The 72089-nt window shown below is 38.4% G+C and overlaps 1 long non-coding RNA gene across 2 annotated transcripts; it reads left to right on the top strand.

Moving 5' to 3' along the window:
• Positions 1-17404: 17404 nt before the first annotated feature.
• Positions 17405-57410, top strand: LOC145986016 (uncharacterized). Of its 2 annotated transcripts, none has more exons than XR_014441476.1 (5): positions 17405-18247; positions 27569-27744; positions 30151-30325; positions 48866-48945; positions 57297-57410. It is a non-coding gene; the product is annotated as an uncharacterized LOC145986016 (long non-coding RNA). The 2 variants fall into 2 exon arrangements; XR_014441477.1 differs by lacking the exon at positions 57297-57410 and adding an exon at positions 50797-51451.
• Positions 57411-72089: the final 14679 nt, after the last annotated feature.

The following is a 72089-nucleotide window of genomic DNA, read 5'->3' as shown; positions in this document are numbered from 1 at the left end:
AGAATACAGTCAAAGTTTTTTGTAATGACAGTCAAAGTGTTTTTTTTTGTTTTGTTTTGTTTTTATGAATCTTCTGTTGAAGATGGACATATGTTGCAGGTTTTGCTTTCTGCTAAGCGATAGTGCCCCCACGGCAATGTGTGAATACCACACTCGAGGACGCACCTCTTGTCGTCGTTGGGATCCAGCGCAATTTTTCTAACTTTGTTTGTGGTCAACACATGGTCGACGCTCTGGATACGCTGTTCTTCTCTTAGAACCGACGACCTGGTCTTGAGGCAATCGACGAAGTCCTCGAATGCGAGATGCTCCCGAACCACCTGTCTGCCGACACCCTTGGCCTTCTTGGTAACGCTGCCCTCGGCTTTAATGGCATAGGCCTTGGCGCGAAGACCTGCAAACTCGAGAATTACATCACCGTCCTTCTCGTCTTTGAGTTTGCCAGGCACTTTTTTGTTTCGGGGCAGGATGCCGTACTGGTTCGGCTGGGGATAGCCCGAGGTGTCGAAGAGGTTAACCAAAGCTGGTACCGTGACTATATCCCTGTATGCATCGGCTGAGTGGACGTGGTACACCAAGCTGTCCGTGTCCGTGTAGAGAAGCGAGATGTTGTGGCTATAATGTGGACGTAATATGTCGTAGTACGTCTCGAACATGTGCAGCTTGATCAGGTCTAATACTGAGGCACCAACATAAATTGGCTTGTCGAGCCTCACCTCACTCTTCCTCATATGCACCAGAGCAAGCTGCTCATTATAAATGGTCCTCGATTTGAATAACGGGTTTGCCACGAGCCTGCGACATTGTGCTTTCCTCGTTACCAATTTTATGTCCATGCGATTCCGTACATTCTCCATAGTTTTGCCAAACACCGCATTGTTCATAAGCTTGAAGAAATCCTTATCGAGCTCGGACGTGGCTGCGGTGCGGTGTTTGGTGTTGACTTCAATATATGGACGCAACCACAGAGAATGCTCGAACTTGAGGATGCGGTGAACTGCGCGGACTGCGACCCCTCGCTGCATCAACCACCGGAGATTCTGGTAGTGTAGGACGTAATTCTTCTTGGGCTCGAAATCCATGACGAGCTTCTTCTGGTTGGAATCGGGTGGACACTTGAACTCGGGTGCAGGGGGGAGATCGCTGAACAAATCCTGCAGCTTCTCGGAGAACTCAAGGTCCACCTCGGCGAAGAACCCATGTTCCGAATCGTCGAAGCTTTCGACGTCGAAGTTGGAAGGGTCAGCCCACTCGAAGCCTCTAAAGGGGAGTGACTGCATCATGGAGTGCCCGTAGAGGTTATTGACGTCCGTCTACATAATATAGCTGGACGGCTGTGAGGGCTCGTAACCGGTGGCCATGTGGTGATTGTTGGCGCGCGAGTGTCGCTGCGACACCTGGACCATTCCACCCCGCACGGCACGTTCCACAAACAGCATCATGTCCACGTCCGAAAGAAGCTCCAGCTCGATCTTCGTCACCAGAAACATGGCCGACCACGCCAGTCCAGGAAGACTGTAGAAGTAGGCAGGGTCCAGCTGGTAGATCTTCATGGTGGTCGCACGGAACGTCTGGAACACGTCGGCGAGGAGCGTCACATCAAGTCTGAGGTAGGCGTCGTGGTAGTCCCCGAGAGTTCGACAGCTCAGCTCGCGCCACATGGATTGGGCATGGTGATAGTCATCCTCGGTGATGTTCGAGCCTCGCAGCTGACTGTAGAACTTCGCCTGGGGGGGTAGCGACGTCTCTGCGAACTTGGAAGGGTCTGTAATATATTCGTAGGGATAGACCCCCTTACGCTTGAAGAGGCCGGCGTCCAAGTGCGGAAAGTTTCCGGAGGTGATGAGCATTTGCTCGTCGCTAAGCTTCCCTGCGAGAGCATCGAGGCTGGCCGGGAGGAACCTCAGGGAGTCGAGGAAGCGAAGTTCGACGGTAGAGTGTGATCCTGGGATCGACACTCGTTTGCTCACACTGATGTAACGCTCCTCGTTCTGGGCAAGAACGTTGATTCCCTTGTTGTCGTATCCAAGATGCCTGATCAGGTGGTGGAAGTCGTACCCCGAGCCATTGTGGAAGAAGATCGGGATAAATCGAGGGTCCCGGGCCATGAGGTTGCATCCGTTGCACCATGGACCAACATATCTACCGGTAAAGTGATCGTGGTGTTGGACTTTACGGTTGTTGGCGGTGTACTCCTTGACGCAGACAGGGCAAGTGATGGCCTCGTCGTGTCTACGCTGATCGTCGGGGGACAGTGGGAGCATAGACTTGGGGGCCAACAGTACCTTCCCTATCTCGATGGCCTCGACAACCATCCTCTCGAGGAAGTGTTTGGCTGCGCCGGGACCACGGTACACGTAGGGCTCGGGGGCGATGTGCTGGTCTCGTCGCACCACAACGTATGCATAACTCGAGGCCTCGTGGAGTTGGTAAGGGGTGGTGGAAGAAACTTCGGGGTCGGGATCGCAAGTGGACAGGGGTTTGAGGAAGGCTTCGAAATCCGCGATGATGATAGCGGGATGCTCCACCATGGCACCGTGCATGTGGAAACGCTCCACAGTGCCAGGTTTGGGCAAGACTGCCACACCCGGCTCGTTGGCATTGCAGTAGATCTTGTGGCTGGCAAGCTTCTCTGCAGCGATGTTGGGGCCTCTGATGCGCTGATAATCCTGCTGTTCTCGATTATGAAATATTGACAAGCACCTGCGACACACCTCGACGTGGGTTTTGTCTTTGCTCTGTTGGCTCGACACCAACCGGGAGAGGGAACGGATAAGAGTGTAGTGGTGATGGGTCTCGTCCTTGATGAGCAGAAGGTGAATTTCCTGCGCACCATCAACGTTTACGTCGCTCACCCGGATGGGGTACACCACATTTTCGTCAGTGAGACCGTAAACGTTGATAGCCAACCGCGTACGAGCCTCGAACTTTCGAATGTCCGGGACCTCTACCGGGTAGTCGATCCCAACCATCGCATCTTCCAGCTCTGACTCGTAGGGTAGGTAGTGGTTAACTCGGCGTGGTTGGTTTTTCCAGTGGACAGGGTGCAACGCTGCAAGCACCGACCAGAGAAAGCACTTGGCGTCACTGTTCTGAATGTTCAGGACGGCCTTCTTTGCCACAATGGTAGGTGGTAAGGGGACGTAGCTGGAGGCGGAGAGAGGCACGAACTTGCAAAGTTTGACGCACAGTTCGTGAGGCTCGCCACACAGCGAACCCCCCGAGCCTTTAGCTTGATGTTCTTCTTGTTTTGCCACCAGCTCATCGGTAAACTGGTTGTAGATGACCTCGAGGTTGCCGACATCCGCCAGATGCAGCGTCTTCGCCTTGGTGTTGTGGCAGAAGCTGTAAATTTCGTCAGACGGCTTCTTGTACTGGCAACGTAGCGATGCGTAGAATTTGGTGGAGTGCGTAGCCAGTGCATCGCCGAGGATGGAAATAATTTCGGCTTGCACGTTCTCCAAAAAGCTACGCACGTCGCATGAGCCCTCCGAAGTGATGACAAAATCCTCTAACAACCGCTCGAAAGCAGCCTGGTTCGCTTTCGCCACAGGCTTGACGCGTTTGGCGGATGGTAGCGAGTCGGCTTCCGCTTTCCTCTTGGTCGAGCTGGTCGACGGTTGGGGAACGGGTGCTCCGACGACAACTTTGCATGATGTTATATGCCTCTTCAAATTATTAATGGTAATAGGTATACCGCACCTGGGACATGGTTTTTTAGCGGTTACACGCTTACCAGGTGCGCAGGTACGACAATGTCTTGCAAAATTTTGGCTTGATATGGTTATCTTGCACACAGGGCAACTTTTCTCAGATTGCATTTTGTTGAAAATATTTGTGGGGTATGTTATTATATATATATATAGTGGAGTGCCACAAAATAAATACTGTGCAATAATTCACAATGGTGTTGGGTTTGGTGGGAGTGTGCTATTTATGCTACTTCTTGCTTCTTAATGAATCCTGTAAATAATTGAAAAAAAATAATTAAGCTTGTGTATAGAAAACACGAAAATATTATGTGTGCATAATTCTACCAAACAATCTTTTTTTTTTTTCTAACCATCAGCCCTCTTGGCGTATGAAGTATAAATCATAATTTCAGAAAACATGGTTATTTTCCGCTCGCCATTTTAAAAATCAAACCATAAGCATTATTTATGTTTATAGTATTCGTCGAGCGATAGCAGATAGAGCAAGAATCGTTTTCCTACAACCCATAGTTGATGAATTACAAAACATCTTAGAAATTACATCTTGAAATTTTAATCCAAAATAACTCGAAAACAGCAGGCAGTAGTCATCATCCCTCCAATAAGTTGTAGAGTACTTCTAATTTTGTATCGAATGCTATTAAAATTTTCGAATTAGGGCAAAAACTAAGCCGGCAAATCAAGTTTCTCAAAAAAATAAAAAATTGTCTGTATTTCCGAAACTTGAGGGGGTAGAATCGATTTTATTTGCTAGTCGAATAGTTCTCGTCGAATCCTATCCAACAAACCTAAAATCATCATCCTAGCTCAATTAGGAGCCGAGAAAATCAATGTCTTGGAAAACGTCTTAAGATTTTTGTCTTAAGAAAATTTTCTTGACAGACCGGAAGTAACATCTTGAGATACCGGAAGTTGACTTTCTTAAAGATTGAGATATTTGTCTTAAGACGTTTTCCAAGACATTGATTTTCTCGGCTCCTATGGGGCCTAGAACCATGTAACTTTGATCTATGTATATACCAGCACTTGCCCGACCCTGTGGCCGAGTGGTTAGCACATCGCGCTGCGACGCCAAGTGTCCCAGGTTCGAATCCTGGTCGGGCTTGGTTGTTTGTGAATGTCCATTTCATCACTCATCCCCAATCTTCGCAAATTAGCCAAGAGGTACAAAACGTAAAATAAAATAAACTAAATCAATCATTAAGTTCCGTGTTGCAATCATGAAATTAAATTTTAATTAACTTTTTTTTATCCATCTCTCTCTCAAATCTATATAGCCTGTTCATATTTGGCATGTCAGCCATTTTGTTTACGTAGCAAAAAAAATCTCAATGCTCGTTGTAGCCATAAGTATAATTGGATATAATTACCGGATTTTATTTAATTTTAGGTTTAAAATCAATAAGCGTGCATAAAAAAAACTAAATATTTTAAATAAATAAGATTCAAATAACTATGTACTTCCACTAGCCTTTGCGATGGCGCAGCGGTAGGCTTGTATTCAAGGGTTCGATACCTGCATAAGTGGTTCTTGAAACTGTAGGTCCAGTCCCGATTAGCCTTACTGTACATAAAATAGACTTAAAACATCAAATCAATCAGTACTTCCACTAGCCTCTGCGTTAGCACAGCGATAGCCTTGTAATCAAGAGTTCGATACCCGTACAAGTGGTTCTTGAAACTGTAGGTCCAGTCCCGATTAGCCTTACAGTGCATAAAGTGGACTTAAAACATCAAATCAATCAGTACTTCCACTAACCTCTGCGATGACGTAGCGATAACGTCGTTGTCTTGTAATGAAGGGTTCGATACCAGGTGGGGACATAAGTGGTTCTTGAAACTATAGGTCCAGTCCCGATTAGCCTTACTGTACATAAAGTAGACTTAAAACATCAAATCAATCAGTACTTCCACTAACCTCTGCGATGACGTAGCGATAACGTCGTTGTCTTGTAATCAAGGGTTCGATACCCGTACAAGTGGTTCTTGAAACTGTAGGTCCAGTTCCGATTAGCCTTACTGTGCATAAAGTGGACTTAAACAAAAAAAAACGCCAACTCAATCAATTAATCAGTACTTCCACTAGATATCAAAAACACGCAACTCTCCTCTATTTTTCATGTCTTCCTCTAACAATTTAACACATTTATTTTTTTGAAATATGCCCCCCACACACATATTTCCTACCTACCAACAGCGGCACACGGAAGAAAAAAGATATTCCAGCTACCAAGATGCATGCTTCAAATATATAAAAGCAGAGAGAGACATGAAATACCTTCTATATTCTCTCTCTTTTTTTTTTTTGCATGTTTTGTGAGTATATTTTCTTCCGCAAAAGCATTGCCATACTTATAAATCAAAACCAACTCATGCGAGCTAAGAAACAAAGTTACTTACTTTTAGAAATTCTGCAGAAATGCTCTTCACTAACGCTGAAAATAAAACACAACTTTCTACACCAGCGCTTTAAGTTTTATACGGTTTTCTAATAACATCAAAAATGATATGTTAGCCAACGCAACGTGGACCAATAGAAATCCAAGAACCAAATTCTCTAGAACATTCTCCCCCTTCTCTTCTCTTCTCTACATTTCAGCCACATTATTTCGCAACTATGCTTGGCAGCAGAGAAAAAATACAGTTCCGGTTATTTATTTCGTAGCCCCTGACCCCGCCTCTGCACCCACGAGAGCGGACGCTACTTCGTATTTTCATTTCGCCGGTTGAATACTGTTTTGAATCTATCTTCAATAGATGCTCATTGAAATTGGATTTAAACCGGACGTGTATTTCCTGTTTCGCGAACATACGAGAACCTTTCAAAATGTCGCATCAGATAATATATTGCAAGAGCAAGTTGGTTGTGTACATGGAACTGTATTTTTTCTCTGCCGCCAAGCATAGTTGCGAAATGCATGTGGTGATTTCTGGTTATTTGTATAGAAACGGAGCAACGTATTTTCTGTCATCGGAAAACCCATTTCCGCCCTAGTCAGATAACGAAATTGTCAGGAAAAAAAAAATGTGCGGTTGACTACGCATTTGTTGAATTTGTGTCATTGTGCCAACGTTGATAGCATATACAGAGAGAGGGAACGAAATTGTCGTTTTTCTAGATATCCACAGGCAAAAGCATAATATTTTTTCAAATACAATATGACAGTCGCTTTTCGGTATCGAAAAACTAAATACAATAAGTATATATATATATATTTACAATATTAATATTTATTTAACAATATCTACCTACGAATTTGCCTCGAACGAAAACATGTCATAGAAAAACATTTTTCCAACCGTAAATTCAAAAATTTTGGCCCCCGCGCGCGCGTGCGTGCGTGCGCGTGTGTGTGTGTGTGCGTGTGTGTGTGCGCGGCACGTCGTTCCCCCGAGAGAGAGAGAAGTTTACAAAGGTTGTGATATATCGAGTAAGATGTTGCTAATACTGTGTCCGAAAATAGGGGGGGGGGGTTTATGCCTTACAAGAGCAAACCATTAAAGCAAGCCCCACCGAGCTTTACTTTCGGGTGTAGTGTTGCCAACACCTTACTCGAAAAAATTGCCAGCTCCTTGTTTTAGGTTAGGTTAGACCAAAAACCTTGGTGATTTTTTCGAGTAAGAAGCTAGCAACACTGCACCATCAAATAGAGCTCATGCCTTACGAGAGAAATCCATTAAGGCGAGCTCCTCACTTCAGCTCCTCACAAGAGGTTTGTCAACCCGGGCACTTCCTCTACTTCTATATTTGTATCTTGTTTCAGTTTACATTTCATATTGCGGATAATGCAAATTATGCAGTACGATAGCATACACAGAAATGCTATATAATTATATCAACCTTTTATTAGTAATAACGTGCATTACATATTCTTCCTTTTTTGCATTCGATCACTGGTTTTAATATCGCAACAAAATGCACTCCAGATCAGCGCTGCGACACATGCTTGCATTTCCACGAGCATCGCTCGTTCACGACTCTTGAAACAGCACGAAGAGTCACAGCACAGTCCCACGACTCTTTCCCCATCATTCGTTCACGACTCGCGAGTCGGCACGAAGAGTCATTAAGCACCTTAACGACTCGCTCGCCTTAGCGACTCTTCTCCTCACTCATCGTTCGCTCGCGCGCGAGCTCTCTTACACAAGGCGCGGGTGCGGCAGTCTCGCCAGCAGACTGGATCTACAGTTTAAAGTAGGATCCACCCGCTCGCTCTCCGCGGATGGCTAACAGCTGTGTTTAAGAAATATATATCGCTCTTGAACATTATCCATGTCCATCCCATATCCATGTCCATAGCTTTTTGTTGTTCTACAGTCATTCAATATAAGTTTCTGCCAATATCATAATGTATGATCGAATTTCTATAAAGCGGGCCAAATTATACGCATGTATTTTTTTTATGTTGCTTTCTACTAGTAAAACACCTTAACACGTAGGCTCACCGCAGATGGCCAACAGCTGTTTATATCACTCGTGAACATGACCCATGTCCATCTTACGTAGTTGTTCCTAATTCTGCAGTCATTCAATAAAAGCTTTTTTGCAGTATCATGTACGATGAGATTTATGATTAAACTTCTATATTTATTCTTTAATGCTGTTTTCATTAGTAAAATATTTACACGTTAATGTTAATGAAATATTTCACGTCCTATGAAAACGATTTTGTCAGACAATGTTTAAAGTTCACTTTATGCTCAGATAGTCTAATCGGGATTGAAGCTACATTTTAAACTGGGGTCTAAATCACTGGGCAAGGTGCCTCCACCGAGGATCGAATCCGAGACAGGAAGCGATTTCCTTACCAGGATTTAACAAGGAATGAAAGGATGGCTGAATAACATAAATAAAACATACTCCATGGTGCATGTTCTTTGTTTCTTGGTTTCTATGTTGGCCAGCTTGAAATAATCTTGGAGTGACAGATAAGTGGTGTCGCCCTCCTCAAAGTAAGCCTATTGATACCGAAAGTTCCGGGTTCGAACCCCAGCCCAGAGATGAGTGGTAATCTGTATTTAACCTCCTGTCAATTACTCTAATCACCATCCATCCTCCGTCGTTGCCTTGTAACGATACCTGGTGGATCCCACTTTAAACTGTAGATCCAGTCCCGATTAGCTTATCTGTACGTAAAATTCATTCATCCTCGCTGTCAGTACTAAGTAATTAGGTATAAAAGATGCATAAAATACAACAAAGCGTGTTAGGCAGTTAAAATATTAAAATTGAATTAATAAATTATAAAATATAATTACTCCATGCTAATTTATAAGAAATTATAGCATTTTAAAATTTGTTTGTTCCTTAATGGGAGAATAACTAGTAGCTTATTTCTTCTGTTCATTCTCATGTTAACAGATTTGTTTTCTTGGATAAATAAAATTGAACGTGTAAATTAAAAGGTTTACATGTGCACAAAGCGGAAGAGCAACTCGATCGAGTATCGTGGTGAGACAAGATGACTTGGCACATCGTTTCAACTCGTGAATGAGAGTGCATATCTTGTTCCCGATTTGATTTCAAGTTAAAAACACCTGTCTGGTCTAGTTCGCTTATCGATTTCAAAGCATAAATCGGTATCGTTACTCCAATGAGACTAGATTCTCGGACAGTAAATTTTACACAGAGTGTCTCTCATCATCTCACCAACTTTGGAAGGGTTGGCCCTGATTTCATTGCGATTTTGTAATGTCCTGCTACTTGTGAAACTGATTCACTTCCAACAATTTCAGTCGCCTCTGTGGATGAGTGGTTATAACAGTGCGCTAAGAGGAATCTCGGAATTGAGTGTCACTTCATCAATTTCATTATATCATCACTGATTTTCATGTTCGCGATTAGCCAAAGTGGCAGAAGAGCAAAGCCTGGGCAAAAGTGGTATCCCGAGGCGGTATGTGTTTCCACCGAATATCGGCCTCAGGACTCTCTGCCCTCGTGCCGCGATGTGCTAACCACTCCGCCACGGGGGCCGGCCCTCCCCATCACATCTCTGTTTTATACTAAAGGCTATGATTGAATATGAATTTAAAATGTTGTGTGCGTCACTTAGGCTATTTTGCACCCTTCACTTTATACGGGATCCAGCCCCTTACCAGAACTAAAATAACATAACTGTAATGTCCTGTAGTAACTAAAATATTAAAATAATCTGACCGGTTAAAAGCTGAGGCTGTAAAGGCACTCAGCACACATAAGGACAAAACACAGGACAACACACACACACATTCCTGCGAAAATTATACTGGCCGTAGGTATAGACGCCAGAGCCTCGTTAGTCTGCAAGATGCAGTCCAGGGTGTACTATGTGGAAGTGAGGTTGACAATTGGGTGTACTACGTGGAAGGATCATCCCTTACATCCCTTAAACTATATTTCTCGAGACCCTTGATGTGCTAACCACGCCGGCATACATTATAGAATACTTGAGTTAGTTTTGTCAATATTAATTTTATTGATTGCATTTTTGTTTTGCAATGATTTTGCGCACTGAATTTTCATATTTATCTTCGCTTTCCATTTGTGTTTTACTTTTATTTTGTATATAATGCTGTGTTTCTATTGGTGTAAATTTGTGATTCGTCTCTAATAACGTTATCATTCCAATGTGATTTAAATTTTAATCTTCTAATCTCACGTGTATAATATGTAAGTATATGTATGTACACATGCATACAGAGAGAAAGAGAGAGCGATTGTATTGGGAAATTGCATGATATGATCGTTAGAGGGGAAATCCCCACCGTTCCCCGCATAATTTCAAATTTGTTCCTTGTATTACACAAAATATATTAAATTAATGTTATAACAAATTGAATATCCATTATAGATCGGATTATAAGAAATTGTGTATAACTGCGTGTGTGAGCGTGTGTTTGTCTCTCAGGTTCTTTATTAAAAAAATCAGAAAAACAGAACATAATGTAGTATTCAAATATAAAAAGACCTTCATTTCACGAGTCCACTTATAATTAATTCATTATCATGTGGTTTGTTCTATTAGGTAATTCTTAACTGAATATAAAAAATTGTAAGTTATATTTTTTGTTTTAATACATGTTTGTTATTTTCACTAAAGGTTTATCATTTGAACTTGTGCTTGCTGCTTGTATTACGTCATTTTTTGATTTGGAGTAACAGAAAACAAAAGGTGTTTATTGTCTTTGATCTTGCTTTAGAAAATAATGATTGGTTGATTGATTTGGTTTATTTTACTTCGCTTTTCTGTCACTTTTTTGGGTAATCGCGAAGATCAGGATGAGTAATGAGGTGTACTAACCACTCCACCATGGAGGCCGGCGCTTTAGAAAATAATTAAAAGTAACAATCGCTTTCCACACTAAGTATTTTGTGTTGCAAATTATAAATTACTGCCCCCCTTTTCTGATTCACCCTAATAGCATAGTGGTTAACATAACGCTGTCATGTATTAAAATGGTCTGCTTGGCAAAAATTGTTATAAGTCCACTTTTATGCTCCAATAGGCTAATCGGGACTCCCCGATGGCGTAGTGATAACGTCGCCGGTAATCAAGAGGTACCGTGTTCAATACAAAGTGGAGGTTCGGATCCCACTTTAAACTGTAGGTCCAGTCCCAACTATCCTATCTGCACATAAAGTGGACTTAAACAATAACAACTCAAAATAGACTAATCGGAATATTGTAATCAAGAGGTCTGTGCCTAACACCTTCCCAAAATTTTTACAAGACTCCCCTAATATTTTTACTAACATTTAATTTCTTGTAATTTTAGCGCTAATGGTTTGGCCGAACTTGAAACTACAGGACAAATTTGTTGGCTGTTCTTCGCTGCCCGTCATGGGCAGAGGTTGCGCGCTCTCTCTCTGCAAACAACACTCGCGAGTCGACTCTTTCCTTCGTTCAAAGAGTCGCTAAAGTGTGCCACGACTCTTTGAACGAAGGAAAGAGTCGACTCGCGAGCATGCTCCTTCCCCTCTCATCGTACACGGCACGTTTCAGCCAGCTTTACTCAACTAGGGGTAGGGAAAAGGAACAGAGAGGACCCCCCTCCCTCTCCTCTCCAGTCCCCATTTGCTGCCCGCAGAATCGACTTGCTTTCTTTCAAAAATTCCGGCCGCCAGGCGAGTATACACTTGCGCATGCGCCTTCCTCGCAAAATTCGTGGAAAGGAGAGGGAATAATGGAATAATAGTTGCTTGGCGGGCGAAGGAGTCGTGGCACACATACGACTCTTTGAACGTGTCGTTCAATTCTTGTGAACGAGTCGTTCACCGCTCACAAGAGAGAGTCGTTACTTTTGAACGACTCGTTCACGAACGACCCATCACTACTTCACATTGAAGTGATGCATTCACTTGGCCGGTCACACGTCATCGCACGCAAAAACTTCAACCGTTACCATGGTTTTGGGCCAGGGCTGCATTTGATTTACGTAGTCGACGGTAATGACGGCACGAGCTATCGTACAACGGAGATGCATGATTGACGAAGATTCGCGTACGAGCGCTCGAAGTGATAGGTTCAGTCGTAAAAAGCGGTACAAATCCGACAGAGCAACACATCGCGAGTGATTGGTTCAATTTCGACGACTTTATTGTCAAGTTAATTGCGTGTAGAGTGCAGTGCAACGATATAGTGTATTTTTCCCCTTGGTGTGTACCCTAGCCAGCGAGCCATTAGATCGTCGTGGCTTCCGGCGGGCAGCCGGATATTACCCAGGATGCCGCAATGTTGGACCCGAGAGAGAGGACGGCGGCGGAAGGATTAGTCGACCTGGCCACACAGGAATTTCCATTAAATCAACATGATGATGACATTCACATGACCGACTCAGTGACACGCTCAGGTAAAAGGACACTGGACGAGGTGAGTAAAACTGATAGCAAACAAGAGAAAATGTTCCGCCCCACTCAACCGGATCAAAGACCTCCAACTCTTTGGTATTCGACCGACACCACCGGCCCATTTGTGGTCCTCTTAGAAGGACAAAATCAAAACATTGGTAAACTTTCTAGTGGCAGTTTGGGCAATAAATTCCGGAAGGCCAACATACCCGTGTGTTTAGTGGAACAATGTGGCAAAGCAGGGTCCGGGCCACCTTTAAAACAGCAGATACAGCAAACGCTTTTGTTCGGAACGGGACCTTTCTGGACTCCCTTGGAGTCCGAGCCAAAATACCACACAGTCTGATCCAACGGGAAGGGCTAGTGTATGGCCTGGAACTTGACGTGACAGAAGAAGACATCCTAGACGGCATTGACTCACCATTTCGGGTCACATGCGCTAAACGATTAAAGAAAAAAATCTGGCGAGAGGATGGCACTTCCCACCTCGTGGACACCAAGTTGATATGCCTTACCTTCCATGGTAAACATCTACCTGAAAAAGTGCTGATAAATAAGGAAATCTTCACAGTCAAACCGCGAGTACGATCGGTGTTACAATGCTCTGGCTGTTATCGTTATAACCACCCCCAGGTACAATGCCGGTCTAAACCACAATGTGCTAACTGTGGGCAAGAAAGACACGGGAAAGGATGCACCAACCCCCCTCACTGTAGCAACTGCAAGGGCCCCCATGGGGCACGGGACCGCAAATGCGCTTTCTGGCAACGCGAACAAAACATTCAAACTCGCATGGCGGAGGAAAATATCTCCTATTACGAGGCGAAGGCCAAACTTTCCGGTACCTTCCACCCACCCCTAACCCGGGAAGATATTTTAAACCCCCTGCTCGACAAACGCGACTTCCCCAAATTGTCTCCCACACCCACCTCGACCACCTCGAACGGAACACGCCAACTCGGCGCTTGGGATAACCCTTTTCATACCTTACAGACGCATTTTGCATCTGCACCTTCCACCCCAAGTGACCGTCAGACCGCCACACCGCAGGCAGTGGAAACAGCTCGCTCCAAAAACAAAATTCACCCCCGCCGCTGGACTGGCAAGTCTAATACTCCTGTGCCCCATTCCTCCCAAAAGGAACAACACCCAGCTTTACAAGTTAAGGCACCTAGCCATAACGTTGACAAAACAAGAACGATTTCCAGCTCCTCGACATCAGAAGATGAATTTACCCCCTCTCCCCCCATTGGGCGTAACGCTCACCCGGCCCGGAGGCCCCCCCCCCCCCCCCCGGACACGGTACCACCACCGCCTTCGGAACCACAGCAAGTTCCATACTCCGATCAACAAACAATCTACAAATCACTCCTGGACCTCATAACAACCTTATGGGCATCAGTGCTCCAAATATCATACGCGAACAAAAGATTCTCATTCAGCAAATACAAGCCCTCACGACTCAACTGTTATCAATAATAGAAGGCTGATTACCTATCCATTTTTGTTTCTCTTTCCTCTTCGTTTTTTCTTCCCTTTTTTACCCTATTGACAAAATGAAGATATTACAACGGAAGCCCGCCTCTTCCGGCATAGACCGCCTCCATGAGTCTCTCTCCCCTTTTTATTTTTCCTTCCTTCCTCCCCCTCCATGTCATTTCCTGTTATTATTCAATGGAACGTCCGCAGCTTCTCTGCCAGAAAATGTGAATTACAGAAACTTGTGGCGGATTATAAACCGCATCTCCTTAGCCTACAAGAGGTGAAAGGAACTCGATATGAGAACTACAGACTCCCACATTTCATCGCTTACGGTCCCCCTTTCCCCGCAACACAACGAGGTGTTGCCATTTACGTCCATGAAAATATTCCACATTCCCCCCTTTCTCTCCCCTCCTCCCTTCCTTTAATTCATCAGTTTAAAGTCGAACTTGTTGCCGTACGCATTCAGTTTCATCAACACCTATTCACACTCCTCTCCCTCTATATTCCTCCCCATCACTTTTCGCAGAATATCCCTTTATCCACCCTCACAGACCTTCTCGCCTTACTCCCAGGACCCTATCTCATAACCGGTGATTTCAATAGCCATAACCAACTGTGGGGCAATGTCCAGACCGATAGATTAGGTTACAACATTGAAAATTGGATCTTAGAGAACGACTTTATTCTAATGAATGACGGTACCCCCACCCACTACCCACACAATGGTTCCTGCCCGACTGCCATCGATTTAACAATAGTGTCCCCAAACCTCTTTTCTCATATCAACTGGACAAACGATTTAGACTTACGAGGGAGTGATCACACGCCGATATTTATTTGTTTACCAAATACCTTTCCGATAACAGGCGTGACTGACATCCCTGTCCGTCGATGGACACGCGAGTCTATTAATTGGAATACCTTTCGGTCATATTTCCTTAAATTATATTATACGAACGATATACCCTCTCACCGGACAATGACGTATACCAAATTTCTCCAAATGATTACATTAGCGCTTGATCGGAGCGGTACGCGCCAAAAATTCTTTTCCATCGACCGATTCCCTAAGATTCATTGGTGGAACAATCCGTGTGCCGCCATCAAAAAAAAAAAAAACGCACTCAAAAAATTTTATGCCAAACACCCCACGCCCGAAACATGGCTGGAGCTCCACAAACTACAGACGCTCGCCAAAAATACATATACTAAAGCTAAACGACAGGCATGGAAACTATTCTGCCAGTCCCTCGATGTGACTCTCCCCATAGGAGCCATTTGGCGTAAATTCAACTCCTTACGACACCCCCATATTCCCCGCCCCCGACCGCTCAATAATACCTGGGAAGCGGAATTTATGGACCTCCTCACACCCCCTACGGTTACCTTACCTCCCCCATCCCTAGCCCCGACAAACTTTTCTTTTACAGCAGATTTCCCTGCTGTTACAATTTCGGAACTCCAACATATCCTAGAGAATACCCCCTCTACTGCCCCAGGATATGATGGCATCACCTACGACACCCTCAAACACCTCCCAGAACAAGGACTTAATATCCTCACGGCAATCTTCAACTCTGTTTACCGTAGGGGTAAAATCCCGCGAAGCTGGACCCAACATGTTGTCATTCCAATATTAAAACCGACGAAACCAGCTACCCATGCGACGTCTTACCGTCCCATTGTTCTTATACCTGTAATGGCTAAATTATTCGAAAAAACTTTACAACACCGAATAACTTGGAATTTAGAGAAACGAAACTTTTTTCCTCCCTCTCAAATGGGTTTTCGAACCGGACTCGGCAGCCAAGATGCTATCTGTACTCTTACAGTGGCAATTCAGAATAGCCAAATCTTACGACATTATTGCTTTAGTTTATTCATAGATATTGCTCATGCCTACGATTCGGTCCACATTCCCATATTATACCAAATACTTAATACTATTCACATTCATCCGGGGGTAGCCCAATTAATATGGCACTTATATCACGAACGAATATTGGTTTTTTGGTTCTCCCATAACGTTACGGGACCACGAATAATTCGGAGTGGTGTCCCCCAAGGCTCCCCGCTCAGCCCTATTCTGTTTAATATATACACACAACACTTGCATCAAACGCTCACTTCTAATCACCATATACTGCAATATGCTGACGATTTTTGTTTTTACAATAGTACATCAGATGCCACTCGAGGCATCTTAGACCTACGCAAATTCATCATTCAATTACGTGATCAATTAGCGCTCCGCGGATTATCATTTTCCCCGGAGAAATCACAGATCATTATTTTCAATCCGTATACGCTTACCCGCTATCCCAATACGTTAACTCATTTACATCAAATTCCGGTGGTCCAAACCTGTAAATACTTAGGCATCCATTTCGACCGTAAATTAACTTGGCAACAGCATTTTACATATTTGCACACAAGAGGGAAAAAATTGATCAACATTTTGAAAGGGCTTGCCACTACCAAATGGGGGGGTCACCCCTCCATTATGTTATTATTTTATAAGAATTGCTTCCGCTCACTTTTCGACTATTCGGCGCCCGTACTGGGAGAGATGTCTGATCGTTGGCTCCAAAAAATGGATATCTTACAGCGACAGGCACTCCGACTTTGCCTCGGACTAATGGCATCTAGCCCTAATGTGAGCGTTTATGGAGAGAGTACTGAACTGCCTCTCTCCTTCCGATATCAATATTCTACCACGAAATACATCTTGAAAACATGGGAACGACACCCTCACCCCTTCAATACCGTATTCGCTATTCAACGCCAACTGAATGCAACTCTCAATCTCGATCGCTCTCGCCCTCGGCTTTTCTTTTTATCTTGTTATAATATTGATAGCGACGCCTACCATCTCAGCTTTACATTTACATCCCCTTTGATATACACTCTCCCAATACTCCTCGCCCCTCTTCCCCATATTAATTTTACTGATTTCGGAAGACATGAATATTACAAAGAACTCTGGCCCGACCATATTTTTATATACACAGACGGGTCCAAAAATGCCGATCGAGTTGGATGTGCCTTTTATGTCCCCCAATACAATGTTGTACGCCAATTTTCCCTATCGTCAGAAGCATCTATCTATTCGGCAGAATGCTATGCCATTTATCAGGCCTTGATACACGCTCGTGAAGCACAATACACGCAAACTTTAATTCTTACAGACGCCCTCAGCGTATTATTCAAGATCGCTCGTTGCGGTAAGGATGCTTATCGGTTGCAACTCTTTCCCATCTTAATCTTACAAGAGTACTTTCACCTCCAAAACAAAGCCCAACGCGTACAGTTTACCTATGTCAAAGCGCATAGCAATCTTAATCCTCACCAAGACCTTGTGGATCATTATGCCAAAACAGCTGTGGACGTTCCTTCCCCCTCTCCAATCAGACTTGCCTATACTGATCTTCTCCCACGGGTCAAAAAAAAAATTCAATCTCAGTGGGAAAATTGGGTTCATGACGCAGTGGCAAACACCACTACTTACAAATGGTTTTATGATAAACTCCCTATTCGACCTTGGTTTCATCATTTAAAAATGCCCCGTGAAGTGATCACCTGTATCCTACGCCTTAGAACGGGACATGTGACCACAAACGAGCATCTGGCACGCATTCACCAAACTCCCTCTCCCAATTGTACCTGCGGAGAACATAAACAAACCCCCACCCACTTATTTTTCCAATGCCCGCTATAAAACACACAACGCCAGGCACTTTTCCACAGACTCCATCGACAAAAGGTTGCTTCTCCTTTCTCCTTGCCCACACTACTTTCATCTCCTTCCCCGTCTACTATGTGGATTCTCTATGGCTTTGCCCGACAGTGCGAACTTCGCTTTTGATTCCCGCCCTCATCATTACTGTATTATAGTGACAGTGAAGTGAAGTGTAAAACAATATTGTGATGTTCATCTTAGTGCGCGAACTCCTAGCCCTCAATGTTCTCAGACCGTTGCCCAAGACTGCCATCATTTAAGCGGTGAGGGGCATGAAGAAGAAGAAGAAGATGATTGACGAAAAATACTTTATTTACAGGCAAAAAAAAACTAAATTTGACAAATAGATATGGGAAAAACTGCTTAGCGGTAATCCCAAGTAAAATGTAAATAAATAAATAAATAAATTTACAGGCAAAACACGTTGCACGATTCTAATAAACGATTTCCCCGGCTTCAGAAAGTCCTCAAGCACGCAATTCCGTAAGTACTTTCTCGTCTTTTCTCCTGTAAATTTTAAGAAATCCGTCTCCGGCTTATACTACTGTTACCAAAATGGGTTTAACTATGTTTGCCTAACCTAACCTTACGTAATGTGTCTTGGGGCTATCGTCAATGGTTCAATGCATTTTAACTATGTTTGTATTTTTTGGGTTAAGAAGGTTGGAAACACTGCATAACCAATGATAATCGACAAAACACAAGCACGACGCCCAATGAACGGTAATCTACGAAGGTGTATGCGCCATATTGTGTCTTACGGAAGCGAAAAAACTGAAAGAAAGAAGTACTCGTAATGTGAAAAATTGAAATTACTTTAATCAAAAAAACGTGAATACACCTTAAAGAATGTTCCACGAAGTAGATAGGTAAGTACGAATGTTAAAAATGACGAAACAAAGAAGTTACATGTGTTTATGGAATAGTAAATTTTTACCAAATATTCATTAGATTTGTAGAATAGGCACCTTTGTTTTTCTTGCATTGAAGTTTTTTGTTTCACTATGGGTGGCAAACAATGTTACGTTAGTCAGATAAAATAAATTTAAGTATTTACAAAATGAGTAAGCATTTATATTTTACTTATTATACACCTCACACCAAGCACTATGTCCAATACTTGCAATGAGCTTTCTACTTGTCTGTACTTTTCATATTCATAATGTGCGTATGCCCTAATAGGTAAATGTTTACTATCCTTCGGACACCTATAACTTCTGAGTTTCGTCAATTTTTGACATTTGTACTTACCTATCTGCTTCGCGGATAATTTTTTAACGTGTATTCACGTTTTTTGGATCACTTTTTTTTTTAAAAAAAAAAAAGTGTTTTTGTAACTGAAGAACGTACGTTTCCGCAAATGGTTCGTGGGGCTATGTGTCAATGGTTCGTGGGGCTATGGGAGAATGGTGTGTGGGGCTATGCATATTTTTTTCGAAACCAATTTTTAACTATTGTAACCTATTGTGACCCTGCCTAACCTAACCTTACCGGAAATGGTTTGTGGGGCTATGTATGAATGGTTCGGGGGGCTATGCATCAATGGTTGAATTTCCGCTATGAAACATTCCCACATCACACAAAACACCTTCCAGATGTTAGACAATACTACAGGAACTTATTACGGTAAGTAGTTTCTTCTGTAGAAATCTGTCCGAATTATAGTAAACTAGTACCTTTGATTTAAAGGAAAACAAATTGGAATTACAGTTCTGTACACATTCTTGTAGCTTACACACGAAGAAAATGGTTGGAATGTCACCCAAAGAATTAAACTGGTTGTGTGCACTTTGTCCCCAATACACTACTTGCTTTGAATGACCACAGCCATTACCATAAACATTCTCTGATGAGTTTTTTTCCATTGCAACTGTTCTCTATTTCTAAGACGATCAAACCTTATAAACCTAACATGCTCAAAACTTACTCAGGTAGAAAATAGGCATTTGGAAGAAAGAAAGCAATGGGTACACAATCAATTAACTTTCTGGCACACATGACATGCTCATAAATTGCAGCAGTGGTGCTGCCCTGTTTACTGGGCAAAATATGTGGAATGAAAAAATTATACTGCATGAAGGGCACGGTAGGTAATCAGTAAACCTATGTCAGTGTGTGCTTGTACGAGGTGCATTCAAGTTCTAAGGTCTCCTATTTTTTTCTTCATTAATAGAAGGAGTTATAAACTGAGAATTGTTTGAGAAAAAACATCCATTCTTGAAGGTTGATGAGGCCAGATGACAGCACAAGCCCATAGGAAGCTAGTGGCGCTATCTAACGGCAGACATGTTTCTGATACTGGGAATGACATCATTTAAATCGAAAGAACATCGTGTTATTTTCCATTTCTTCACCTGTGTGGAGTAACAACACCCATCGATATTTATCTTAAATTGAGTGGGACATGCTGTGGTGGTGTCATGGACATGAACAATGTGGGTTCGATAGTTCAAATGATGTCGAACGTCGTATGAAAACAAACCAAAGGAGCCTCGCCCACGAACCAGCCGCCAGTTACTCCATTGCTGAGAAAAGTTATGTTTTGGGACAGCGAAGGTGTTATACTCACACATTGATATCCTAAGAATACCTCAATGATGGGTGCAAGGTATGAAACTGATTTGAGGACCAAGTTGCTTCCAGCATTGCGAAAGAAATGCCCGGAAATGGCTGCAGCTGTGTTCTTTCATCAGGACAACACACCTCCTCATCGGGAAGCCATTGTTCAGATGCTCTTCATGGAAAAAAATTTGAAGTGAATCACACAGTCCATACTCACCTGACCTTGCACCTAGCAATTTTTGGCTCTTTCCAATGCTCAAGGAAAGTCTCTGTGGTTGCACATTTTCCGGACGTTCTTCTCTTGCATCAGCGATTATTCAGTATACAAAACAGACTCCTAAAAATCATTTGCACAGGCCATGCTATCGTGACGTCAGCGTTGTGAAAAATGTGAACGTCTAGACGGTGATTATGTTGTGAAGTGACAGCAGTTTCAGCATTGTGTGAGGTGAGTATATTTTTCAAAATAATTTAGGAGACCTTAGAACTTGAATGCACCTCGTAGAGTGGGTAGGATTCAGTGTGTGGAAAATATATGGTTATAATATTGGTATTGGAATTACACAATTGGAACTTTTTCCAGGGGGCCAAACTAGGCATATTTTCCCCATAATGGTACTACCCCTTCAAAAAACACTTTTTCAAATTGAAGCTTCATGTTCCTTCAACACCCTTCCATTAATTAACATGAACTAAATTAAATATATGTGTGTAACACAGGGGTTCCCAAACCTTTTTTGTTTTATGGTGCCATTAGAGTTTCAAGATTTTTCTGAGGTGCCCATGTTAGAATATAGGCCTATCTAACACTAGCAATGCTCAGTTAGTGTGGTTAGGTTGATTGCCTTAAGTTAAGAAATAAACACACATATTTCATATTCAGAAACATTTTATGTATAAAAAGTGCTAAATAACTACATTTTTGGAACAATCATATCATTTCAGTGAAAATATTGGAACATTTCGTGGTGCATCTGTAATCCACCCATGGCACCGGGTTGCCACGGTACACGCTTTAGGAACCACTGGTGTAACATAAGTTTATGATAACATCCATTTTCCAGGGGGGAAAGGGTGTGCCCCCCTTCCGGGTGCCCATGAACAGTGGTCTCACTTCAATACCAAACATTCTACACATAATATGACAATGCAGTAGTTCACAGTGCTTTCGGTTGAAAATTAGTTTTGAAAATGAGGGTGCACAGGCACCACTTTACATTCTCCCCCCTGGTGCTGCCTTTGCCTACATATACCTGCTGGAGGCACATAGTGGTTTAATCCCCACTTGAAACTGTCAGTCCAATCCCGATTAGCTTTTCTCTGCATAAAGTTGACTCAAAAACAAACTTTAACAAACATGCAACACACTTATAGTATGCTAATAATAAGAAAATTTTATTGTCATTAGGCCAAGTACAGCAATAGACAAAGTCAATAGTTAAGATATGCACATAATAGTGTGAAACCTATAGCCTATGCAAAGCCAATTAAATTATGTACCAAAACTAAATCATATATCTACTAAACATTCAAAAAACTCATTAATATCATAAAATGGGTGCAAAAGTAACCAGTTGTACAATTTGTTTTTAAAACCCTGTAACGATTCATTATGCAAGTAGAATGGAATTTTGTTAAAAAGTTTTTGGCCAATTACTTCATAACTACATAATGACTTAGACAATCTATGATCAGATAAGTAAAGTTCTCTGTTATACCTTGTATTGTAATTATGTACATTTTCAGGGTTCCTACACATCCTGGAAAACCTGGAATTTTAAAATATTCCTTCCAGGCATGGAAATGTTATGACATTTCACATTTTTCCAAGCTTTACCTGGAATTTTTGGGATTGTCCTGGAAATTCCTTTGCCCCATTTTATTTGTATGAATTACAATAAGTTTTCATTTGAAACAGGCCAGTGTCATGACAGTGGTTTATTTACTTATGTCACGTTGCTGTGTACTGTAGTCATAGTTTTGTGATAAGTTTTATTTTTGTGATTGAAGTATAACGCCCTGCTCTTTTGTATTATTTTGTATCGCTCAGAGGTAGAAAATATGATGATAATAATAATGGTTATAAAAAGAAGGGTTTGCTATCCTAAATATTCCAAGTTTTCCAAGGATATTATTCTTGTTTATTTGTAATACAAGATGGTATTTTTTTTATAAACTTATACAGGGTGTCATTTTAATGGCGCCCACGGACCATGGAAACGTGTAGAGGACATCAAAACAAACAACTTTTCTCAGTAACACTTTTCTCGCTGCGTCGTTTCGGCGCTACAGTCGTTCAAAAAAGCCTGTTTTGCCGCCTGAATGCTGGCAACCACACACAACATTTGATTGCATTTGTAACGTCATATCCCGTCATGAAGCGATGCGTTCCAGGGTTGCCAGGAACACACATATTCTGTGAAAAATGACACAATCAGCCACATTATGTACCGTAAAATTAAACGAGAAAACACGTTGTGTAACCTAACCGGAAGTAAACAAACGATACGAAAAATGGTAGAATGAAAATCAAATTCAAGTAAAAGTGCTCATATCGAATTTTGTCTCAGCTTACATGTTAGATATTTGCAAATGTAGTTACCAAGTTGGGATCTACAATTTAGTCTTATCCACTTCGTCCTTCTGATACTAGTTGTCTGTGACACACTGAACAGATGACAGAATAGAAATGAAAGAACTCAAAATTCCAAAGGTAAGCAGCACATAGGTTAATATAATGTATATTCAGGGCATTATAAGCCAAGTGGCAAAAATGGTTGAAAATACAGAGATATAAGTAGTAGTAATACGAGCTCTCAGACGACTGTGTTTATCTATGCACCGGATACACATGTAATATTTTGCAACTGTGAACAGGACAGTATATTCGCTACTGATCCATCATTAGATTGTTACTATGGTTGTACGTGTTTTAGCCGAAATGTAACAACGTGAATCTAGGATACTTCCCTTACCAGCACAAAAGTACCACATGGCATCTGGACTCAAACCTGTAGATATCAACCTTGCAACGAAATTTGCAAATATTTGACATGTAGCTGGGCTTAAACAGCCACATGTAAGCTGTAAGTCCAATAAAATTTACTGTTGTTGATATTTTATATGTAGGCTTAGACAAAATCCCATATTGACACTTCATTTTGAATACGTTTTTTTTACCATTCTCATATCGTTGGTTCACTTCTCCCTTCCCCGGAGATGACTGCTGATCTTCTGGCTGGTAGGCTGTGATCTTCGGTCTTCTGTACGCGTTTCTAGCTTCTTCGTTTTACAGCTAATAATATGGTTGGTATTTTGTCATTTTTCACAAAATTTACTTGTTACATGCCACCTTACCGTGTGCTGTTTCGCTGCAGGAAATGACGTCACAGATACGATCAAATGTTGTGTTGGGTTGCCAGCATCCAGGCGGCAAAACGGTCTTCTTTGAACGGCTGTAGCGTCGAATCGACGCACCAACGAGAAAAATGTTACTGAGAAAAGTTGTTTGTTTTGATGTCCTCTATACGAATCTGTGGTCCGTGGGCGCCATTAAAATGACACCCTGTATATACTTGTGTTTCTTTTTTCTACCTTTGTATTTTTTCTGTATTATTGTAAAAATTAAATAACCTTTATTATACTAAGAAATGAAAGGTGTGGAAAGGAGCATGTGTAGGGGAGTTGGGAGCCTGCATTAAAAAAATTTAGAACTATTTTTTTTTAATAAAAGAGAATATGTAATGATGTGTATTTTGCCATGCTTACTTTCTACACTTGTCCTGGAGCAGTTGTAGAAAATCCTTGAAAAGTCCTGGAAATGTCCTGGAGAAAAATGCATGATTTTGTGTAGGAACCCTGATTTTGTTTATATTTCAATTCAGGCAACCTATTTTAGTATAAATCAAAACAGAGTAAATATATAAATTTATTACAGTCATTATTTTGTAATGAATAAAGAAAGGTCTACAATGTTATTTATAAGAAGAACCTGAAATATCTCTGATGGCTTTCTTTTGCAATAGCAATACAATAATTTGTGTTGATTTTGCATTAAATATTATTGTACGTATGCATATGCGACTTTGCTTGGATTAGGCAGCTTACATGTTCTTATACATAATTTACACATCTAGTAAAATACACAATTTCCGAACTGTGTTTAGACAGGGTGGCTACTCACCAGGAATTCTGTGGGGAATTATTGGCTCCGGGAATTCTGCTTGAATTTTTCTCCTTAGACGTGAAAAATTGCAACTTTTACTCGTATTAATCCAAATCCTATTGAATTTATACATATTTATAAATGCCCTGAGGGGAGATTTTGACAGTTGAGTTTTTATTTTTATCGAGGAAGGAAAATAATGTTGTGTGAAAAGTAAAACTGAATTCTCTCGATCTCTTTACTTTGTTACTGTCCTTTGTAGAGCAATCTGACAGACGGAAGATTATTGCAAGATAAGATTTCTTGAAGATGATTAGGTAGATTGGAGTTTGAAATTCTTTCACAATTAACAATTCTTTGCAGGTTAGAATATGTACCATAACATTTGTGTGACTTGTGTTTGTAGATGCATTTCGAGTCTGAGTATGTGAAATTGTATCTCTAATTAAATGAAATTAGAATTTTTGGATACATTGGAATCACGCAGACACTTCATATTGTTACTATATTTGTCTGTGCATATCAGTGGCGCAGCCACTGTTGGGCAGGAGGGCATTGCCCCTTCCAACATTGAATGGAAATCAATTCTAGGAAGGGCAAAGGGGCAAACATTGATTGCCAAGGGCACCTGCAGAGGGGCAATTATACCCCTCCATTTCAAATTTTATGTAAATAAAAATTCATTTCATAAAATTTTCTCTAGTAAAGAATGAAACATTTCATGTATTATAAAAATGGTTACAATGGCTCACATAAATATTTAGACAGATGGGAAGTTTTCATTTTAAATGAAGAGATATTCAACTATAAACAAAATATTTTCTTCAATTTCATGGGTGTGTTTTCTAATGTGAAACAATCATGGAGAAATATAATTTAAATTTGGAAAATAAAATTAACTTTAATTTTGATATCACAGGCACGCTAATGTTTAGACACGATGGGTACAGTAAAAAAGAAGTGGCTAATAAACTGCAAGTACTGGGGCATATTCCTTTGGCTTGATGCCTTCCTTCAACTCTGTAGGCATAGAAATCACAATTTTAGTGAAATGTCACCAAATAGGAGGTGCCATTTTCAGAACCTTAGAGCAGCCCTTCGTTACCAAATTGCGATTTGTGCTTGGGGTCATTACCATGATAGAACTTGAAATTATTACCAGGGATAGACTAAACTAAAACTAATTCAGGCACCAGCCACTTTTTCTCACAAGCCAGCATTTTTTTTTAACTTCAAATATGGGCTAAGAAAGCCATGAATCCAACTAAGATAAAGCTACATACACATTTTGAAATGTGACCTTAAAACATCTAATTATTAATTAATAGAAGATTGAATTAAAAGTAATTAATTCTTGTGCTGGAGTGGCTTTCCTACAGAAGGCTCTTCCGTTAACAGTATAAATAACTATGCAATACATTCTCGTATATGGCTGACTACCATGTTGCTTTAGATTTTAAAATTCAGGTAGCAACAATGCAAAAATTATAATGGCATGTTTATTATTCTGATTTAATGATGCACATGATACAGAAAACAAAAATATGAAAAAAACATATACTTGTTATTGATAAAGAAAAGGATAATGAACATGATTTTTTTTTAAAAAAAAAAGTGATTTGCCAATTCTGACACCCTGTATTTTTCTGACCATGATTATTACCATAAATTTTTAACAAGGTTGAGATTAACAGAATGTGGTGCCATTTTCAGAACCTTATGTAGAATGATATGGTGCAAAGCAGTTTGCCCCTCTAGCTGCTATGCATCCCAAAATCACCACATTCTGACCACCATACTTGGCTCTTTCTTGTGAATTTTTAATTTTGAATTGGCAGTATCTTAAAAAAAAAAAAAAAAAAAAAAATGAAACCTTCACTTGTCTCAACTGTGGAATTACAGTCTGGCCGTGGTATTAACCGGTGTGTATTCACAGTGCAGAATGGTTATTTTGACAAAATCCTTTTTCCCTATTGGCTGCTTTGGGGAGGGGGAATCTTAATGTTGTCCATTCTTGCAAAATCGATGAGCCTAATTGGCTGTTTGACTGCAAGTTCCTTCGCAGGTAGATGCAGCAACACAGGGTCTCTGCCATAAAGGCAGTTCTGGCCGGCGCACTTATAGAGTACCATAAATGCTTGAAACCAACATATATTATCAATAAAGTGTAGACCAAATCCATTCTGAGAAATTAATGAAATAAAGTGTTCACTTTTGTCTCTGAATTGTGAGAATTTTTTTTTTATCTGACAAACATTGTTCCAGTTGTGCCTGTGGGAAATGGAGGTCCACCTTCAGCAAAACACTGTTCAGATGTATTTGGCAATTTGTAAATGAGGAGCCCCTCATGCCTGATATAAGATGGGATGACCCTACACCTTTCTATCCAACAAAAATTTGGAGTGATAATTGCATGTCCCCATCACATGTGCACAGGTTAAAATGGATCAATATGGTTGGTTGGTTGATTTGGGGTTTTAAGTCCACTTTATGCACAGTAAGGCCATGACCTACAATTTAAAATAGGATCCGAACCACTAAGTTCCCTTGGTTACAAGGTGACAACGCTACCACTGCGCTATCGGGGAGACACTGGAGAAATATTGTTGAAGGACAAAACATTCAATACATGAAATTGTAGTGCTTTTAAGAAGAAAAATCTCATGTGCATGTGTTTGTCTAAATCCATACACATTTTTTAATTTGATGTTGCAATTTTGATGCATTGAAAGTAGCATGTGTAAATTAAATTGCAAGTCCAAGGGTAAAGAAGTGAGTAGCCTAGGCAGGTGACATTTGCTTTGCACGTTAAAAGTGTAGAGAGAAGGTGTGGTCCTGTATGGATGTTCACTTGTTTGTAATTAAGTAAACACTATGTCATTTTTTCTGTTACGATTCTTAAATTTTACCATGCCAATTTCCATTTTACCATTACATACAAAAACTCTCAAGAATATATTAACAATACATGAAAGACTGTGCATCCTAATGTCAGCCAAATGCTTGCATTCTCTTTATTCTAGCTTTTCTTGTGTTTGAAAATTTCACTCATAAATATCTCATATTTTCTTCTGTAGGTGTTCTAAGCTGCATGAAGGATGTAATTCCATTTGATACTCCGGCATCTTGAATCATTTCCTTTTGGTCCTGCGGTGTTACAACCAGGTGCAGATATTGCAAGGCTCCGGAATATGAATGTTCCATTAGAAGAATTGCTCAGGAAGATTGAGGGTTTTGGCTGCAAAGTATGAATGTAAGTTCTAATTAAACTTTTAATGAAATTTCCAGTAATGTTCCTGAGTAGGACCAGTGCTAAATAAAACCCTGGAGACTGTCTTATATATTCTGGAAGTATTTTTTTCAAGGAGTACAGGAGGAAGTTGAGCAAGACATTTGTAATGTTAAGAATTTACTATTAAATATTCTTTGAAACTTTGAGATCATAGTACAGGCTGTTTCATCTCAGATCATAGAGGTAAGTTCTAAATGTCACCTTCAAATTTCAAAATCAGCTGAAACAAGGTATGTTAAAGGATAGGGTGACCATAATATATTTTGACCCAAAAACGGGACATCCCAAGAAGGCCAGTTTACCCCCCTCCCCCACTTCTGAAAAATAGGTTAGGGCTAAATATAAAATTATTGTTATTAAAGTATGGATCCCATAAATACACCATAAAGAATAATTGAAATATGATTTCCTGTTGTCAAAATGGCCTCCCCGATGGTGCAGTGGTAGCGTCGTCACCTTGTAATCAAGGGGTCCCGGGTTCGATTCCCGGTGGAGGCACATAGTGGTTCGGATCCCACTATAACCATAGGACCAGTCCCGATTAGCCTTACTGTGCATAAAGTGGACTTACAACAACAAATCAATCCAATCCAAATCCTGTTTTCGAAAGGTATTAATTATTATAATTTTGTGTAATGCTGTAGTGGTGAGAAACCACTTGAAATAGGGTCAATCCATAACAGCTTGACCAACCCCTGTCGCATCTTATATATATATATATATATATATATATATATATATATATATATATATCTTGTATTTCTATATACTTCAAGTGTTCAAATCAACATTTCAGGCTTTCTTTTCAACCTGTCAGCCATTTTTAATTTGTCGCATGCGGTAATTTTACTGTTTTCAGACATTCATGAAAATAGCCTTAACTTCTGTTGCATAATTCCATATGTCATGATCCAAAATTCATTTTCTTCTCAATAAATGTATACCAGGTTCATATCCTGCTCAGACATGAATGTATCATCATCATCATCATTTGATTATCCAAGATGTACAAATGGTAATGAAATAACTTAAGTACAAACACAGGTTGTTCAAATTCTAATTCATAAATTTATAATGCCCGACCCTGTGGCCGAGTGGTTAGCACATCGCGCTGCGACGCCAAGGGTCCCGGGTTCGAATCCCGGTCGGGCTTGGTTGTTTGTGAATGTCCATTCATCCATTTCATCGTTTCATCACTCATCCCCATCTTCGCAAATTAGCCAAGAGGCACAAAACGCAAAGTAAAATAAACTCAATCAATCAATCATAAATTTATAATGATAACCAAATGTTTTTATACAACATTCTTTCCATTGCAAATGTAGAAAATCTTAATTCCTAATCTTCCAAGAATTTTCAGCTGTATTGCGTTCTACTACAAATTACCTTGCCATTTAATGTGAGTCAAATATGTGCATTATTTATAGATTGTAAACTTCTGTTTGTTGAAAGTGTGAAAGTAATTGTTCTGTTTGGTGTATTTGAAACTTATTTTGTTTGAAAATGTGTTTGAATCTCACAAAATCTGTAACCGGAGTTCTTAGTTGTATGCACAGAGATGTCATTTTGTGTTTTGAGTTAGTTTTCATATTGATGTGAAATTTTGCTAATACAAAACTACGGATAATGAAATTACTGATACTGATGGCTGTCATTCTAATGATTTAATATAAAACTCAAATGTTCCTAGAAGAAAGTGAATGTTTCATTCGCATACTTAATTACCAGGTGATTGCAATTTGCTTTCCCATAAAAGGAACTGCTAATTTAGACATTTACTCTACAAAATCATGTTCTTATTTGTAAAAATAACAAAATGGTGGAATATTGCAATACATCACAGGCTATTTATAAATATATCATATTGCGAAATTATTGGTAATACTACCATGGACATAACTTGTGGTGTAACTTGTGAAGTGTGCAGAATTGAAACTGGGTTTAAACGTTGAGGGACAGTTGAATAAATTTCCATCCGATAAAGATAGCATCCACAATTATTTCCCAATTAACTCTCTGTGTGTGCAAAATCACAAAATTTACTCATTATTAGTCAGGTCTAAGGGGGTAAATTAATAACCTTAAAATTTGGGTGGGGGGTTAAGTGTCCTTTCTCCTGTAAACTTATGCTTATAAATATTTCAGATAAAATACAAGTCTTTGATATATTTATTTGGTTCTGTAGCTGATGTCCAATACACTTGTTTGTAATTAAATGAAGACTATCTCCCTTTTCAGTTATGATTCTTATATTTCACCACACCAATTCCCATCCTATCATTAAAACTCACAAGAACTCATCAACAATTCTCATATCAGCTGATTTCTTTGTATTTGAAAATTTATTTTCAATATTTTATTCTGTAGGTGTTCTAACTGCATGAAGGATGTAATTCCATTGGATTCTCCGGCATCTCGAATCATTTCCTTTTGGTCCTGCACTGTTACAGCCAGGTGCAGATATTGCAAGGCTCCGGAATGTGAATGTTCCATTAGAAGAATTGCTCAGGAAGATTGAGGGTTTTGGCTGCAAAGTACGAATGTAAGTTCTAATTAAACTTTTAATGAAATTTCCAGTAATGTTCCTGAGTAGGACCAGTGCTAAAACCATGGAGACTGCATTACATATTCGTGAAGATTTTTGCGCAATGTTCTACAGGAGTATGAGAAAAACTTATGTAAGAATATAGTACTATATATGTTTGAAATTTTGAGAATATTATAAGTATGGCTTGGAAGTTGATGGAAATGTCAAGAAATTACGTGTAGAGTCACCTTAAAATTATTTAAAAATGACCTAAAATGGTAATAAATGAACTAAAAATATTTTTCACTCTGAAAATGAAAGCTTGATTTTTTTATAAATTACAAGAGAGTAGTTGAATAACTCAATAAAACCCTTTGTTTGCTGTTTTTAACCACCAAAAAAGCCATTAAGTGCTAATGGTGTTTTCTTCATTTTTACTTCATGCTACACCACAAACTTTTTCTGTTGCCTCCCCGATGGCGCAGTGGTAGGTAGCGTCGTCGCCTTGTAATCAAGGTGTCCCGGGTTCGATACCCGGGCACATAGTGGTTCGGATCCCACTTAAGCTGTAGGTCCAATCCCGATTAGCCTTACTGTGCATAAAGTGGACTTAAAACCCCAACTCAATCAAGGTTTTTGTCATTCACCACCTTTCAGAGTGGACCTTCCACCTGTTTCGCGTACATCAGATTTTTTTTTTTATATTGTAACTAATTTTACGTTAAAATCACAGAGCAATAATAGTGGCCAGCAAGGGAACCTCAAAGTAGATTTTACACAAAGTGTTTTAAGTTTGATGGAGGAAAAATAAATTTACCACAATTAATTATTTCAAGGGTTTGGGTGTAAAACATGGTGATATTTTAGTCATTTCTGAGTTCATTTAGAGAAAAGGTTATTAGAAGCTATAGCTACTGTAGATAAATTGTTTTCGTGTTGTATTTACCAATTTCAGAAGGCTTCACTGAGTTCAATGCAAATTATATGACATGGCAATTTCACTCGAAAATTGAAGGATGGCACATTTTATTTTGTAACTCAAAAATTACCAAAAGGTCACCTAACCATGTTTTACATCAGAGCCCTTCATTTAATGCATTGCCAAATATTTAGTTTAAAAATGATATTATGCTTTTCCATTGACCATATTTAAGGGGAGGAGATACAGTTAGTTATGCACCAATTGTGCATTTATTTCAATATCGCCCGAATGGGCACTGCTACTAAAAAAAAACTGGGTGTATCCAAGAGTATGAATTTCTCTCCACGTTGCCAGTGGAAGCATTTTTGTATATTTATTATCAGGCCCGTAGCTAGAACTGAAATCCAGGAGGGGGGGGGGGGTTAAGCAAGTCCATTTTTCAAAAGTTTAATAGTATTAAATGAAGGTAAATTGAGGACTAAAAGTGGTAAACGTAAGTGCCAAAAGTGAAAGTGTTGGAAAATCGCATCGTTCCGCACATCAGCCCGTAAGAACGTTCACACTAGTGACCTCTTTACACGCCCTTTGAACTACTTAGAGGGGTACCAGCCACTTTTCATGTTTACCACATGGTATGGCACATTTCACACTTTAACGTGGAAAACTGTGTTTGAATTATTGTGGCACTTACAGCGTTTACCAATTTTAGTCTTCAATTATGTGTGTCGGGGGTCATTAAGTTAAATTAAAATATAAAATTTAGAAATATACAAATGCTACAGTTTTTTCTACATCTTCTAAAACATCTCTTGAAGTGACACCATCCATACTATTTTTGATGATACGGATACAGATATTTATATCATTTATACATGTTAAAATGTACAGTCACGGACACTTGTGGGTTGTAATGACCTAATTTACTTTCAATGTAATCGCTACAACGCAGAAGTGTCCGAGACTACAATATTCACTTCAATCATAGTGCCTACCATACATTCCACCCCCGGCCAAAGCAATAAAACTTGCGATCTGTTGACATTTGACGTAGATGCGGAAGGAATGTGGATAATGACATCAAAGTCACAGATTTCTGTCAAACGAGAGGCTGCAACAGGGGCAGGGAAGGTACAGATAAAGAAGGCTCCCTTTGAAAGAACTTTCTAAAGTCTAGAGAATCTTCTAAACACTTGCCGCTGCTTAGGCTCTGTCCGAAAGGTACGAAGTACGTACTTGAAGTATGGTTTAGGCGGAAGTGACGTCACCTAGTACAGTTCGAAAGCACCAAGTACAGGAGTACGCAAGTGCATATCTCGCAGTGCAGATGGAAGCTGACTCGGTCACGTGATTTCCACACTCGTTGTTCGTTTGTTTAAAATTGCGGAGATAGAAAGCCAGCAACACAGGTTAAATATACGTTATGGGTCAGCAAATTGTTGATTAAAGTGCTTCTAATGTGTGGAAATGTATGTGTACGAACATTTGAAAATGATATGTGATATCTATGGTGCAAAACAAGTGTTTATAACGTGGGGGAAAACAACGAGTACTCAGCTTTATCTACTGATCGTATTTGGTGCTGCAGTCGAACTGCAATTCGAAAGGCTTTCACTTCCAGTCCAGGACTTGAAGACCGCACTCCAAGACCATACTCGGAGGATGCTCGCTTCAAGTACGGTCTTGCACCTTTGGGACACGACCTTAGACTTCTGCTCATAAACAAGATGAACGAACGAAGTTGTGAACAAATTAATATATTCTGTCTACATTTTCACTCTTCACCTCAAATTAGAATACAAAATAGTTTTACCTAATGTCAAGGTGGCTGGCGGCAGTGCCAGGGGGGGGCTGGTGACCCCCCCCCCCCTGGCCCCTGCCTGGCTACGGGCCTGTTTATTATTAACGATTAACAATGTTTGAAAAATATGATGAATAAGGATTTCCGTAATCCCATGTATTCCTTATGGAGAATCAACTTCAACATCAAGTTACAGCTAATCAAATGGAAGTTTCAACTTTTCTGCTGGTGAAATGCATCTTCAAACTTCCCTCTTCCTGTTGATATATTTTTCTATTCTATCGGAAGTTTGATATTCCCAAGAAAACATATCAAATTATACTCTCATAAGCCCAATGCATTTCTCCTTGCCTCCTACGGCCATCCTGGGAGTGTTGCAAAACCTGATGCACATAAAAGAGCTAAATTTCACCTTAATGGAGTCAAAACTGACTTTCAAGGAGCTAGATTTATGAAGTCTGGATAAAGTGCTTCCTAGGGTTATGTTCTCAAAGGGGTGGGGTGCTGCTATTACCGTTAACTCTAAATTGATGACAATTTATTCTTATATAAATTCTTATTTAATTTATAACCGTAAACTGCAAGAAAATAGTTTATTCTTAGTTTTCACAATCTAGATCATCACCCATCTCAATAATCCACCGATGGTCATATGAAATCGAAAATAAAGTATTTCCTGATAACAATATTATGTCAATTTCACATCAACACGCTATAAAAAATGTAACTGTGGATATAAGAGTGGATGGGACGACGCAGCCTATATAACAATATCACGTCACATGCAAAATGTATAATCATGGCAAAAGTGGGGCACAGGGGCAGGCACACCAGTTCACAGCCAAACGAGTGCACGAAAGAGCCAGATCTGGCTCCAAGAGAGCTAAGTTGGCAACAGTGCCACAGGGGAAGAGTCCCGTGGAGACTGTTCCGCATGCCCTTAATGACAAACTTCTAAAAGGACCATGTCAGGAAATTTAAATATGTAAGTTATGCTAGCAAATGCATTTGAAATCCATGAACAACAGGTGAGGAAAAAATGAACCTTAAAAATTAACAAAAATGCCAAAAGATACTGAAAAATTACCTAAAAGCCAAAAAATACAAAATAAAAATGTTTTCTGGTTGTAGCTGAAGGGAAGTGGACTGATATCAGGTTTAGCATTGTTTTGAAGAATCAGAAGAGAAGATAATTTTTTCATCAACTTTGGATCCCTAATTATGTCACATAATTGAATTTGTGAAGGTAGAAGAAGCGATGATTGTGCATGTCCTCTTGTCACACAGCTGGGATTTGTCTCCCTTGTACAGTTCGGAGGAAATTACCATTGTTATGGAATTACTGAAAAATATGCTGAAAATCTTACAACCTACCCTGAAGAACTACTTTTCATTATGCATTGTGTTTTGGTTTTTATCATTATCGGGCTTACAGCTAAAGAGTAACATAAATTTTTATGAATTTTAGGTCATGTTTTAATGTCATTATGACAATTTTTTATGTCACTGTTGTGTTTAACCTTCTGAGGACAAATGGTAGCTATGTTTACCACATCTTTACCATATCCACATGGCAGCAATTAAAGCCATTTCTTTAAAATAAAACTACACACGATATTTCAGTTCTATCCAGGTCCATAGCCAGTGAAGAGTGAAAATGTAGACAGCTCACAACTTTAAGGATAAATCCACAGAACATGAAGAGCCGCTATTACATTCGCTCATCTTGTTTATGAGCTGAGTCTTAGTAGCTGCAAGTATTTGGAACATTATCTACACTTTGTAAGTTCTTTCATAGGGAATCTTCTCTATCTGTACCTTCACTGTCCCTGTTGCGATCTCCCGTTTAGACAGAAATCTGTGACTTTGATGTCATAATGAATGTTCCCTCCGCATCCGCATCAAAGGTTAACAGTTCCCAAGTTTTGGGAACGATGGGGAGTTTCATTGCTTCGGCCAGAGGTGAAATGTTCTGTAGCAAACAATGTGATTGAATATTGTGCATTTGTGTGATATAAATATCTGTATCATCTAAAGCAGTATGGAGTGTGTGAGGGATGATTTCAGTATCAGTCAATTAACACTTCAAGGGATTGTTTAAAATAGTAGAAAAATTTAGTATCTGTATGATATGTATAAATTTTATATAAGTTAATGATTCCCCCACACACATCTTCATTTAATGGTGTTTTTTTTTTAAAATAAGAATGGACTTGGTTTACAAAGCCCCCCCTGGAGATCAATTCTAGCTACGGGCCTGGTTCTATCTGTGACATACTGAAATCACAACATAATTATTGTTACTGTTATTAACAAATGCAGTTTAAAAATGTAGATTTTTCCCCTAAGAATGTTATGGGATAGAATTTACAAAATGGGCTATTACGCTTCAACCACTGCCTTTTGTTGATATATTTTACTTTTATATGTAAGAATGAAATCAAAACTTGTTCACAATGTATGACAGTTAGGGTCCATCGGGAAACATCCAATTTTCAAAATACCTGAAATTTACAGTTTTATACAATTTTGCATATTTTGAGTTTTCTTTCCAAAGACTGGGAAACTGACATTACAGCATTCATAGGCGCAATACTCGTAACATTTTCCAGATATTTCTCCCATAAGCTGTCATCACTGCTTTGCTTATAGATTATTATTATTCCCCCAAAAAAGTATCAGCCTATTTGCAACATAACTTTTCATTGTGTAGGAATGTATCACTGCTACAAACTACATTTTTAAAATTCATTTAGGTTTACTTGGAATGTAGTGTCCAAAGGGGCATGCTGAATACCATTTTTGTTTTGTAAAATTTCAAATTTCTTATTTTTGTTCTGTTAACTTTCATTATCGGACAGGGTTGATTCCTCCATGTAGGAAGTGAGGAACTTCCTACAGTTTATTTATACTTCCAGTTCACTACTTTTTAGGAGTTTGATGCTCTTTAAAAAATTATGAAAACAATGTACGTACAATTGAATAGGTTAGCTACTGTCAAGAGTTGACTGCTGCCGCTGAGAAACCTCACTGGTCACACAACAACCAGATGGAGGAGGAGTGGAAGGGGTAGTGCAGGGGAGGGGGAAGTTTGCACAGTTAAAAGATTCAGTGAGGAAGCACCAAGTTTTTCCTCAATCAGTGATGCCAGCCCCAACAAAATGGCACTAAACCCACCACAGTTTGATCTTTGTTGGCACTTAGCACACTGCTTTTGGCATAATGGTAAAATCTAGCATAATCTGCAAACACGAGTCCCTGTGAGAGGGAAATCGAATTCGGAGGAATATGTTTTCAGGAAATGAAATTAAAACTATGTCCAAATCTTATTTATGCTTCACCAGCGGAGATGTTTAAAACAAAGGGAGTATGCCAACCCAGGAAGAAGCTTTTTACAACCATGCATGATCCATCGTCTATGTTTTATTTGTCCTGCCCGATTTAGTTCGTGAGGAAATCGGTAGAAAGTTGGAGGTAAACAAACAACTGTCTCAAAACATTTTCAAGTTCTTTGCTGAACTCATTTCCAGGGCTCAAAAAATCCCAGTCACCAGGTCGTCATGGCAACTAAAAATTCAAGCCTGGTGACTGTAATCTTTTTCTGTAATATTGCCGTGCCGTTTTTTAAGTTTGGATGTACGAAATTTTGAAGATTCTATGTTCAAATTGCAGTACAGCGTAAGTTAGCATTTTTTTTTTTTATCAACGTTGTGAACATTCCATAGAATCAGTAACAATTTCTTATTCTTTGTCCCCCAATCCTCCATTTTTCTCACATGATTTAGCGACATTTTGAATACGGTGATGCTCAGCTTCTAATAGTTTGATTGATTTGCTTTATTTTACTTTGCTTTGCTTTTTGTGCAACTTTTGGCTAATTTGCGAAAATGGGGATGAGTTATATGATATGATGAAATTGATGAATGAACACTCACAAACATCCATACCCAGCCTGGGATTCGAACCTGGGTCTCCTGGCATTGTAGCGTGATGTGCTCCGCCACGGGGAACAGCTCATCTTCTTATACTAGTATGCACAATTGCTATTGGTGAGCCCAACTTAAAAAGTTCAGTATGGGGCTTATGATGACAGCGTTGCCGTATGGGGCACAGGAGAAGACTGTTCCTTTGCGCGTTGAGCATCTGCTGTAGTACATGCCAACACAAAAGTTAGTGGTGCACGCAGGCCCATACTCAAGGGGGGGTGCATGGGAGCCATGTCCCCCCTCGAAGTTTACAAGAATCTTTGCTAATACGTATCATTTAATTTATAAATATATTATTTTCTAAACATAGAATTTTACTGGTAAATGAGTATTAAAGGAAATTTTAAAATATCGCTAATTTGCGGAATACAGTTTACTTCTCTTGATAGACAAGGCTTAACATTAAGTAGCCATCCATAGGGCGGGGGCAATGCCCTCCCCAGACCCCATAATCGCCACCACTGTAAGCAATAAAAGTTAAACAAGAATGCAAGATAAATATATACGAATGGAATATTAATTGAATATGTTAATAGAAAGCTGAACTTAAACATAATAAAAGCATTTCAACTACATTTTGCAATCTGGCATTTTAACCAGTTAGTTTGCTACTTTTCAACATTTTAAATATTTGAAATATATAAAAGTAACAAATAATTCCTTTATGCATAATGTTTAGTAATTTACTTATGTATGTAACATAATAAATAGGCTATGTATGTTATAATTAGGGCTTGGAAGTTGAGGAAAAATCCTTTTTTTCCCTAGTGTCTGAAGACTAGGCCCAACGTAATATATGTTCATTTTGGGTCATTGCAGGCCAGAAAGAGGTGGGTTTTATTTGTCCTTTTTTGCCTTTTTCGCCTTTTTCGGCGTTTTATGGCTTATTGGTCCTTTTTTAGCCTTTTTTTAGGTCTTAATGGCCCTTTTTTTTTGCAACTTCACGTTCTTTTGACTATGTTTTTACTGCCCATTCTCAATTCGAATCATCATCAGTTCATCACCTCTTAAACATCCTTTCTGTAGTAAAGAAATAAAAAAAGAAAGAAAGAAATATATTTGAACCGATCCCTGAAACAAGAGAAAAACATTTTTGGATGACTGAAGCAGATACGGTACAAGACCCTTTAACCGTAACTTGTCTGGAAGGTCGTGCTGTAAGTGGCAACTTTATCTTGTTTTGAAGCTTTCAGCACGGTGTACACGACCAGACAGCACACGCCTGCAGAGATCTCAATGTGCCGCGCAGAGGAAGGGATGGGGAGGTTAAAACCGAAGTTATTAATTAATTTGGATCACATTTATAGGTCCTTTTTTTTATATTTTTAGTCTCTTTATAGGTATTTATTTGGCAATTTATAGGTCTTCAACTTCCGAGCCCTAATTATAATAAACCAATAAACCAAATAAAAAAATGTCTTCCACATTTTTTCCAATTACCCCTGCCCCTCAAAAAATCCTGTGTACGAGCTTAGGTCCACGGTTACTGTATAATACAAGAGTGCAAATTCGACGACACATCAGTAAAACAAAGAAACCTCCCTTTAAGAAAGAGGAGAAGATAATAGGGAATAGCAAAATAATTATAATGATGTATGTACTTACAATGCTACTAAATTCTTATTTCAAAGGTGCAACGCCATCCCTTGGGTCACCACTGCCTGAGGAATCGTCACTGGCGGTCATCTCTTCATCCGAAGAATCCTTGTTTAGCTGTATAATTATGGGTTCGATGTCATCCTGAAGTTCATCTGCATCCCACATTTCACTTTCAATTCTTCTTACATGCTCCACACACTTTTTCCACAGTTCACTTGTCACTACATCGAAACCTTCACAAATCAGTTGCTCCATGTATTTTATTTTAAATGTGCTGTTTCTTGAACTCGCGTAGTGTTTGACCTGGGCCCAAATAAGTTCTATGGGGTTCAACTCACAGTGATAGGGGCTAACCGAAGAATTGTGTGGCCAAGATCTTTTGCCATTTCGTCTATTTTGTACATATCGTACTTGCACCGGTGAATATTTATGATGTCCATCAGATCTCTTTTAAGCATCTCATCTTCATAAGTGATGTTGTGCTTCTGCAGCCATTTTCGCATGTCATCCTTCCTCCATGATTTGGTGGGCAGCTGTTCTTTCTTACGGCTGTGGTACGATGCATTGTCCAGAACGATGACGGACCGTGGAGGAAGATTTTGAAATATCTGGTCCCGAATATACTTTTCGTATGTCTCGCTGTCCATTTCATCGTGTTCGTCGGCGGTGTTTTCGCATTTGGAACAAAACCGTGTTCATTACTGGCATGCGCCAAAGCAAATTTTGCCCCCGACCTGTAGGTGCTCTCAAACCACTGGAAAGGCTGCAAAGAAAGGCTTGTTGTGCAGTCTTTATTGTCTTGCCCCTCCACTCTTTTTGCGCAGTAGCACCAGCATTAACCCACGACTCGACCGTGTATACAATGTACCTGTTTTCGGTCCTAAATTTTCTAATTTGACGCAGATATTTGTGATGCATAGACACAACATCTTCCCTTTCAATGAGCATTGCTTTGCTTCCCCTTTTTTCATACACAAAATGAAGTTCTCTCAACAGACGATGAAATGTTGTCCTCTTAAAATTTTCCAACGAAGAGTCAGCATTTACTGATCGCAGCACAGATTGAAGGGTTGGAGGACGATTTTTGAAAAAGAACTCGTGGACTTTCCGCCGCACAGCGCTTCGATCAAAGTCGTTGTATTTTACATACCTGCTGTTATATGGCGTGTTTCTCCTCTGTCTCCTTTTGTTTGGTGTTGTAAGAATTCCTTGAACCGCTTCACTGCAAATTTTGTAAACAGTTTTACACGAAATTCCAGTCGCTTCAGCGGTTTCACTCACAATCCAACTAACACTTTTGCCAGGATTTTTCTGCTTTAAATAATTAAAAATATTTATTACAATTTGTCTCTCTTTGCTTTTAAGACACTGGCCACTTTATTGCTTAATAACACTTCCACTTGCCATTTTGCTGTTGTACAATAATAATAGAGCTAATAATGAACTCCTTGAAGGACTACTCAAACCGAGAAAGCGCGCACACAATAAACCTCTTGACCCCACGGGACGGAAGGATGGAAGTCTATTGACGAACTTTTGCCTGGACATTCCCCCCCCCCCCTTCCCAGCAGGCCAACACGTGTTTGCAGCAAGTGGCAACATTCGGAGGGCTGTTATTTTTAGTTCCCCAAATCAAGGAAACACAAGAAAAGAATACATCTTTATTCTATGGTCTGACTTGTAAAAGAAGGTGTAGAATTTCAAAACCTTACATTCCCTCTGCTTATTGTCTATTTATTTTTTACTCTTCGAATGTTAAGCATTTTCCTTTCTGACAGAAACACTGTTATTTGTGGGTGGTGGCAACAAAAGTAAGAGCCCATAACAGCCCATACTGAACTCTTAACTTGGGCTCCACCAAAGCTGGCACCTAGCTCTGAAGAAGGTTTTTCGAGCACTGCTCATTTTGTTTGTTGAGCCATTGTAAACACTTTTGTGGGAAAATTGACAATATTACATAACTGTAGTGAACAATAAGTAACGCAAGTTCAAAACTCGAAAAGTAACATATGTCATTGTTCAAGGGGGAACAAGAGCCTCCTGCCCTACCTTGTGCATGACATTCTAAATGCAATGGATAGTACAAGTGATACGTGACTGTAATTGAACAATTTTTTCAAATTTCACTGTTTACCATAAGTTTTTTGTACACCTCAAAAAAGCCACTAGTCGCCTGTTATCAGAACGTGCAATGTATAAATTTCACTTCTGCTAAAAGCCCTGCCAAGTGCTCCTGCACCCACTAAGTTATGCTTATCAATATTACTGATAAAAACCAATACATCAATGTGCCCCATTTTGACCAATGCCAGTAGCGTATCACTTAATCTGTCTCATTGCTAATAATAAAAATGAAAATGGTATGCCTTGAGGGGAAATGGAGGAGTCTGTTCTAAAATAAATTTTAAATAGTAATCTATTATGTATTGACTGTTCTGGAAAAATTCTGGGAAAATTAATGTGGGAACTGAATGTTCCTAAGGTACTTGTAAAAGTAATTCTGCCATACGTGCCCATAGCCCATATAAAATTCCAGCTGCCACATCACAGATCTCCCACACATTTAGCTTCTTGCTTTTTGGGAAAGAAATGGTGTCCCTAGTCCTTAAGCAGGAGTTGAGTGAGATGTACAACTGGCTGTAAAGACATAGTGGGTATGGACATTTCATTTAGTTTTTGACTAAACCATGAAAGGTGAAATTACACTCTGTAATGTGAATTTTAGAATTTTTGTGTAATAAGATTTTGCAATATTATGTGAAAATTGTGAAATTACTAAAATCTATTCCTGGCAGTGGCGTGGCGTGATTCTATGAAAGGTGTAAGGCTTCCTTAGATAAACCTGACCTGAATATTGGATAAAGAAAACCCAAAAACATTTTAACTAAATTGAATCTATTTGAATCTAAGTCATGTATGGGCATACTCAATTTCAAACACAAAATGCACACACTCTATGTTAACAATAATAGCATATGTATTACTTAATGAAAATTCTCATTTATACTGTAACTTGATCCGACGATCCTTTAGTCTGAACACCTCAATCACGTCGTGGAAGAATCGTGAGTTTCTGGTCAATGTCTTTGGCAGCTCCTTTTCAATGGATATCAGTCCCAAGTCAGATTTCCTTGCCTGAGTCTGTGTGCTGCGTTGAAATATATGAATCCTCTTCAGTGCAGAAAACGACCTTTCCACCGACGAGCTTGAGGCAGAAACAGTGAGGAACAATTCTGTTAGTTTGTACACTTGTTCAACAGCTTGATTCAAATGGGTAGTACGCAAGTACTCATGAAGTTCAAACACACTCTTTACTCGATATTCGGCTTCAGAATAATTTACCTGTAGCTCAACTTTCAACTGGTAGCAATTGAAAAATTTTGCATACGAGTCATTCCATGCCAAATCAACACAGATATGTGCAATTTTCAACCTGACCATCTCCAACTTCATGAAATTTGGGGAGTTGAAACTATGCATGGAACTTAGTAACTATGAAAATTTTTAGTCTCGTGCGTCTTGTAATTGTTAAATTATTCAAGGTCAAAGTTACCAGAAATTGCCCTTTTTGAGCCCGCTTAGCTATACTAAATGTGCTGTAACTCCGCTTCTATTTCGCCTAGGAAGCTCAAATAAAGCTTATTGTACAGGACATTGAACAAGCTTTCCAGTGATATATTACAAGCCCACCTTTCGATAAAAATATAATTTTGTCACGTGACCTTGACATTTGACCTTGAATATCTCAAAACATGTCATCACCAAAAATCGTGAAAAAAATATATTTGGTCCCTCATGTCATACTATAAAACATATCAAAAAATCATTCGGGGACTGCAATGGGATCAGAAGATACAAAATAATATGTGTTACTATGTGACTGATAAAAGCCTCATTACATGAACTATGACAAGTCAAAAGTCTACAAAATGTAAAGGAGTTATCCTGGTCATGAAAGAAATAGGTTAGGCACAGGGAGATATCTAGCTGTGTGTGTCAAGCGAAAGTCAGGCACATTGTTGACCTCCATATTGAATTCAACGCAAAAATTTCAAAGGAAAGGGTGTGAAGTGATATATCAAATCAGGCTAGAATTTCACTAAAAATGAAATGGCGAAGGTTTTTCCAACTTAGTTTTAGGCAGCAAAACGTGATACGCATATTTTTCACTTATGATATATGCACATTATAGTGTTGTCAATATTCCTGTGAGCACACTCGTTGACGTCTCCCACGCTCACAGAGAACATTTGGCAATGTAGCAGGTGCAACATCATCGCAAGCAGCAACTATGCCTTCTCTCAGATGGTCAATATCACGGACTTTTGGTGCATGCACCATTCTCTTCAAATGTTTCTGAAGGTAAAAGTCCCCCTAAGATGTTAGATCTGGGGAATGTGCAGGCCTTTTAATAGATCCCCGTCTGCCCATCAATCTACCAAGAAATTTACCATGTAGAAATTGCCAAAATGTTCACATAGTGTGGTAACACAATGTCCTGTTTCAAAACTCTGGAAAAGTGCCATATCCCGTAAGCAAGGATGAAAAACCTGTGCACTTAACACATCCAGGAAGCCCTCACCATTTAAGGTTCCGTTGTTGAATATGGACCAACCATTCCCGTTCTCCATACACTAGCTATACTACATCATTAGCTTACCAGAAACAACCATTCAAATCACAGGTATTGCATATAATTTTTATTAACTTTACCGTGAACATAATAATTAGCCTCGTCACTCAAGAATTTTTCATTCCAAAGGAAGTATCACGTAATTGTTTGAGATACCTTTCCCAATATTCTCCACTATTCAAGTATTTGGTGAATGTTGCTGATTAATATCATATGCAATGGTGCGTATACTTCTTTCTCTCCCAAGATGTCAGCGTGATCTCGACGAGTTCCTAACACGTTAGGAGCATTCTTGTTAATAGTTACAAGCATGCAGTAATAACGTTTTGCTGGTTAAAGATACTTTGGAAAAACCTTCGCCGTTTCATTTTTCGTGAAATTCTAGCCTGATTTATATATCACTTCACACCTTTTCCGTTGAAATTTTTGCGTTGAATTCAATATGGAGGTCAACAATGTGCCTGACTTTCGCTTGACACACACAGCTAGATATCTCCCTGTGCCTAACCTATTTCTTTCATGACCAGGATAACTCCTTTACATTTTGTAGAGGGTGTTAAAGGACTTTTGACTCGTCATAGTTCATGTAATGAGGCTTTTATCAGTCACATAACTAACTAACTAACTCTCTAGCCTTCTTAAACCCGAAGGTTCATGGCTGCAGCAACACAGGCCTTCCATCTGTCCCTATCTTGAGCAACATCTATATACTCTTTTCCATCCCTACCGATTTCCCTTAGGTCCATCTCGACGTTGTCCCTCCATCTTCGTCTTGGCCTCCCTACTGGTCTCTTACCATCAGGTTTCCCAACAAGAATCCTGTAAACTCCTCTTTCCTCTCCCATTCGTGCCACATGGCCTGCCCACCTAAGTCTTCTTGATTTAATTATTCTAATAATGTCTGGACATGAATACAAATTATGTAGTTCTAAATTATGTAACCTTCTCCACTCACCTGTCTCCTCATCCCTTTTAGGTCCAAATATTTTCCTAAGGATCCTATTTTCAAATACTCTCAATTTATGTTCCTCCTTCAATGTAAGGGACCAAGTTTCACACCCATATAATACTACAGGCAAAATTACGGTTTTGTATATTTTAACTTTTAGTTTCTTAGATATTAAACGAGAAGACAAAAGTTTATGAAGAGAGAAGTAACATGCATTTCCTGAATTAAGCCTACTTTTTATTTCCTCTTTAATATAATTTTCATTTGTTAATATTACTCCTAAGTATTTGAATTTGGAAACTGGTTCAAACGACTTGTTATCAATAATTAGATTTTGATTATTACCTAACACTTGGTTTCGGCCTGTAAGCATATATTTAGTTTTCTCTTTGTTAACTTCCAAACCTATCTCTTTAGCAGTTTTGAAAAATATTTTAGCATTATTCTTAATTGTATTCACATCATCCCCCAGTAAGTCTACATCATCTGCATATGCTAACAACTGAGTCACACCATTTAATTTTAGTCCTTCTTTAGTTTCGTTTACCTTCCTAACAGCATATTCTAAGGCAAAATTAAAGAGCAATGGAGATAATGCATCTCCTTGTTTTAACCCATCATGAATTGTAAATTTGTCAGACATATTAATACCCACACGAATTTTACTTTCTGTTTCACTGGTGCATATTTTTATCATACTAACAAGCTTCTTAGATATTCCAAACTCTACTAATATATTATATAATTTATCTCTTTTGACCGAATCATATGCTTTTTTGAAATCAATGAATAGCTGATGGACATTTTGATTATATTCCCACTTTTTTTCAAGTGTCTGTCTGATGTGAAAAATTTGATCTGTAGTTGATCTGTTACGTTTAAATCCACATTGATAATCACCTATAATTTCATTAGCATATGGGGTTAGTCTTGTTAAAAGAATGTTAGATAATATTTTATATGTTGTTGAGAGTAGAGAAATTCCACGGTAATTATTGCAGTTCATTTTATCACCTTTTTTAAACACAGGAACAATTATGGATTCTTTCCACTGTTGAGGGATTTCTTCTTTATTCCATATTAAACAAATTAATTTATGAATTTGACATATTAATGAATTTCCACCATATTTAATTAACTCAGCTGGTATTAAATCAATGCCAGGTGCTTTGTTATTCTTTAGCCTTTTAATAGCATCTTTAACTTCAGCCAAGTTAGGTTCTGGAACTAAAGGTTCTGCTGTGTGTACTTCATTCACTTCTGATTTATCTCCTACATGGACATTTAAAAGGTCATTAAAGTAGTTCTTCCATCTATTTAGAATATCGCTTGGGTCAGCTAGAAAATCACCGTCTTTATCTTTTATCAAGTTTACTTTAGGTTGCCACCCCTTTCTAAACTCATTTACACCTTTATATAAATCTCTGATATTTTTATTTTTGCTGTTTGTTTCAATTTCGTTAATTTTGTTTTTCAAGTAATCTCTTTTTTTACTTCTAAACGTGCGGTTAACTTCTCGCTTTATTCTATTATAATTGTTTAGATTTGTATCATCAGAGTTATTTAACCACCTAAGTCTAGCCTGATTTCTTATTTCTATTAGATTATGACATTCATTATCAAACCATGGCTTACTTTTTCTCGGTTTATGGTATCCTATACTTTCTTTAGCTGCTGATTCTATTGCATTACGTATGTGCTCCCAATTCTTATTTACGTCTGTTTCATTTATATTTTCATCATCATTTAAATCCTGCAAAACATCAAATCTATTTGACAGTTTAATTTGGTAATCTTTCTTAATTCTTTCATCAGTAAACTTTCCTGTATCAAATTTTAGAACTTTTAGATTTTGTTGCTTATGGTTTATCACTGAGAGTCTTTCTCTTAATTTAGCAATTACTAAATAATGGTCACTGGCACAGTCAGCACCTCTATGTGTACGAACGTCAATTATACTAGTATGCCTTCTCTTATCAATGAGAATATGATCTATCTGATTATGAGTTTTACCATCTGGAGAAGACCAGGTATATTTATGGATATCTTTATGTTTAAAAGTGGTACTTTTCACAATTAAATTCTTTGAGGTTGCAAAAGTAATCAATCTTATACCATTATCATTACTTAATTCATGAAGACTTTCTTTACCAATTGTGGGTTTAAATGTCTCTTCTTTGCCAATCTGTGCATTACAGTCACCTAACAGAATTTTCATATCATACTGAGAAAATTTATCAAAGACCTGTTCTAACTCTGTATAAAAATCATCTTTAGTATTATCATCTTTATCTTCCGTTGGTGCATGTATGTTTATTAAAATAATTTTACACCACCTACCCTGTAAAACTGCATATGATATCCTATCATTAATAAATTCTACTGTTTTAAGAGCTGAGATAATTCTATTATTTATGAAAAAGCCTGTTCCAAAATTATGATTTTCAGTACCACCATAGAAAAAAGTATAATTTTTAGTTTTACAATTCCCTTCTCCTGGCCACCTAACTTCCTGGACAGCTACTACATCTAATTTATACTTGACTATCTCATTAACTGTACACTGAAATGCCCCAGGCCGGTAAAGGCTCAGAACATTCCAGGTGCCTAATTTAATATCCTTATTCCTAACGTAGATCTTATCCTTAGTCCAGGGACCTCCCAAAGTAGTCCCCACCCGGAGATCCGAACGGGGGACTATTTTACCTCCGGAATATTTTACCTTGGGAACATCCATGGCCTTATATTGCTGATTCTTGACATGGCTTTTTACAGTGCAGAGTTGTCAGCTCTACGCCTAACCCCCAATATGAATGGAGGAACTACTACAGAAGACAAACACAAACACATTAGACAGCACAACTACTACACAAGACACACACAAACACATCACAACTATAACACAATATAAACACAAACACACCACAACTACTACACAAGACAAACACAAACAAATTAGACAGCACAACTACTACGCAAAACAAACATACTAGACAGCACAACTACTACACAAACATACTAGACAGCACAACTACAACACAAGACACATACACACACACCACCGATACTACACAAGAGAATATGGTCAACCTACTTACGAAATTTATTGTCAAAAGTATTTGAACAAGCAAATTTTTAATTATGTACAATATCAGTAATTTATCAGTCACATAGTAACACATATTATTTTGTATCTTCTGATCCCATTGCAGTCCCCGAATGATTTTTTGATATGTTTTATAGTATGGCATGAGGGACCAAATATATTTTTTTCACGATTTTTGGTGATGACATGTTTTGAGATATTCAAGGTCAAATGTCAAGGTCACGTGACAAAATTATATTTTTATCGAAAGGTGGGCTTGTAATATATCACTGGAAAGCTTGTTCAATGTCCTGTACAATAAGCTTTATTTGAGCTTCCTAGTCGAAATAGCGGCGGAGTTACAGCACATTTAGTATAGCTAAGCGGGCTCAAAAAGGGCAATTTCTGGTAACTTTGACCTTGAATAATTTAACAATTACAAGACGCACGAGACTAAAAATTTTCATAGTTACTAAGTTCCATGCATAGTTTCAACTCCCCAAATTTCATGAAAATCGGAGATGGTCAGGTTGGGAGCTGTGTTGATTTCGCATGGAATGACTCTTACGGCTTAGTTAAGGACACAAACTCTTCTTCTGGAAAGGTCATGTCATATTTTTATCCTTATTATTCTTTTTCTTTTACTAAAAAAGGCATTTGTGGGAAATGCGTAGAATACAATTTCCAAATGCAAATGCATTGGAGAATATTACTCATTATCATGGTTACGATATTTGCGCACATTTTGGGAAGCATATCAAGCAACTTAGTGAAAGGAAAAGATAAAAAGAAATTTTGTAAATCATGGTAAATGGAGGTAATATCCAACATTAAACAATCTCGTTTGTGAACTTAATAGTTACTTTACACATTAAAAATTACACCCGTTTTGTTACACCTCCCGTCAAGTATTGTTGAAACAACACGGGAGTCGAATTTCTTTGTTCTCTTCCGACCGTGGCAAACATATGAGTCTAACGCAGCGGCAACCATGCCAGCGTAAGCTTCGCCTGCCTGGGGACAGAAATTCTCGCCAGTTAGCACCCACTGGTAATGCGCATTACATCTGGCTCAGAATCGGGGTGCCCTGTCATTGGTTGAGAAGATACTACGTAAGCAAACACACCCGCCATGGGCGAGTCCAAATCATTTCTCCCATTCACCTACACGTAAGTCCTCTGAAGAAGCCTTACAGAGAAACAACTCGAATCAAAACAAGTCCTCAATTGTTTTGTTAAAAGTTCTACTTGAAGTCTGATATTGCTATGTGTGTTCAAGCGATAAATACGGGAATGAAATAAGTTTCCTTCAATAATTTCAACTTGTAAGGTGGACTTACAAGCCTTAACGTGGGCACAACGCCGCTGATTCCTGGAGTCCAGATTGCTTAGAGTTATGCAAAAAGCAGGATGAAACATTGATAATTGAGAAAAGGAAATGTCTGTACAAAAAAAGGAACTGAATTTTGGGTTCAAATTCAGTACATGAAATGATATTTTAATTTTTGCTTATCATAAATATGTGTGTAGCGCCATCAGAAATGAACAAATGGAAATAAATATGACACAATTTCTATTTTGCAGATTCTACATCTGGACCAGTTCACAAGGATGGGAAGGGTTTACATGGTTTGACTGATCTCTTATAAAGAGACACTAGGCAGGTAAGAGTATCATATGCATTTTCATTCATATTTTTTATGGTATTATGACAATTTTATATTGTAAAATCATTGAATAATTGTGTATTCTTAGAGCACAAATTAAATTCTGGGCTATATACTTGCTGTAATTATGGTGCAGTCTGGTGGGTGAATTGGACATTAGACACTAGAAATTACATGGGGGGGGGGGGGTATTTATGTAGAAGAGGATTGGATTGCACTAACAGCAGAAAGTAAGATGAATTAAAATTACATGCAATAAAGTGTCTTGTACATTTTTGCACAACAGTCTTCTGAAATGTGCTGGATTTCCAAAAATATCTACTTCGTTTGCTAAATTGTTACACTGGCTGGATAGTGTGTGTAATGGGGAACATTGAATGAGGTATAATATTTGGTTCTGACAAGACAAAAGTTGAATTCTTCATGTTATGCGAGGTGGCACTCGAAAATAAATTTCCTGGAGAAGACAATCACTTCTGATGTTGCCAATGGCCAATTTATGCAGGAATATATGTCGGTCTGCCAGTTTCTCTCTTGTGAAGAGGTGGATATTTATCATTTTCAGAATGATTGGCATTTCCAGGTGTTTTGTAGATAGAATTCGGTGACACAAAGGCCAAGAAGAAATTTAGAATTGATTTGGTTTATTTTACTTAGCTTTTCTGCAACTTTTGGCTAATCGCGGAGATAACAAAATTTAATCTTTCTAAATTTGAGGGGCATGACGTGGACAAGATTTAGAGAACTGTATATTCAATTTTAGGTGCTTAAGTATGACAACTCTTTGAACACCATTATTTTCTATGAAATGTTTAGTGTTTATTGTATTTTCCTTTAAGGAGGTACATTGTACAGAGTGATCACAAAGTCCCATTACCCCCTATGTATTATATAGATGTTAGTGAGAACAAGGTCCCAACAGAAGGTTGCTGCCACACGTTACGAGACAGTTGATGAACTTAAGGATGCTGTTCGACGTGCATTTACTGCCATCACGCCAGCAATGTTGAGGAGAATTTCCCATCGTACATGGCGGAGAATCATACTCTGTTATGAAAACGATGGTGTACACACAGACACTCTGGACTAAATCATAACGAATAGTCACACTACCTCCGAGTTGTCCTCTGCCATGATCTCACATTAATACAATGCGGCCATCTATGATGATGTGGACACGCGGTAGGGGGTAATGGGACTTTGTGATCACTCTGTAGTACATAGTTGAGTGTTAAGTTTCAAGTTCCATATTTCACGTCACTTTATTAGGAAATCTAAATTCTTTTGCAGAAGTGCCATGCCACTGAACTTTCTTCATGTCAAAATGTATTGGTTTTGTATGGAGTTGCAGCCTAGTACTGTATCTGGAGTGAGATGGATTTTATGGGCATATTGAAAAGAATGCAAATTTAGGGGAGGTGTGGTTAAAACCATGGGGTTGTAGTGCCAACATTTTTGATGAAATGCACATTTTTTTTCTGAAATAACTCCAAGTTATTTGATCCTTGTTTTATCTAGTAACATTGGTTAGAAGCCATTCAATCTTAATTGGAATATCAACAGGACTCTCAAAATATTGTTACGAGATTGATTTATATTAACTCCTAAACCACCATTTTTTTTTCTGAAAAATTTCAATTTTATATGTAATAATAAGACAAGCTGTGACAATTAGGGGTAAGGTGGGGACAAAGGCCCAATTTTCAAAATTTGCGTGCACCATGTGGCTGCAATTAAGAAGTAATTTCTTGAAAATTATGCACAATAATTTATTTGCCTTTTTTGTTCATTAGTATACCTCTCAAGTTATTATATACTGAAATTACAGAACGATATATCCCTTGTTAGAATCGGGTAGAGGAAACGGATTCAGGAGCTGGTCAGGAGGAAGCATGGAGAATGGCGTTGAAATATAACTAGCCTGAAGAATCCACGGAAATCACAGTTATTCCTGGATTATAAGTTAATCAGATTAGCTCGTTATGTTCGCTAAAGATTGCGAAGTGTGATATCCTATGAACATTGAAGTGAACGTTCGTGTGACAATGGATAATTGAGCTGAAAACAGTCGTCACAGACTTTGGTGGGAAACAGTTGTGATATGTAAGTACCCTTTATTATCTTCATTCGAGTGCCAATAATGAGATTGCACCTGAACTTTGGATAAAGTGATATATCAACACTTCAATTAATATGCTAGCATCCGTGTGTCATTATTAATCATGGCCATGATTTGCGAATTTGCCTAACCGCAAAACGTGGCGAGAACATAACATGTCGTGCAACCAGCTTGGAAAAATTTATTGACTAGTCAAAAATTAATGTAAAAGGACAGTAATATAATTTACTTCAAATATTAATATGCGGTGCATTTGCATTCGATGTATAATTTTGTAAAAGGTTTTCAGTATAAAATGATGCCAAGTTAATATGGAATATATTGATATGAAAATGTCAGCTTTGTAAAGGGAATAACAATTCCTCATTTGATAAAAAAGTTTCATTGGCCTAATATTTGTGTTACGTTAATATCTTTAAGAGTGTCAAAATTGAAATCCTGCTAGGTTCTTCTTGGTGTTATGATCCATTGATGCATGTATGTTGTTATATGTTTTAGTAGATATGACACTGTATTGAGAGTTCTATACTCACACAGCACAGCGTGCCTTTATTTAAAATTTCCGTAAGCCATAACTCATTGTGTAGGTGAATGTAATGATACTGATTGGAAAGTGTCGCAATTGGCCTAGATGAGTAACTTTAAGCGACGGCCGCAGACTTGTAATTAATATATACACACGTCCTGGATGCTGAATAAAAATATATAGTTTGGATCTATGTTTGTGCGTTTCAGCCCAAAAGATCATGCAGTGTGTAGTTGATTTGTTGTATGTGTATTAACGTTAACATTCTTTTCCAGAAAGGGGGAATGTTCATCTCTCACGGGTCACTATGGGTAATCTTTGTGCTTATGTAAATGTGGAAATAAATAGAGGAATACAGTAAAACTAAGGAATTTATGAGGGTCTGTCTTAGGTTCCTGGAACAATAATTTTGGGGTATTGTGGGTAGTTTATTTAGGAAATTTATCATAGTAGTATACCTGTCACCGCTACCAGCATTACCGATAGGATGGGTTGCATTGGGGTTTGGGTTTAGGTTAATGATCCCATCATTGACATAGGTCAGATTCTGTGAGCCCGTCACATTAGGATATATTGATTTTCAATTTTCCATTGCTGTGTAATGATGAGGGGTTGGGGAGGTGTTTGAAAGGGAAGAGTATATGCTGCCATCGCCCAGGGTGGCAAAATGACTAGCATCGGCTCTGCTAGAGCTAAACAGACAAGCAACACATCTTTCATCCATGGTGGCTGACAAAGGACTGGTGAGTGACTGCAAGTTAATAATAGCTTCTACTTTCATTAAAAATATATTATATTTCTAGGATCCCAAGTAACCACAACCGCTGGGCCAACACCAGTTTTTACGTGGGAAAGGTTGGCTTTACGTTGGGCCAACGGTGGTGCCCAACCATAGAAAAGTGAGTCAAGATCAATTTTAAAAACAACTTGCTCATGCTAAGACAACTTTCAAGAGTATGCTGTACATTCTAGAGTGTAAAATAAATTACATGTAACTGTGTTTCTTTTCGAATATTTCAATCACAGTACATACTGGAAATATAATATAGGTTGGCTTTACGTTGGGCCAACGGTGGTGCCCAACCATAGAAAAGTGAGTCAAGATCAATTTTAAAAACAACTTGCTCATGCTAAGACAACTTTCAAGAGTATGCTGTACATTCTAGAGTGTAAAATAAATTACATGTAACTGTGTTTCTTTTCGAATATTTCAATCACAGTACATACTGGAAATATAATATATTTTTTAATGAAAGTTGAAGCTTTTTTTAACTTGCAGTCACTCACCAGTCCTTTGTCAGCTGCCATGGATGAAAGATGTGTTGGGAATTGCTTATTGTTGGTCTCTAGCTGTAGTAGAAAAAGAACATTCTTACAGGTATTTTTGTGAAAAGTGGTTAAACAATGTTATGTGCAGACTAAATTCCATGAAAGGTGGAAAGCTAGGTAAACTCTAGAAAGTTTTCATGCTACCAGTTGAAGGTACAGTGCCTTGAAAACAATGACTAGCACTGAGAAAGTGCTGTATTATTTTTATTTATTATCTGAACCAATAGATGTGCAGTCTGGAGTGAGGCAAGGTTGTATATTATCACCTACAATGTTCCTGATCGTGATCGATGCAGTGATGCGAAATGTAATAGGAGGGAAAAGACGTGGTATCCAATGGGGATTGAATAACAGACTAGAAGACCTTGATTTTGCAGACGATTTGTGCTTCTTGTCTGAAGCACATGGTGATATGCAAACAATCTAGTAGATCTGATAGAAAGTGCAAAAAAAGCAGGACTTGTGATTAACTCCAAGAAGACCAAGGCACTGAGGATTAACTCCACAAAAACAGACCCGTTTAATATTGGTGAAGAGATTATTGAAAATGTGGATAGCTGTACTTACCTGGGTAGTGTAGTGGCAAAAGACGGAGGGGCTGCACAGGATGTTTCTCAACGAATCCAAAAAGCAAATGGCACCTTTGTGAGGCTCTTTTCAGTATGGAAAAACAAGAAGATATCTATGAAGACCAAACTTCGTATTTTTCGAAGTAATGTTAAGTCTGTACTGTTGTATGGGTCTGAGACATGGAAAGTAACAAAAACGATTACCTCTAAATTACAGACCTTCATCAATCGCTGCCTGAGAAAAAATTTTAATATCTTTTGGCCAGAAGTGATTCAAAACCAAGAACTTTGGAGAAAATCTGGAGAAACCGAGGTGTCCATACAAATAAAGCTGCGAAAATGGAATTGGATAGGGCATACGTTGAGGAAGGAAAATGAGGCTGTCAAGAGAGAGGCACTAGACTGGAACCCGCAGGGAAGAAGGAAAAGAGGGAGGCCTAGACAGACGTGGCGAAGATCTGTTCACGCTGAGGCCTTGGAGGAAGGAAAGAGCTGGAATGCAGTGAAGAGAATTGCCGTCAGTAGGACCAGGTGGAGATGCTTTGTTGATGCCCTATGTTCCACAGGGAACAACAGGAATTAAGTCAAGTCAAAGTTGTGTACATTTGGCCTAGCAATAAATGTATATATCAGAACACAAACCTATCCATTCTTTAGTTTTCAGTATGTTGGTCAACATTGGAACCACGGCCAAAATTACTGTTGCCCCACGGTATGTTCTTATGTTTCGCCAACCATTTTTAGTACGGTTGGGCCAACCACTTTTGGTTACTTGGGATGTGCTGTGATTGAAATATTCAAAAAAGAAACACTGTTACATGTAATTTATTTTACACTCTAGAATTTAAAACATACTGTTGAAAGTTGTCTTAACATGAGAAAGTAGTTTTTTAATTTTTTTTTTACTCACTATTCCATGGTTGGGCAAACGTTGGCAACCACCATTGTGGTTACTTGGGTTCTACATAAAATAGCCAATGGTAGCATTAGAAGTGATCAGGTACTCCAAAAAAATCTCCTTTGAGTAATGCCTCACATCACTTTAAGCATCAACTTTTTGCTTGTCAGAAGCCTTATCTTTTACTTTATTTTCTGTTAGTAGAAACAATATTTAATATTGTTCAAGGTTTTGTCAAGGAGAAAACAAATTACTATCCACTTTAGTTTGCTACTGTTCTTCCCATCTTTGTTGAGCTATACAGAATATTACCATAAATAATTGAGATGTTTAGTGTAGTGTCCTGTAAATTTCATGTAAATATTTTGTAGTTCTTTATAGATTCTGCTTTTGACAACTTCATACAGCTTATTAACAGTCCCATTCTGTGCTTTAGCTCTCATTTGCGGTCATTCCTTGTAAAGTGGTCTTGGCACTGGTTACTCACCTATTTTTTTCTTTATAATGCAATTTCTTAGTGTGTTGTTACCTTGAAAATGTAGTTCAAATTAGTCCTACTTTTATAATTTTTGTTTGAGTAGTGGCCATTTTTTTTCCTGCTTTCCTTAAATTAGATTTTCTCTGCTACTGGTAAATCCTTAATTCTGAAATTTCAACATAATTTCAGATTTTAATTATTTTGGGAAGGGAGGGAGTAGGTGTGTTGTAATTTAGCTGTTGGAGAGACATGAATGAGTAAAAGTTAGATTTGATCACAGGCCTGTAACTTTAATATTTTAGTCTACAGACTGATAAATTTGCAATTAGTTTTAATTATGTATCCATATCTCTGCTGGGACATAAGATAAAATTGTGTTTTGGTTGGTTGCTATTATATAATTATAGTAAGTGGTAAAATTTTCAAGTTTTACATAGTTAAGTAAATACTGCAACAATACTGAGAGATATTTTAATAATATATTTTACATGCATATATGTTTTGCACAGAAGCCGTAACTCTCTGGTCACTTATTGTATTATGGTGTGTGTTTAGAGGGAAATCCACCACTGCCTTGCCTTCATAAGAAAATGCATCACTATCGTGAAGCAGAAACCACGTCTTGTGGTGTTAAGGTTAAGACTGCCAGGTGTCTAATCAGAAGGGGATCTTAAGCTCTTGCTGGGTCGTTGGAACCTTATGAGCTGGTGTCAAATCCTGCTGAAAGTTCCAGTCCTAATCATGGAAGAGGGTATTGCTCAAATACTAAACCATCTCTCCATAATAGCTCCGCAGAAATTTTATGCTTTTGTGGCTATCCATTCACAGGCTTGTTACCCAAAGTTTCAAAGGGTTTTGTGATATAGATTTTTAGTTTCCCAACCTGCCACATGATTTTTGTAATTGCCATCAAGAAAGCTGAACTAACAGTGACCAATGTGTTCCCACCATAGAAAGTGTTTACTTTGACTACCAGGTGTACAAATAAGCAGCATCAAAGTTGTGACAGTATTTATGGTAACAATGAGTAGACTCAAAGGATGAATAATATGTGGTTGGAAAAATTATTAGCAGAATTTTTAAAGCTGAAATTAATATTACTTTATGATAAATCATTTTAAGTACAGAAACAAGTCCAAGTATTGTCAACATAAATATGTTTTATTTTAAATAATTTGTTGCTAATTGACCAATTCAAAAGAAAATATGGTTGCTATAGATTAATCAGTACTCTATCGGTATTGGTCGATGTAGGCATATTGGTCTGATCTATCTATAAATATTACAATTTAGTGCAATTTTGTTAACATTTTTATAGTTATAAACATGTAATATCTGTTCCATATTTTTTAAAAGTAAATGTCTAACAACTTCTTTTGCATTGCAAAAGTTTAGTTCATCTGTAACATACATTTATTAAGGAGATCAATGAACCATTTATAATTTTATATCGCATTGGTAAATTTTGTATTGGTCCATCCTCAAGGGAAAATAGAAGCAAGAATGTGCTAAAGAATAGCGCATTGTTGTGTGTTGATGGGGTCATGTAGACCATATTTAAAGAATATTAAAATAGTATTAACTGTAATCCATTCACACTCATCTCCCTCCCTTATAAGTTGGTTTGCACAGTGCAGGAAATTAAGCATTATTATCTCCTGAACTGGTCAATCAGTAACAAGTTATTTAATTTTCTCAGTTTTAAAATTTTGGTAATAAATTAACCAATTTTTACTTGGACATATTTCATTCCTCCTCTGACCCTCCAGCTGAGATTTTATTTTTTCTTATTATAGTAGTAACAACCTACCAAAGTACACAACTTCATTGGGTGTCACAAAATTTGGAAAAAATTGCAGGTTTAGGAGTCACTATGGGCCAAAGTATACATTTTAGATCAGTGATCAAGTCTGTAGTTTTTACTAATTTTTAATTCCACACTATGCACAGAAGGGATAATCAGGACTGGAGCTATAGTTTAAAGTGGGATCCGAACCACTAGGTTGTGCCTCCACCATGTTTTGAACCAAGGCAATATTACCACCACACCATCAGGGAGTCCCCCGTTTACTCATTCATGTCTTCCAACAATCAAATTGCATAAGGCCTAATTTACTCCTTTTTGAAAAATTCCTTCAAAGTTCAATTGTCTTTCAAAAATTGAAAATTGAAGTTTTGCTGGAAAGAACGCTTTCATAACAGTGGCAAACTTTAGAAACTGCAAATTGTGATGAAAGGTGGCTTCTACTTGTAAACAAAGCATAAAAGTAGGCCCATTTTGAACTGCCAGAGTAAAAACAAGCAAGAAATTGAAGTTTTTAAAATAAGTGTAGTAACAATATTCTGAATCAAAACTAATTATGAAACAGGTATTGCAAATTTAAATGCATGTGAATCAAATACTCTTACACACATCTCTCAAATTTCAGGTGATAGCCCCAGTGGAACTGTTGGCATGGGATGGTTTCTTCTGAAGAGGAATATCTTCCAGAAGTGATTATTTATTAGGATGTAAACTGGAATTGTGATGGGTATGGGGCTCAAACATTGTTGTATATTTGTTAAAAATAAAAAATCCTAAAAATTGCTAAAATGTAGTGATATTTTGGACCAAAAAAGTCTTAAAAAATCATCCTAATCCAACTTAAGAAAAATTTGAACCTTTTCCCACCTTAAGCACTTTATACCCTAAAATGTTTTATTTGCATTTTTTGATACAGGATTAGTAAAGTAGGTAACTTCTGTTCACCGTAAGTGGCTCAATACTGTCTAACATCAACTAAATGACAAGGATCAAAGGTTGCAATGATTCCCACGTTATAAGGATCTCTCTAGACTTTCAAAGGAAGTTACTTACAACCCAGAAATGTTCATGATCCTTAGATATGTTAGACTCTTGGCTCACTTTATGTAACTGGAGCGGAGAGGAATCTTCTGCACTTTCAACAAACATTAGAAGTTCAGAAGTACACAGTGACGAAGCGTGCTGTCTCTGGAAGGGTAGGCACAGGGATTTGGAGGGGGGAGGGAGATGTGATTTTTTTTTTAACAGTAGTATGTTAAAATATAGCCCCTAGAAAATAAAAGATAACACATTACCTGAATCTCGTCTACTGCTGTTCGAAAAAGTCGGGATAGTGATTGTAAAGGATAATGTAGTGATTAAGGCTATCGCCTTATAATCAAGAAGTAGAAGGTTCGATTCCCCCTGGAGGCATTGGTTCAGATTCTACTTTAATCTAGTCTTGATTAGATATCTGAGAATAAAGGCGCTTCTGTCTCGAAGGTCAGAAAACAGTGACAATGGGACTTGATGTTCCCTAGCCCACTTACATTTGTTATATTAAAGCTGCTTGTAAAAATTATTTGCTACTTCAATAACAGTATTGTAAATGTTTCTCGCATTAAGGAAATGGATCACTTGATCATCACTTAGTATTTATTTCTTTTTAATGCTGACATCCGCAGCGGATTGGTTATAACAGTGTGCTACGACAAGGGCCTCAGGTTCGAATCCCCACCTGGGCATAGGTGTTCTTTGTGAGTGTCCCTTCGTCAATGTCATCATATTATTGCTCATTCTCATCTTCCGAATTAGCCAAAAATGGCAGAAAGCCAAGTAAAATAAACTAAATCTATCAATCAATTATTTCTTTTTAACTCTTTTTATGCATATAATTCTTCTTCAACATGAGACTTTTTTAAAAATTATAATATGATTTAGAGAACACGGACACCTTTCTGTGTAACACACCGACCAGAAAATTTCAGAAACATTGATTTTCTCTATACGTTTGCATTGTACTTTGGCCCATTTTAAAAGTAGCGCGTTTTCAGTTATGTCACTAATCATGAAAGGAAATTTTGCCTCAATATCCCTTTCCTCAAAGAAATAAAATACTTTCCCTCTGAATCGAGATTGGTGTGGGGCACATCCAGCAGCTAACACTTCGCGAAAAGCAGTTCCTCAAAAGAGCTGAAAGCACCAAACTTAACACTGGTAACCAATTTGCATGCATTATTTGCAGTTAGAATTCTAATAATGCCTACTTTGATAGGTTACGAGGCCAGGCTTAGAGGTGTTAGCAACACATTTTCGTTACATGTTAACAGCTGGGTGTGCTCCGCTCCCGGCACAGCTCTGAATCTTCCATGGAAACGCTGCTTCAACAAGCTCTGTGCGTCCACTGCCTGCTTCGTTTTCCCGCACGAATCACATAGGTTATGCGACCAGCCGAAGCACACTCAGGTGGGCCTCGCTGAATGCGCAGATACAGTTCCAGACAGGGTTGCAAACTTGCGGTAATTATCGGAAGATCTAGAATTTCAGTTTTCTTTTATTAAGCGTCGTTTAATGAAATTATAAGTAATAAAATAATCCGTAATAGACAAATATATTAGGGAAGGCCCGGCCTCTTAGGACGCTTTGCCACTGGAAGTAGACACTACTTGATTACAATAAGAAGTTTTCCATTTACATATTCTCAAGATGTAATGAAATATAAGTCTATGCACTTCACATTTCCTCCAAAGTTGCTTAGTTTGTAATTTATCTTCTACCGTTAGTCAACTTTGGCTGCTTCTTTTCACATTTGCTATTAAGGCCTCAAGTCAGCTCCCTGCAGTGATTCTGCTCATGCTTCCATTCCTCCTATAAATAGATATAAATAGCATTTAGATAATTCTGTACACATTTTACATAAATGCTGCAATGTAACAAATATTTAGTTCTAATTTAACTCATCACGTTGCAACATATCACCAGCTTAATGCAGTTTTGTCAAAGATGAGTTGACGTTCTCTTGTTCCGTAAGTTTCATATTCCAAAGCAATGCGTTAGATGGCATGAATTATCATCAATAATAAAATTTAAAAAAATGACTTCCTTGACCTGGGATCACTTCTATAAGTGCCTTGCAGTGACTGGCATAACATTTTTCAAACAAGGGCATATGGTTTCCTCGTTTTTCTAAAATACCATGAATGTCTTTGAAGATTCACTGACTAAGTGAAAAGAACTGCAATATTCTAAATTCTACTTTAAATAAATTTTTACTTAGTAAAGTCTTTATGTAGCCTAATGGTTAGCACTCTGGCATTTGGTGCTGGCAGTCCTGGGTTTGATTTCCAGTGGGAAGCCTCGAAAATTTCAGTATTGACCCAGCATTATGAGGGCAAATTGAAGCAGTAGCAAAAACCGGCCTGGTAAGACAAAACAGCAGCAATGTGACTGTGCTGCCAACAGGTCACCCAATGAGAAGCTTCTTGGCTCTCAAAGGGCTGTTGCTATGAGTTTCCACAAGCATGTGTCAATCACACTGTTCCCTTTGAAACTGTGTAGGCTAGTTTCTGTCATGGTGTCTTGTAATGAACTATTGCATGTTCTAAAAAAACATTAACAGTAGTCACACTCAGGCATACTATCTGCTCAACACCAGTGACTCTTGCGATCTACAATATTTTTGAGGCATCCCAACAGATTCTGGGCTCCAAAATTGTGAAAACATGTAAAAGTCCTTTATCACCCTTTCAGGCCGAAGCATCTAGTTCATAGATTTTACTAATTCATTTCTCTCCAAAAGTCAGCTGGCTCTTATGTGTCAGCTTAAGGACTTAAACACACTTCATGGTGCAACAGCTCTGAAGGGTAGAGCCTGCCAAGCAGCTTTTCCATTGGGTAAAAAATGGTCAGTACATTGTCCCATCTACCTTTGCTTCCCAATTGTCTTCATGACTTGAGATATTACACCAAAGGAAAGAGTATTAACCATTAGACTAAGCAGAATCTCTGCTTTTTAATCTTCATTATTACACAGTTGCCAAATGCATTCAGTTTCAAAACTGGACAGACTACAATAGCACACTTCACGAACTAAAAGTAATGAAAACAGGGTTTCCATGTGAGATTTAATCAAAACTAGCAGAACTACAGAAATTTGAACACTCAAAATAGTGTTCCCTAGATGCAAGATTGTGAAAACTTCTTTTGTCAATATTTTACTTACAGAATCATTGCATTCTATAATTGGATGCCCCTGAATTTTTAGTTTAACTCTGACAAGTTCACTTTATGCTCCGATAGGCTAATCAAGACAAAACATCTGAAGTGTAATCTGAACCACTGTGCAATGCCCCTCCCAGGAGTGCTACTATTGACCATTTGGGAGGCCCTTTTAGTTAAATTACAAGCGTCACCCCAATACTGGTCTAAGATCTCCATGCTATAACAGGTGACGGAGGAACAGTGTGGGAGGGAGACCAGCAGTCGGTAGGTAAGCCAAGGCCCTCCATGGGCTGTAGCGCTGTGGGTTATGTTATACATATTAAATCTACCATCTGTCGTAAAATCATAAATATAACCCATTCTCTTTTTGTGGCATCTACTAACAGGATCCAGGCATTGGGATTAGCTAATTCAGGGTTGCTATGATTTTTTGATTATGGAATTCCATGACATTTCTAAGTTTTCCAGTCCAAAAATGAAATTTTTCCAGACATGTTTATCATCATGATATTTTGCTTTTGAACCTTGTTTTTCAATTAAATACATAATCCGTTAATTATGAATATTCACTTTCACAACTTTTTTTTTTTAGTAAATTTCATTCTACACACAAGAACACGTGACAATTCAAAGAGTAAAATGTATAATTATAATCGGCATCAAATGTATTGGGTGCTACAATCATGTGCATCTAACCTTCAGGCTAAGGTAACAAAGGTACATTATTTCACCATAACAGATCTCCACAATATAAAAACAAAAAATGTTCATAAACCATACACAATATTTTCATTTTCTGGCAGATTTATAGTGTAGAAAATCCTGCTTTTTTGCTTTCATTTATAAGTGCACAATATCTGCAGAAATTTTTGTTTCATACACAAATTCTATAGGAAATGCCAACAAGACTAAGATCTGTAAAATAATAGACAATAACCCCTTCTTCACCAACCTTTCCAATAATTATGATCATATTGTCAATGTACTTTAGTTATGAATCCGATATCTGGACTGCAAGTTTTACTTTTATAATGCTAGATATTAGAAAGAATATCAAAGTGAAAATTTATTACAGAATTTCGAAGGAACCATAATTTTGCACAAGACTGAGAATCATTAGAACGAAAGAACAAAGTTTTTAAACTGAATATTTTTTGGGAGTGTAATCACAAGAACCGAATCCGGAAGTGTAAGTTAATTTTGCAACTTTTTCTCCAAACTATCTGCAAAATTCCCTGACAAGCCAAATTCCCTGTTTTCCAGACGCGTAGCAAACCCTGCAATAAGATGGCAGAAAAATAATGCAATTTAGCAATGAAGGGCTACAAAGTGTTACTCCTTTTTCGTGGTCAGATTGAGTGAAACCTGAAATCTAGAACTGAATGAAGGTTCAGTACGGAGACAATTGTTTAAGTCAGGGGAGAGTATATGAATGGGTGGAAAGATTTAAAGACTGAAGACGAAATGTCATTGATGAACACCGAGTGGGAGGCTAGTTTGTGTGGCAACTAAGGCAGTGAAATAGTAGATCTATCAGTGAATTCGTTAATTTAGTACACTCTCCCCTGACTTAAACAATTCATTCTGCTGTAGATTTCAGCATAGGCATGCACCCTCTGATTAGTGGGGGGAGGGGGAGCCTTGATGAAAGTTCAGTTGGAGAAAGAAAAAACTCATTTCATCTCACTGTTTTATTGTATTGATTGGTATGGAACAGGGGTGTATATAGAGTGGGTCTGGAACCACTGAAAATAACTGTATTAGAAGAATACACATGTGTGTGGCACCAATGTTCTTTGCCCCCCTCCATTATTCCCCCTAATTTACATATGCACATGGTTTCATACAGCAGATTCGCAACAACTGCATATAATATATTCATTTCCAACAGTGATGGCCATTAGGAGGGTGGTTGCTTCCTCACTTCTTGCCCCTAAACTATAGCCTCTTAATGCTAAGCCTTGTCTGCAAAGAAAAAAAAATGTCCATGCACCTCCCCACTTTGTCATGCAATCGCTTCTACCGATTTCTAATGTATGGGCAATTTATTCTTGGAAACACATAGGTAACAAAACTAACGAATAAACTGTATGCGAGTGTTAATAACAAGAAATTTGCTAGAGAACGAAGTTGGATAGTTCAATTACATAGGAAGTAATGCACCTTTTTTAGGCTTGAAAATACTTAATTATGAAATGAGCATAATATTGTTTAATAACTGTGATAAAGATTCCTCTGCACTAAATTCCTAAGCTAGAGTATTAGAGGGGACTACTGCCCCCATGTGCCCTCCCGTGCGCACACCTATGTAATTCAAAAAGTTTCAATCCCTCTGACCACAAAAAACCAACAACACTTTGTATCTCTTCTACGGTGCAAGTTAACAGTGGAGCAGCCATGCTGTACGAGCTACTGCGCAGGCACATACTGCTCCATTGTCATTTATGGCGTGTTGCTAAGGAACTTTTTTGAGTGCCAAAACACAATTTTTTTGTTGTGCATAAATCTCCATAAAGTTTAGTGACATCCCCTCGTACCTGATATTAAAAGTGATAAGTTTTAGGTATTTTCATGTTATTTGTAGTCCAAAAATTATAAAATAGACTAACATGAAGACTTTAACTTCAACCACTCAGCATATAGTTGTGGTTAATAACATGGAAGTCAACAAATTTAGCAAATTTCGCACACATTACATTACAAAAATCTAATTTTCATAGGAACCCATTGCCATCCCATTATGAAATGTTGCACACGAATAGTCAATTGATGTCTTCAAATCATATATTTTTAAAAAAATATTAAAAATGGTGTTTGAGATGTCGAAGAAACTTATTTTCAAGTTTCTTAAAAATTAAAAAATTCAAATACCACAGTCATGTTGCATTTCTAATTAAAGCTCATTAAAAGCAGAAGAGAATGACTTAAATTTGAACTCTCTAGGTCAAATAGTGTTTGATCTACAGCTGTTTAAAGATTTCAAAATGTCGTCAAATTTTGGGATTTTTGCTGTTTTGAAAGTCAATAACTCAAAAACTAAGAACCTAAAAAATCTGAAATTTGGCAGTTTTCGTCAACTTGGCTGGTACAATCACTGCACAAAAAATTATTAATTTCCGAGATGTCAAGGTTCAGACCCTGGTTGATTTGACATGGATTAGCCCTAAGATAAATCTGACTTCAGTAGCATGCATCAAATTTCAGAAGAAATTCAATTCAAGTGTGCTGTTTTTCCAATGAACCTCTAAATCACAGGAAATGTGGTGTCAAGAATTAAACTAGCTATGCTTTGAGTCAATAAATGAATTTATAACATTGATTCTACAACAGGGTGGCTACTCTAGGACCATGATAAAATTCAAGTATAATTCCGGGTTTTCAAGGCGAACGTTCCAAAAATTGAACATACGTTTTCTCTGATAAATAGATTCTCTTGGGTTCTCGACCAGGTGAGTTGCAGAAAATATTCCAAGCTTTCGAGAGCTAACGTCACTCATCTAAAGGGTTGAAGTGCAGATACGAGCGTCAACCCGGTGAAGATGAGAGTAACGTTAGCTCTCGAAAGCTTGGATATTTTCCGCAATGCACCTGATTGATAACCCGAGAGAATCCATTCATCATTCGTTGCCAGGAAAGCTTCAAGTCTTACTATATGTTTTCTCTATTTCAACCTTACGTGTTACCGTCTCTCAACATCCACACACAAATATCTTAATAATATAAAGGGTCTATGTGATTCCAACATCTAAAAAATTCAAATTCAATTAAACTGTATATGTAATATAATTAAAATATTTAATTTAAGGTGCTTAGTTTCTATTTACAATCCGAGGCGCAACCACAAATTTTTGTCTAGGGGGGGGGGGAGTGCCAGGATAAATGTACTAATAATAATAATAATAATAATGTTATTATATTATTATTATTGATTTGTTTTATTTTACTTCGCTTCTTGTACCACTTTTGGCTAATTTGCGAAGATTGGGATGGGTGATATGATGAAATTGATGAATGGACACTCACAAACATCCATGCCCAAGCTGAGATTTGAACCCCGGGACCAACATTATTATTATTATTATTATTATTAGTAGTAGTAGTAGTATCAAATATGTTGTTATCCTCATAAATTATGCAAAAAGGGGGTAGAAGTTGGTGCTAAAGCATTTGTGTTCAAACAAACGATTTGAATTATTTTTTCAACACGTTCAATTTCACATTAATAATGGAAAACAAGCACTCAAACTATTTTTGAGACAGAAAATGCTTGATAAATGCATTCCAAATATAATTATTTTTTATAACTTTCATGTATGATATACGTTTCACATATATGCAACGTGGAGCGATGTGTACACTAAACTGGGTACGTATTCAAAGTTTCTTTAAATACTATTATATACAACATATATTATTTAAATACATTACACAACCAATTCATCCATCTCACAATAAACCAACAGCAAAAATGACAAATTGTCTCTCAAATGTGCACATTACCTTTCCTCAAAACAATTGTTCATGAATTTAAAACAAAGTCAATTAAGACGAATCTTATTTCTCTGCCTGATAATTTACCTAGGTACAATAGAATGCATTACGGAAAACAATGAAATAATGCGAGCAAGAAAATTTTTGGATCTAATTTTTTGCAGGCTGAAATCAATATTGATTAGGGTGCAAATAATTTCACGGGATTCCAATGCATTCTCTCTTTTACAACTTTTGCGCCTCCCTGATGGTGTATTGGTAAAATCGTTGCCTTGTGATCAAGGGGTCCCGTGTTCCATACCCAATGGAGGCACATGGCACAGTGGTTTGGATCCAACTTTAAACTGTAGGTCCAGTCCCGATTAGCCTTTCTGTGCATAAAGTGGACTTAAAACCACAAATGAATCAATTTTACAACTTTTTTTCATTTAGATCGTTCAGCGCCCAGGGCAGACTCCCGCCGCCCCCTAGCTACGGTCATAAACTTGATACAATTAAGAAAAGTACGAACTGCAAGTGAATCTAGCAAGAAAATTTTACGAAAATAATTTTTATTTGGATAAAATGTGAAGTTGTGGGTGGCAATTCCCCCCTGCAGGTACACATGGCAGTCAATGTTTGTCCCCCCTTGCCCCCCTAGAACTCATTTCTGTGGGTTTGGGCAATGCTCCCTACCCCCTACCCCCTCCCCAATATATTATATTTAATATAATCAGACTCGAAAACTCAACTTTGAAAAAAATTGCCTCAGGGCATTTATAAATACATGCATAATTTGAATAGCATTTGGATTAATAAAAGTTTTAATTTTTCATGTCTATGGAGAAAAATTCAAGAAGAATTTAGACATAATTCCTGGAATTCAAAGAATTACTGGTGAGTAGCCACCCTCTACAATGTATACAATCTTACAATTGGATTCAATTCACCAATTGGAAATTGTCTTGATTTTCAAATTTGTTTCAGTTGAGATTCTGATTGAAACCAATACATTCCGATAACTATATTCGGCATCAGATACATTCCAATTGAAACCAATTCAATCAAATTGACATTTCAATTTGAACCAATAAAATTCCAATTAATATGAATTGGCTCAGCCAATAAATATCTCAATGGTGGTCTTTGGCTGCTTCTTTTCACACTTGCTATTAAGGCCTCAAGTCAATTGAATTGAATTGGCTCAACCAATAAATATCTCAATTTTGAATTGTCAAAAGCAATAATTAATAATTCAATAGATTCTTGACAACAACTTCTATACCCTGTACATTTAACTCATGCTCACCAAATATGCACATTACTTGAATCATTTGCATATGGGCAATATAACATTACGAGAGTACAACTGAACATGTACATTTCTATAATTCAAGACAATAATTAGCAGTCACAGCCGAAGTAGATAATTTAGTTTAAATTTAAAATTCGGCATTATCAAATCAATGTTATCTCCCTTTACAAGTGAGAATTATCAAGTCAATTTAGTTACTAAGGATTTCTGTCAACCTTGAGTACATTTTACCTAAGACAATTATAAGTAACTAAGTCAAGTTCACCAATGTGATTAATGGATTTGAACATTTATTAACAGACAGTTCATGACTTCATAAGTTATAGCTATAGCTTTTACATATCGATATCTGAGAAGTAGGTGCCCAAATGTATGTAACGTTAATTTGATGGAAACTGTGATTTGGGTAGGTAACGTGAATGGAATTTGTTCGACTATCTCTTGCAAATTACATAGTCTTTGCTGGCAGAAGTCCAACTCTTCTGATTTTTTTATTTCTTTTTAATCATAACAAAAAAAATTGCCCAAATTCTAATTTAGTAGCACTACAATCTTCTACCCCCTCGAGAAAGTGAAATATTTTGCATGGTTTATGAAGATTATGTTGTTTATGACTGTTTTTAGCTCGTGGAGATGTGTTATTGTGAATTAAAGTAAGTCTGTTACCTTAGCATGAAGCAGAACAACCCGGAATCTTTGTGAAAGTGAAAATAGCATCCAACAAGACATTTCCACAACAACAGCACACATGTCGTGCCCTACAGTTTCATAAATATATTATAGAATAAGTAAAATACGAAGGAGTTATGAAACCAAAATAGAAGTGGAATTATCATTATTAGTGTTAGATTTAATGTTGTTTATAATTTTACGTCTTTACGTTCGAAGTGTTAGGTTTGGTGCTGATAGCAATTTTCGAAGTTTTTGTTAAGTTAGGAGTGCTAAGTGTGATGGTGTGATATTTTGCAAGAGTTATTTACCTATTTGACTGTGTGTACAGTCACGGACACTTCTGGGTTGCAACGACCCTATTGAAGAAGCACTCAAGCAAGCCATCCATGTCTGACCACCAAGCACCTTGTGACTAGACAACCCAAACCACATTGTAATTCTGCGGCTTGTATACCAGTCACGGGTATACATTTCTGTAAATTGAGCAGTGATGCCAAAGAGAAATACGAGATGAAGATTGTCGGAAGTAATGTCTCGTGTTCTTGACATGGAATAATACTCGGTCCAAGTTACGTTCCTTTATTTAATGTTGTTTGGTAACGAACCTGACGGACTGGGTTTATATTTTCACTCCTTGCATTACACTAAGTTCTATATTTTACAGTTATATTAATGCTTTGAACGAAAATAATACCTAGAACAACATCCAACACATGTTCACACCACTCTTGTCACACACATGCACGTGAAAATGCACACACAAAGCTAAGTTTTAACTTCCAAACGGAGAAGCATGATGTGCGAAACATGTGATATTTCACAGAAAGAATGCGTCTATTTTTGACATACGTGGTTTCTATTAATAGAGAATGAGACAATTGTCAGAAATTAAGATGCATTTGCTTTTTCATGTGCTGAAGAAGGAAACAGACTGACTGGAAAAAAGAAAATGTAGTGCTATTGATAGTGTTTTGGTTAGCGTGCAGAGCTTTCATCAGCGAGGCCTGGGTTCGATCCCCACCATGGGCAAACTTTTTTTATTATTTTCTTGCAGTGAATTTTTTTGTGCTCACCATCGTATTGTCTACAAAATTTCCTGCAAAACTGCAGGTACCTAAACACACCTTTTGTTGCCTTCAAACATCAACAGTGTTGCCACTGTACCTCATAATAATAATAATAATAATAACCCACAGCTCAACAACCCTTGGAGGGCCTTGGCTTACCTAATTTTTTTAAAACACTCATTTGGACCGGTACGCCTTTACGAGGCATTTCAGGATTAGTTTATTATATTGTTTTCTAGGCATTTTAACGAAAGGATACACATCAAATTTAATATTTTAATCTGTCCTTTCATTCTTCTAATAGGTTCTCTATCACAAGGGATATCTCTATCTTGGCGAAGGATATTTTCTCAATAGTTCCATAGCTACGATTCTCCAGTCCCTTCCACCCATTTACTTATTTACTTTCTTCATATCTACTCACGAAATACCATGAATCTAACGAAAACACACAGATATAGTTAGAACAAGAAACACACCTCGCATCGAATGTTCCAGGTTTGAGTTCTGGATTTATTGCGAGGGTGAATTATTCTTGTGTGTCTATTTATCATCTTCGTCTTAAAAACATTCCTCACTATTCATGTGATTAACTTAGGGAGAGGCCAAAGCTACTCAAATAACAAAAGTACAGAAAATGCAAGACACACCTGGCTACACATATTTTACCTTGGGAATTAGCAATCTGAAAATAAACTGTCGTTTTGGTGGACTACTTGCAAAATCGTTTCGTGTTGTCTCGTTTGGAGTGTTGGCTAGCGTGTCGGACTAGCGTGCGGGCAACCTGAGTTCGAGCCCACCAGAAGGTAACTTTTTTTTTGTCTAATTTCATTGAACCTTATTTATAAAAATTGAGGTTTCTTCAAAACCTTTTGAATTACATGCCACTTCATACGTTGGCAATCTGAAAGCAGCAAAGATGAAAAGTAATACTATTTTTTTATTATTCCCAGAAAATGACAAAGAAACCATTGATAAGGGTTTTTGCAATGTGATATTCATATCATATATTGAAATACTAAAAATGGAGAATTTCGTTTAAACCAACTTATAAATGATCATATCCTGATGTAAGATGCACGATCAGAAAGCCTGAATGTTGCATTCAAAACTGCAGAGAATTAACTAACTCACTCACACTCTAGCCTTCTTAAAACCGAACGTTCATGGCTGCAGCCTTCCATCTGTCCCTATCCTGAGCAAGATCTATATACTCTTTTCCATCCCTACAGATTTCCTTTAGGTCCATCTCAACATTGTCCCTCCATCTTCGTCTTGGCCTTCCTACACCATCAGGTGTCCCAACAAGAATCCTGTAAACTCCTCTTTCCTCTCCCATTCGTGCCACATGGCCTGCCCACCTAAGTCTTCTTCATTTAATTACACAATGTAACAAAAAAATATTTTTTTCTGTTCCTGGGTAATAATTGTTATTTCCTAATTCCTTGTGTTCCAAAAGTATAGAAAATGGCTAATATTCCTCATAAACTTTGTTTTTGTAGCCAGGACAATGATGTTTTGAGATGTACCCTTTTCCAGTACACGTTTTTTTCTCATTACCAATAAAGAAGATAAATAACGTGTCATATTGCGCGCTGTAGCAATATACTGGTCTCCCCTATAACTGAAATGGACAGGTCTTGTCATTCTGCCAGCAACAGTAGTGCAAATCGTGCAGTTTGAAGCGGTTCATTGTCGTCCTAGCTGCCTAATTAGATACACGTTTACAATGGCATCAAGAGGCTGCAAGTATATGGCAGGCGAATTTTGTTATGTCTGTGGACATTTTATCAAGAAAAGAGGAAATAAGTACTCTGTGAAAGCATCTGCTAAAATGTGTGAAGCATACAGAGCATATTTCGGCACGTGTGTAGGGGAACAAGACAAAACCTGGGCACCTCATTTCACCTGCGAGAACTGCTAAAAAACTATGGAAGGTAAGACGGAAAATTAAAATGTAAAATTTTAATAATTTCAATTATATATTGAAGAGGACTAGAATTTTTTGTTTATATATTGCGAAAAAACAGCAAACTACCGTGACCGTGACCGAGACAAAGACAGTGAGTGATGTGCGTCTACCAAGATTGGATTTGCCTACTTTTACAGGTAATCTGCAGCAGTGGCTTTCTTTTAGAGACTTGTTCCTGGCGTCCGTACACAACAACGCGTCACTTTCGCCCGCGCAAAAACTGCAGTATTTGAAATCGAGCGTCCGTGGTGAACCCGCGTTATTGTTACAGTCTATAACGGTCAAATATTGAGTAACAGGTAATTAATCTAATTGCCCGTTATTAAGAATTAATTACAATTGGTAATATTAAAATCCGTCGCGAATAAAGGTGTCTAGCGACTGCCTTAGCCAACACTAACTTGCTCAACCACCGTTTTTCGCCCGAATTCGGATTTACATGCATTCTTATGGGGAATAGCAGGAAAAGAGCAAATTATAAACCAATGGACCAATTTGGATGAGATTTTAACCAGCGGAAGACCACAACTTGAAAGTACAGGTCCCAGAATTTGGGCCTAATCAGAACAGAACTACGGGAGTTATGAATTATTAAAGATTCATTGCTGGATTCAATGGGAGACGATACCCTGTGGAGATGGCGCTCTCTGTCCGTGTCTGACACAATAGCGGAGGATTTAGCGTAATCTCTGCGCGAGGGGCTGCTACCAGAGGTCAAGGACCGGACTGAGCGTTGACCAGGATAGGAGGACAACGGTCAAAGCACCAGAAACAATAAATAAGCACCTGAACACAGAGACTAGAGCGTCACCTCGTTCAAATCTGGAATAAAAGGGATGATTTGGAATAGCGAAAAAACAGTTTGCCTAGAATCGACACCGGAGTGTGAGCTACGTGCAACCTAGCTGCGAGTCGCAATCGGACCCGAGGTCTGGATTTGTTTTTTCCTCGAGTGAGTGTTTTAGAGCCATGGAGTAGAACAGAGTAGACCCAGGGGGGTCGTTTCCCCCTCGCCGTCAATGCATTCGTGCACATACGTGTGGTATGTGAGAATAACGCCAGACACGTCCACCTGTGTCAATCGTCCGAAACAACGTCCAAAGTTAGCAGAAGTTAATAACATTTAATATCCATGTGTGTCCATGGGAAACCGCGAGAAGTGAACGAGTGAAGCCAGGATCCGATGATGCCAGATGGAACTGCCGGGAGATCCATTTTCGCCAACCAGGATAACCGCGAAGTGCAACAATGGAGTGCGGACGTCTTTCAAAACTGTAGGACCACTTTCACCCTACCCAGGTCAGAGGGAATGCAGCTAAGATAAGATCCAACCATGTGCGTCTGTGAGAGAGATGACGCCAATCTACCGCAAATCTGCGTAAATCAAATCATTGCATAACTTAAATCAGTGCTAGGGCATAACTAGACATCGTTATTCCGGCGGACAATCAAAGTTATAGATCAGAGTTTATGTTAACAGCAAACAATAGTTCATTGAAATATATTTATACCTTCAGAAAAGATAGTAGGGGTTCGCACAAGGAACAATTATTCACGTTATACTTAAAACCATAAACGGTAAATTGTAAACGGCAATGTAGCCAAGAAATAGCATGAGTATAGTCAAAGTATTAATTAATCTAACCTTTGTACGGGAGGTTATTTCAGTCGTTCACCGCGACAGCGCCGGCCGCTTAGCGGCCTCTTCATGCAACAGGTGCC

Source organism: Lepisma saccharinum, chromosome 3 (genome assembly GCF_977018435.1).
Source record: "Lepisma saccharinum chromosome 3, izLepSacc3.1, whole genome shotgun sequence".
Lineage (NCBI taxonomy): Eukaryota > Metazoa > Arthropoda > Insecta > Zygentoma > Lepismatidae > Lepisma > Lepisma saccharinum.
Note: the sequence above shows the minus strand (reverse complement) of the source record. Positions and strands in the feature narration are given on the sequence as shown.